The sequence below is a fragment of the Leguminivora glycinivorella genome, chromosome 3 (assembly GCF_023078275.1).
Source record: "Leguminivora glycinivorella isolate SPB_JAAS2020 chromosome 3, LegGlyc_1.1, whole genome shotgun sequence".
In the NCBI taxonomy this organism is placed as follows: Eukaryota; Metazoa; Arthropoda; class Insecta; order Lepidoptera; family Tortricidae; genus Leguminivora; species Leguminivora glycinivorella.
In genome coordinates this window covers 13,121,207-13,182,154 of record NC_062973.1, presented here as the reverse complement: position 1 = coordinate 13,182,154, position 60,948 = coordinate 13,121,207, and the positions used below count along the sequence as shown (strand labels likewise).

Below are 60,948 nucleotides of genomic sequence, written 5' to 3'. Positions count from 1 at the left end.
GTCTTGCGTGGGCGACGGTCGCGCGACCGTCGCCGTCGCGTCTCATCGCATCGTCTACTTCCATATCGATAAGGTTTGATTTCGTATGCGTCGCATCGCGCGACCGTCGCCCACGCAAGCCACGGCATTACTCTCGTTAGTAATATTCCATTTCCTCCCCTTGTTGCACAATGTACTATTGTTTGTCAACGACAAAGTAGCGATCTCGTAAAATTAGAAAATTACATACCTAATAAGATTAACCAAGTATGTTTTCAAATTAAATACTATATTATATTTATTGAATTGAAATCGTTTTCCCAACTTCTCATAGTTATTACTTTTTTTCAGGGTTGAATATTTTTTTTTTTTGTCTTTAATTGTGTTAATGTACTATTAATTATTCTCAATTCTTAATGAAGACTCCTAAGATATTTAATTTATTCAGTGATGCTAACTAAGGCGAAGACTCTATTTACAAAGATTTAAATTAAAACATGTTTTAATTACAGAAATCAATTCAGAATCAGAGATCAAATTAAATTAGACACCTTAGGAGACTCTGTCTTAGCCTACTCTGCACTGGCTTAGAAGTGAGAAGTATGGAAGTACCTCTACGAACATTATACTCTTATACCGATTAGTCTTTTGTGATGGCAGTTAGCGCTCAAACTTATCCGGTTCTGATAGCAGATAATCTCGGAAGTAGCGGAATCGTTCTTGTTCTCTTAATTACCAGGTGACGTTAATGGTATCTCAATTGTAAAGCAATTATAAAAATATGAAGCCTGATGATTAATTCATTAAAAATACAATATACTCATATGTGTGTAATACCTTTACTTAATAAAAATTAATTACAATTCTTAATGTACCTAATATTTATTAACTTAATCTTATATTTGATACATATAAAGGAATGTGGAGTGGTTCGCTACTACAAGGCACAATACTATGTAATCGACGCGACAAAAACCTTTAAGTCGCCTATTTAAGCGACAGACTAGAAACTAGGCCGTTGAAATTCCCTAACATACATATAAACGGGATTGAAAAGATCCTCCACTCTGCGAGTGTGGCCAGGAAGAGCAGACTACCGAGCATTTATTATACAATATTTCAACGCATCACACCTTAGGTACCTCCTTGAGTTAAATTTAAAGGACAATCAGAATATTGAGGTCCCCATGCCATGTAACCAATTTATAGTTATTTGTTATACAAGGGGGCAAAGTTGTATTTTAACGCCGAGTGTGGAATTTAAAAACGAGCAAGTGAAAGGATTCTATAGTTGAACCACGAGCGAAGCGAGTGGTTCGAGAATAGAATCCTGAACTTGCGAGTTTTTTAACACACGAGAAGTAAAATACATTTGCACCCGAGTGTAACACAAAACTTTTCCCCTCACTATAGCGAGGAAACTATAACGCAAAAAATGCGTTTATCACTGCTTCCAGTAGTTCCACAGGTGGTAAATCATCTTTATTACTAGATTCACCTACTTTTATCAATTTTAAAGCAGTTAATTTGACTTTATTCAAGGTCAAATTACTTTACCCACTAGTGGATAAAATGCGTTTTTACCCGCTGGTATTAAAGGACAAAACACGTGTTTCTGAGCTAGTGAGGGGAAAATCATATGATTAGTACCTAAATATCTTATAATTTATTAGAATGGGTAGATGAGGTTGGATTTTTTATAAAATTGAAATTGATTTTTTTGGTTCGCACTATTTCTCGATAGTTAATCGCCGAGAGTTTTGGTGTCCTGGTTTTTTCTTCGCTGTCGAAGTCTACATGGTACAGACCAAATTTTGATCTGAAAAAGAAATAAAATCAGTTTTGATACTCTTTGTATACCTAATTTTGCTACTCTCTTTACAATTTTATTAATAGGTGGGTATAGCATAAACACCAAACACGTGTTTCGTAGTTAGGTAATAATTGAGGCCTTGCTAAACTACTGTTCCTATGACCAGAAACTCGCTGGTAAAACTGGTTCACTATTATCTGGCAGAAACTTTTTACGCATATATTTGATTCGTATAATAGTTCTTGGCAGAAGTCAACTTTGGCAGAAACACCTTACGCAGAATATGCTTTGGCACAAATCATTTCGCAGATTTTTGTAATACCGAATCGTCTGTTGTCATAATGTTGATGAGAATAATAGTATTCTAGTCGAACAATACATTTGCAGATAATATTTTTGCATAATATTTAGGCGGCATAAAGTTGTAATTTGCTATTTGATAGCTATTTGGATGTGTTGGGGATGCAAGATACCTAACATCCTAACACTCTGGGGCAGTTTTTCTTTTCTGATAGCGGGAAATAATTCTGCTAATGTAATATTATGCTATAAGATTATTATGGTACATACAATTATGCTAAACCAAAGGCGACCAAAGTATAATGTTCTGTAAACCAATATTCTGCCAAATGTATCTTATGCGTGGTAGTAATAATGCCAACTAAGTTTTCTGCAAAATTACCATTCGACCGAAAGTGTTTCTGCGAAACATGTTATGCGAAGTGTGTTTCGGACTAAAATTATTCTGCCAGATGAGGGTAACCCGGTAAAACTCGCAATGGTCTACTTTTGATCGAACTCATCGATTACCTACTATTTTTGGTAGCACCTACTAAAAATACCACAGCGTCTCACTCAAACCAAAAAGTGATGGTTATTCTATTCACATTATTATTTCATTTAATGTCATTTAAAAACTGCATTTAAAGGTAACTAAAATCACACTTCCGTTTCAGTGTTTTATTGATCAAACATAAGACGCAATTAGCAATTAATTTAAAAATGTGAATAAACAACACAGCAGCAAATAGGATTAATCGTGATGCCAATATTATACGTAGCATGCACGTTACAATATTGCTGTTTTATTATTGTATATCTCATGATACAATCTAGTAAGTTATGTACATAATCAAACGAAGGTAATGTGATCCTACATATCCTTCCACGTTTAAACCAATTCTACCTCTATAATAGAAAAAATATATATGTATATATTTGTCTTGGAACATGGAGCTATTTATTAGTTCTTCATTACGCCGTGAACAATTATAGCACAATAGGAACAGTTTGCGTTTATAGTAGGTATTTTAAGTTTTATAAATAGCTTAATACTTACGTGTAACCATCTTTCCATTCGAAGTCGTCCATCAATGTCCACGCAAAATAGCCCTGTATGTTACAGCCATCGGCGTACATTGCTTGCAGCATTTGGGATAAGTATTCGTTGAAATAGTCTACTCTCGCGTAGTCTTTGACGCCTCCAAAGTCGGTTAAACCATTTTCGGTAATGATGATCGGAATTTCCTTTCCGTACTCATGGGTTATCCAGTTAATGATTTTCCGAAAACCAGGAGGATATACCTATAATGGGTATAAGAAATGAGTTTAGTAAAAACGGCTAATTTCATTTGACTACTGCGTAAAAGCCCGTCTATTTCTGATATGACTACGCGCCATCTTGCGGAATTTCATTAGAACTATTTTCTTCATACTAAACTGAACAGTCACCCCATACATGAGAATAACAGCCCCTCCTGACAATAGGTCTTCTAGTCAGGCTTTACTTCAATTTAATATAGGATTTTAACGTTTATCTGTGACTTATTGCTATGACTAATTTTAACGTTAACTAAAATAGTTTTTTAACGTTAGATAATTAATGTACTTATCATAAAATGGTCCCGATAACATACATAAAGAATATAGTAGTTTTGTAAAAATTATTTATTGCATACAAACGATAATAATATTAAAATGTTACCATACCACGTGGAAAGATACAGGTATACCAATAGTTGTTACCTACGTAAAAGGATAAACCGCAAACAATAATCATAGTGACATCATTTAACAGAACAAGTTAATCCAATCATCTATATTGTGATCAATATTATAGGTACTCAGTCACGCAGATATATTATTACTAAACTTGTACCTAGTTGCTGATGCTATATATAAGGTCCTAATTTATTATATGCAGATATTTTTACAGCTGATAGTACTCGGTCTCTGGAGTATATTAAACCGTGAAACATTATAGCTTTTACGATGTTTTTTTGGAGAAAACGGAAAAACAAATTTGCTACGTAAAAACACCCTGTTTATGTGATTATTAAATGAAAACTCATTGAACAGATTCTAGTACCTCTTTTACGTACCACTTAACTGTAACTGGCCACTTCAATGACATCTGCAGTTTTCCCGCCGAACCTTTACGACATTTACAACAAACAATTGCTGACATGACAGACAGTGTCATTGTGACATGTGATAATGCACATGATGATTTTTTTAGACGAAATTATAATTAATTTTTTTGTTAGGAAAATGAAATCAAAAAAGTTACATGAAAAGATTTCTTAATTTATATTTAAAGTTAATTATTTTAATGTAAAGTATCATGTGTTAAAATATCTGCAACTAATAAATTAGGACCTTATATTAAATTATAACATTTTATTGGAAGTTATGTGATAAATGCAGCTAATTTTTTGCTGCAGAAAAATATAAACGAAAAAAAATTATCATTTGCGGTGATTGGAATTTGGACATTTTGAAAGATGATACAAATACTAAGGAATTATTAAGTATATTACACAGCTACGATTTTAAAATTCATATTAAGACTCCGACAAGACAGAATGCGTGCATAGACCAAATAGCAAGTAATATAAAAAATGTCAATTCAGAACTAGCATACTTAGGATTATCAGACCATGAAACCGCGCAAATTTTAGAAGTGAAAGCTCCTAAACAAAGGGCCATAGCCACATGGTTCGAGTACAAAAAAGACTACAGTAAAGATAATCTCCAAAAGTTCGCGAATCACATCTCCATGTTATCTTTTAATGATGTTTACGAATCCCAGGTGGCCTCAGAGGCGTTTAAAAATTTTTACGATATCTTTACTCTACTATACAAATTATGTTTTCCAACTATCAAAGTAAAAATAAACAATCGACCTAGGAAAATTAAATGGCTAACGCCGGGTTTAAAAAAGTCTAGTAAAACCAAACGGACCTTATATTTCAAATACAGAAGAGCCGGTAGAAACAACAAAATAAGTAAATTTAAGTTTGATAAATATAACCGTATGTTTAAATCGTGTATACGTAGAGCACAACAGATTTGCAATAGTAAGTTCATACAAAGTAACACAAATAAATGTCGCGCAACTTGGAAAACCATATCTACATCTATATCAAATGACTTTCACAAGCACGAAATTAACCACATTGAATATGAAAATAGTTCTCACAGTGATCCTAATGAAATATGTAACTTTTTCAATAAATATCTCATAAATCAGACAAATATTACACAACCAAAGCCGTCAAAAGTAAAACTAGACAGCTCATTATTTAACACTAAAACGATTTTCCTTAAGCCTACAAATGAGCAAGAAATTTATAGAACGATTATGTCCTTAAAGAACACCAGAACAACAGGTCATGACGAGATCACAACAATGGTTCTTAAATTATGTGCTCCCGAAATCTGTCGACCTCTCTCGCATATAATTAATTTATCTTTCACGGATGGAGTCTTCCCAAATGAATTAAAACTATCGATTGTGAAGCCCCTGTTTAAGAAAAGGGACAAGTCAGACCCAGCCAATTATAGACCCATTACCATGATACCCGTTCTGTCTAAAGTGTTTGAAAAGTGTATATTAAGCAGACTAAATGACTTTCTAGAGAAATACAACATTTTAACATCAAAACAATTCGGGTTTCGGAAAGGAAAATCGACTACATTGGCCGGCATTAACTTGGTAAAAACTATTACACAATGTCTAAATAGCAAACACCCAATTATGGCTATCTTTCTGGATCTCAGCAAAGCCTTTGATTTTGTCGACCATTCAATACTCACAAAAAAACTAGAAACGTACGGAATAAGAGGCAAAGCACTTGAATGGATAGAAAGTTATTTAAGGGGAAGAACGCAATACACGGTAATTGAAAAAATGGTTAGGAAGAATACAAATACACTCATAAAGGAAAAATTCAAGTCCGATGTAATGACCAACAAAACTGGTGTACCTCAGGGAAGCATTCTCGGACCACTGCTATTCTTAATTGCAATTAATGATTTTCCAAAGGCCATAAAACAAGAATGCATTATTTTCGCTGACGACACTACTCTTATTATAAAAAGCGACAGCGGAAATTACACAAGTCTTGAGTCAATAGCCAATAATACATTAAAAGACGCGATTCAATGGTTTGAAATAAATAATTTAAAAATCAATATAACAAAAACCCAAGCTATGAATTTCTGTTCCTACAACTCAAACCCATCACCTTTACAAATTAAATATGATAATTTAATAATTGAGATGGTCGATACGGTTAAGTTTCTGGGTTTTAATATCGACACTCATTTAAATTGGAAAGCCCATGTAGATCAGATTTGCAAAAAGCTAGACAGATTTATCTTCGCGCTCAAAAAACTTAGGCAAACGGTGTCCACCGATGCGGCCCTGATAGCATATCATGGTTACGTCTCCTCAGTTTTAAACTACGGATTATTGTTATGGGGGAATTCTGTGGACTCTGAACGAGCATTCATTATTCAGAAGCGATGTATTAGGGCATTAGATAACGCGTGGTTTTTAGAAAGTTGTAGACCTTTATTTAAGAAATTCAAAATTCTTCCACTTCCGTGCCTCTATATCAGAGATGCATGTCTCCACGTTAGGAATAACCCCAGCCATTTTGTTAATCGTAGCGATTTTAGCACAAGACATACAAGGGCACAATACCAAAACCTTTTACATCAACCTTCCTGCCAAACAGCCATTTACAAAAAAAACTGCTACAACATGTGTATAGTCATTTATAACAGCCTGCCCGATCACTTAAAATTAAAAGATAATAATTTATTTAAAACTAGATTATCGAAATGGTTACTGGACAATTGTTTTTATAGCGTTAAGGAATATTTGACTCGTGAAGCTTAATTGTAATTGTTAATAATTCAGATTTACTACTTTTAATTTATTATTTATTGCAAACCTTTGACATTTAAAATCATTATAGTTTATTTAGAAATTTAGAACTTGCAGGACACCTAATTAATTTGTAATTTGTTTATTCAATGTGCATGAGATAAATTATTTAATATTAAAATGTTAAAAATTTGCACGCCTGCATGCAGGTTGAATATGCATGGAAAACTTAGCCATAAGACCTACCTTGTTACCATATTCAAGCAAATAAAGATATTTCATATTTCATTTCATTTCATTTCAATGTTGACTGCATTTATTTATCATAGTGCAGCTTCTATTAAACACGAAGATAATGCATTTTAATACACAACACATTCAAGTTATTATCTGATTGCTTATGTAACTATCGTGGAAGTTTACGCAGGCGCAGCTGCCGACCTAGCCGAAATGACAATCGGACAATTGACGCTAGACGCTGAGCAAAACGCAGTCTGACTCTGTCGCGCCAATACCACAGAGAGATATAGCGATGCATTTGGCTACGTACCCTGGCTTGAAAGAAAAAAAAGGCGGAAAATATTCAAAACTTGGCGGCTTTTTTCCTGACAACTTGACAAGTTAGGTCTTTTGGTACATAAATAGGTATGATTACTTGTTTATGGTACAAAATGATTTTAAACATGTTCATAACTGACAAGCAAAATCATCAGAACCTAGATAAGTAAGATAAAATGTGTAGTACTAATTGGGAGATATTATTTTTACATTGAAATTTAAGAATGACATTATATTTTCATCTTTTATCTTTGTGTGTGACATTTCTTTAATAATCGATTTGTATTTTGATTTACAAGTATTTACTTTGATTTGAATTTGTATTAATTATTAAGTTGTTTTTATTGTAAAATTTTAAAAAATGACGATCCTTTTTGGGTATACAATATGATGATTTATTAATATTATTCCTGTTATCCCTAACTTTTTATAATTTTATGATGATCATAATGGGAATTCTTATATTTTTGTACAGATACGCAAACTTGTAAAATCGCTGTCAATAGAAATTGTCAAAAATTTAAACAAACCATTATATAAAATATCTATAGTTTAGCACAATTTTATTATTTTAAAGGTTGAAGATCATAATGTGATACGAATTGATTAAATAAGACATGGATTTAGCCAGTATCTGATGAGGTAGAATGGAAATTAAAGATATTGTGATTACAAGGTTTGTTTACACTGTTCACAAATTCTATTGATGGTGACTTTATTATTATTATTATTTTTCGTGAAATAAATCATCTGATGTAGTCTATTGGTCTGGGTTTTCTTTTCTAAGCCATTACTATTTACATTTCTCGAGGTTGAGGCGGTCAGACTGATTGATGAGGAGTGGAACCCGAGTACTTAACTAGTGCGGTTGTCGTTCAGGCTTCCTTCTGGCAAATGCCCTTACCAACAACTAGTTTAGTGACCAGCATTTGTTGGTAAACTGGTTCTCAGAACGCCGCCGGACTACTCAGAAACCGAAAGTTTGATAAGGCCGCACGCTGTAGGTATAGTTATAAAATGCGGATAACGACATAATCGTGATATTTACATGTTAATAAAACGCGGTCAAGAATCAGGAAGTTAACGAACTGGTTAACAAGTGCTAGTTACCTTTACTATGTAACGGGCCCTTTTTCATCTATATAAGGTGTTACCAAATTAGTCACGGATATTTTTACAGCTGATAGTACTCCGCTCCTGGAGTACCTCTTTATTATTTATGTATGAAACATCATAGATTTTGTTATGTCTTTTTGGAGCAAACTAGGAAACAAATGTGCTATGTTAATACATCCTGTTAATAAAATAATTAAATGAGATCTCTCTAGACACTGTTAACGTGATATGAGAGACAGTGTTAAACATCCTGACAGGCAACATACTACCTTACATTACCTGTAATGTAAGGTAGTATGTTGCATCCCCTAGGATGTTTATTTAGAAAATAATTTTTTTTTTTTCTGTTAAGGAAATGAAAGCAAAACAATCATATTAGAATTTTGTTTTAATTTTTAGTGAAAGTTAATTATTTTGATGTGAATTAACGTCCCTTAAAATATCCGCAACTAATTTGGTAACACTCTGCGTAATTATTATTATTTGGACACTATGCCTCAGGGGGCCCCTGACTCTTTTGACTCTTTAGACTTAGATTTTGATTTTAGTTTTCGAGCCTGATAAGATCTTAGACACATCTTAAGGTAATTTTGATTGCTCTTACTTTTGCAATGTAACTGAATCGATTAAGATCTTGTTCAATTTATGATAGTTATTGTACGGAATTTTCATTTAATTGTTATTAATTAAAATAAATCATTATTATTTAGGAATTATTAAACGTATAATTATATTAATTATTTAACATTTTTAAGAAGTGTAGAAAATCCAAATTCCGAAAACGTGTAATACTCGTGTAACATAAGTATGCGATAATGTATTATTAGTAGTATTTAGCTTCCAAATATTCACCACCTCCGTCTATCACTATATCCTCTGAAAATACTTTAGGTACTTATCAAAATTATGGTAATGAACGGAGAAAACATTTTTGACAATAAATTTGCACAAGTTTGTCGCCTTGAAGTCAGAACTTGCCAACATAAATAACGGAATTTCCATACTTAACGATTGCAAACACTAAGATTAAAGTTAAGTTTGACTTAGTACAGACCAATATTTAGACACGGTACGTACCTAAAGGCCACTACAAAGAGATGTACTTATACACTTTTCACCGTATTACTTATCATAAGCAAAAAAATGGACACATCTTTTATTTACTTTTATGGTGTACCTACGATAAACGAAAGTGTGTGTGTCTGTTTGTTTGTCCGTCTTTCACGGCAAAACGGAGCGACTAATTGTCGTGATTTTTTAAGTGGATATAGTTGAAGGGATGGAGAGTGACATAGGCTACTTTTTGTCTCTTTCTAACGCGCGGGAAAAAGCTAGTACGACATAAAACAAAAAAATGCTACCTACAGTAACAAGAGTACTATTATCATTTATCAATTTAGTCTGAAATGACATTAAAAAAACCAATAAAGTTTGTCTCATCATCCTCCTTGCGTTATCCCGGCAGTTGCCACCTGTATTTCAGGTTATAAAATCGTACTTACCGAGAACCAATCAGATCCTGGTTTTGGCCATTTTGGATCTTGTTCTAATTTGACACCCGTATCAGAATCCATTGAAGGTATTGCCCACGTCTCCTCAAAATTGGACGGAGACATGAGGAAGCTCGTATAATGATTCAGTCCAAAGAAGTCAGAGCTACCTCTCAGCGAAATTATCTGAAAACAAATTGGCAATAAAACATCCATGTGACATTTATTTTCTATTTCATTACAATTTTGCCTTCAAATCAATGGCAGGTTAACAAAATGTACACCTTTATGTCGGGTGCACGCGGCAGTACGATTCGACCAGGTGATGTGCGATCACAAGCCCTACCTACTAAATAGAACACTAGTCTCGTTCCTTAAGCGGGATAAATATACGTCGTGGCATGCCTAGAACGCTGCACTAATAAAAAACGAGTGCAATAAGTATGTTCAGTCACCGTCGAATATATTGAACGACAATGGAGTTTAATCAAGCTAATGCCTTTGAGGTGTGTTCAGATATTTGTTAGCGGCTCGGCTGCGCCGCGCCGATACATCTGATGATGTCTGTATATCATGTCGTGCCAGACTGCGACCATAATAATATTACGCCTGTAGATAATACAATTTAGAAATGTGTGTCAAAGCCAGACTTGTCGTTAAAATAAATTAGAAAGAGCCACTTGCCTCTTTATGGAAATTCGTTTTCAATAAAGTGAAATATTTTTGGTGTATAGAAAAATTATAATTGCGTAATACTATTTTTTTCTCGCCAATTCAATTCAGTACATAATTATTTATTTCTTTTCTAGCAGCTATTGTTGTGCAGACTTACGGCACTTACGTAGCAAATATAATATGGAATCTTTGCAAAAATACCTCTTCAGGCGTGAAATATGGCAATCGAGATCTTGTATATCCTTGCTGCAGACTCAATTTATCCACTCTGTTGCGTACCACCTCCGGATAATCACCCTGCTTAGAGAAGATTGGGTGCGCGAAGGTACCTAGCTGTTAAAAAAAAAATATATATATATGTTGATAAAATATATCGTACTGTATAAAAAAATACTGTATTTCTACATACATCATACTTAAAAGTAGTCTTCATGTGAGGTATCATCAAGGAAAATATACACCGTGTTTTTTTTTTTCGTTAACTTCGACACGCAGCTACACTCTAAAAAAAATTTGTTTGCTCCTATCAATATTTTGATCGTCGTAGTCAAGCATCTTGATTCCATACGAGCCTGATAAGATCTTAGACAAATGGAATAAGGTAATTTTGATTGCTCTTACTTTTGCAACGTAACTGAGACAATTAAGATCTTGTTCAATAATTACATGAAAAATAATTAGGCGAACTAAATTACCTTAGTAAGTTCAACTAAGCACTTGATAATTATTATCATGATACGTAACTGTATCAACTAACGCAAACCAGTTAGTTCAACTATGACGTTGCTCAACTAAGATATTTTTCTATTTGAACATGAATTGTTTAATCGATTCAACCAAGATGTAGGTCAATATTAACATGAGGCATTACTGTAGTAACCATTAAAACCAAATAAGTTCAATTAAGGACATGATTACATCGATATACACACTTTGTGAGAGTGAACTATGATATTGTTCAATTTGAATCTTTGTTTTGTTATACATTTCAACTGAGAAGCTTGTTCAGTACTATCATTCATGTTCAATTGTACTATGACTTACTTTGTCTCATTTACTAAGACAACAACCCCTTATTGATAATTGTCATAAAACACCACGGGACTGAATTAGACAAATTATGTTTTATACCTATTTACAAATACATACGTTAACTTGACAGATAACATAAAACGATTCATATCTAATTCAGGCTGGTGATGCGTTTATGAATAACGCCATAAATAAAACAAAAGTTATAAAAAAATGACATTTATTCATAATATACTTGGCACCTACTACTACTACCTACTTAGAATAAATAGTTTTTTTCTTGCGGCGGTTATCACATCACAGCTAACCTAACAACTTACAAGTTCAATGGAGGAAGAAATCGAAATTTTAAAAACATGGGAGTTGGAGAACTTAAGACGCTACAGGAGCGAAAATGCTAAAATGGAAAGGAGCCCCCTTTCAATTTGGGAATTCAAATTTAATATACAAGTGTTATTAACTAGATTTATCGAAAAAAAATGTCCATTAAGAACTCAGTTAAAAAATATTGCGAAAAAAATCTTTAAAATCGAGGTTCCGCTCTCGACTGTTTCCCCCTTCAAAATTAAGTCAATCGTAACTAAATTTGAGAATCTGAATAACAATGAAATAATCAGTGTCGGACCGTTCAGTTTTTGTGGCTAATTGTTACCAATTTTGAATACCACACCTTTTTTACGCCATAATCAATAACACCGTTTTTGAAAATTTTCGATGGGCTCTAGCGTCTTTAAAAATAAGAATCTCAAAAAATCAAAACGGTCCGACACAGATAAAAATTATTATAATCTGTCTTGAAAAAAATCATTGCTGTATCTTGAAAAACCAGGGAGGAAATAGTCGAGAGCGTTTGTATGGAGAATAGATCACTCCTGTATCGTCTTAATACCAGAGTTCACCAGTAAGTACAATGTATTATATTTTCATTGTATTATATATTTTGTAGCACGTATCTACTGCGTTCATAATGGACTGTCTTTCATAGATTATCGATCTGCTGACAACAACTAGAAATGATTCGATTTTTTCAAGAGACTCACCCACAACAATTATGTATGGCTGGCATGACAATCCTATTTTTTGAAGTGTGGCTATGCGAAGTTCGATGGTCTGGCTAATTTCTACACTAGAGCGGATATGCTTTATGAAACCTTCCCTTACTTCCATTTTACTGGGCTTCCAATTTTGACTTGCACCGGAACCTCGCTTCTTCTTTTGGCGGACTGCCGCAGTGTTCAGCAAAAATAGAATGGTGAGAAATCCGGCTATATTCGTTGTTTCCTCATAGGGCGCTATAAAAATGGGACTAGTTAGTAAAATATTATTACAAACGATATAATATAAGGAAAGATCAATGCGGGTAAGTGAACAGTGGGGCAACTGAAACGAGCCACGAAGGGCACGAAGGTTAAACAAACTTTGCCACCGAGTGAAATACAAAATTTTACACTACTCCGACACAAACAAAATATTAACTGTAAAACATCTAACTAAATCAAATCTATCAAGCTTGAGACATCCAGTTAAAATTTGTATGAAATTTCTTTGCACTCTTGTGGACAAAATGCAGTTTTGCTATCTGTTTTTGAAGACTAAAGAGAGCCTTTGCCAGTCGGTGTGGTGAAACTAACTATTTTAACATAGACAACATCTGCTTTATCAATTTTATCATATACTTACAATTGGTAAGTGCAGTAAGTTCGACTTTTTGTATTTCAGCTGTTCCTGAAGATTTATTTTCATTGATGGAAAATTTATAAACAAATTGTCCTAGTAAATTTCATGTGCTTTTGAAGTCGTTAAGCCGCTGGAATGATAAAACAAACAATTAAAAACAAAAAGTAAAAAGAAACGAATGCAGTATTCAGTTATACATATAATAATTATTTTAAAGTTACATAGTAAAAAGTGACTTAGCTAGTTAATGTTATTATATTTACCAAAGAATATCCTTGTGGTTTTTTGAGAGCAGAATATTTTCAAAATAGTGATGCAGAGTCCAATGACTTTTCCACAATCTGAAAAATATTTAGAAACTTTACTTTTCATTTGCCTCTTTAATTAATATAATTATAATACAATTAATTACAGTCATAACCTATACACTCACAGTATAATGTATCATAATAATAAATTAATTAATTAATGTAATAGGACATTCTTACACAGATTGACTGGGTCCCACAGTCGTGTGCAATGCGCGCTGCAACGTAGACGCATTGATGTATTTAATATTTAAATATAAATTGTGAATTGGCGCGGCGCGGCCGCCGCTAGTAAATAGACACGATGGGTGATTCTCAGCAGAATAAACCTATTGTGAACGAGTTCCTCGCTTTTCTTCAACGCAAAAACAAGCTGGTACTGGAAGGAGCGATGGATGCGAAGACGGCTGTCCAGATGAATTCGCGTGCGTCCAGTTTCACCATCGATGACATCTGTGAAGCTAAGCAAGTGCTGTGCCAGTCCCTTGGGATTGCCGGCACCTATGTTCCACATCGACGAGGGGATGAAAACGGACAGAAGACCCTTGAAGATATAAAGAAAATCCTCAGGGAGAATCAAGACCGGATTCCGGAGTTCGTGGCGACGGCGTCGTGTATTCCGGAAAATCTCGACATTAGCAGCTTGTTTAAGGAAATCGAGGTCCTTAAAACAAGTTTAGCCGAAATGAGTAGCAAATTTGAAGCCAGCCTTATTACCATTGCTGATTTACGCAACGAAATAGCATGTTTGCGGAATGTCCCAACTCAGCCGGCCGCTTCAAATTTCGAACGTGACTCGCGACCTGACACACGTGTCAAGTCAGTTCGATTACCTGTTGACGCTGTAAAAAGTGTCGCAAGCGCCGCCCCGCCGCCCGCGCGCCCTCCGCGCGTGCAGCCGCCTGCCCCTTCGAGCTTACGTCAGCGTTCATACGCTAGCGTCACCGGCCGGCAGCCAGCAGCTGACGGGGTTAGCATTCCTTCTAAGAAATGTGAATCACGGGCTCTTTTAAGGAGAAGTCCTCCCGCACCAATGTAGATACGGAGGGATTCACATTGGTGGAAAGGAAAAGCAAGGCGCGTAGGGCGCCTCGTAAGACTGTGAGTGGCACTGCGGATCCGGGTAATTCTGGTCTTCGGGTCGCCACACCAAGTAAGCCGCTCTACGTGTCTCGCCTGCATTACTCCGCCGTGGCCGACGAAGTGGTGGAGTACGTTCGCCGGAAGACTGGCTTCACGCTGAGGGTGCAGCAGCTGCAGTCGCGCCGCTACGTGCACTTCAGCTCGTTTGTTGTGCGCGTGCCGCGGCCGCTGCAGGACACCATCGCGAGTGCAGACTTCTGGCCGAAAGGTGTAGTCTTTCGACGGTTCCGGGGCAACCTGCCGAATTCTACGCCCGGACAGACGACGCAACGAAGCCTCGACGTTACGTTGTCACCTAAATCTAGATGACGTTTCTTACTTTTATGTGTTTATTTTTTATGCTCTTATGTATTTTTTTAGTTACTCAGTGCTTTGGTTTTTACTGTCATACTGTGTAACATATTTGAAATAAAAATAAAATAAAATAAATAAATAAATAAATTAAGCTCAAGAAGGCTTGTGATGTGGGTACTCAGACAACGATATAATTAATAAACAAATAATTATATAAATAAAAAACATCCATGACTCAGGATTCTCAGGAACATACCTGTGCTCATCACACAAATAAATGTCCTTACCGGGATTCGAACCCAGAACTGCGGCTTAGTAGGGACGGTCACTTAGTCACTACTCGCTAGGCCAGCCCGGTATCTTGCCTAACAATGCAGTTATATTAAAAATATTATTGTGATGAGTATGTTACTTCAAAAATGGTTGGAATAAAATCTCTCTCTGGTATGTTCATTATTCATTTATTGAATTGAAATTCTTATAATGTTTTTTACAATAAAATACAGAACCTCCTCCTTCTAGGTAAAGAAGTCTGTTAGAAACTGCTTACCCTGGAATTATAACTGGGCTCTGCTTTCTTCTCAGCAATTGCAGATGGCACATTTTCCTTTTCCGAGGACAAGTTTTCCTTTTCTGAAGTTTCTATAACTATTAGGTCTGTGCTTATGTTAAACTCAGAAAAATCCATCAGGGTCTGGAAATGAATGATACAATTAATATCACATACCATACTACAAAATTATGAACAGCGTGGAAAAATATTTGGCCCTAGAGGAACCGTATTACATCTTTTTTTAACTCAAAGTTAATATTTTTCAATATTGCTACAATATCTATAATTGGGGGCCATTATGCTAGCAGACAAGATTTAAAATTGAAACAACTCTTAAGGGCAAAAGGTAATTATTTCTCTGTTAATTAATCTATTACAAAGGACTCCACTGAGCCTTGCCTTATATTATGAAATTACTCTCTAATTTACTAAGTTTACAGAGCCGAGGGCTAGCTACACTTGAACATGAGACTAAGGTTTTACATTATTTAAGGGAACAAACGTGGATCAGCGAACTCTTGAGTTAAAACTACGGGTAGAAACGGTGTACGGCGGATATTAAAATAAAAGGTATAGTAACACGGAGGGTGCCAGAACCATAATTATGCCGGTTCGATGATGTAGATAAGAGTGATTGGAAAGGTCTAACCTCAAACGTGCTACGTCAGCCGCCTCAGACCACCACGACTGCCACGTCAGCCGCCTCAGAGATGGTGTCGTGTGGATGACGGCAGCGTCAGCTTGCCGCCTGTAGGTTACCGGAACACAGCGGGGAATGCTGGCGACCGGCGCGAGGATTAGGCGACGCGGCGTGAACCCTGAAATGTGTATACCAGTCTTTAAGTAAAATTCCAAAGACGGCGTCCGTGAGACTTGGATCGCCCGTAGGACAGGGGAATTGCCCCGGAATTCGAATTCCGAACGTCAACGCGTTCTGTGAAACGACCTACTGCTAATTTGGAATTACACATAACCTAAGTGACAATTTGACAAGGTTTTTAAAGAATGTACAATTTACCGTTGGTGGACAAAAGGCGAGCGGAGAGCAGTTTTGCACTTATTTCAACACCCGGGCACGCTGGGCGTCGCCTATTACCAACGGAACATGGTTTTATTAGCGTCCGATTCCGGGCTGGAAAATATGCAACGCTTTGTTAGAAACTATCCAACTATAAGAAAATACACAACAGAATCACTATCAAAACTCACTCAAACGGGCGATTGCGCCCGATTTTGACTCGGGCTAAAGATCCCCTCGCAATTCTCTCCCTGGCAAAAATAATTCCGGTCTCTCTCATTTTGACGGAACTATAGTTACCATACCAAGTCTAAATCGGCTCGCGCCGCGAAAGCACATGCCGGACGTTCAACGAAAATTGAGCCAACTTAAATGTGTATTTTATAGACAAGAAATTTAAATGTGTATTATTACGAGATTGCATCCATTATCGGCCGGGGCCGCAGCCCAGCAAGCTATTGGCCTCGTGTCATTAGCAACTTGACTAAATAATGAAAAAAATACATTGTACTTACTGGTGAATTTTCGTATTAAGTTCTCCAACTCCCATGTTTTTAAAGATTCGATCACTTACTCCATTGAACTTGTAAGTTGTTAGATCTGTGATGTGATAGATAACCGCAAAAAAATTAACACAAGACGCGTTGACAAATCACTTCGGCGTCAGTGTTGCCAACTCCGATTTTGAAAAACGCTAGGCTAATGTATAGAAGATGTCTAAAATACGTTAACATTTTTTTTTAAATGAGTCTACCTCGAATTAAAGGCATAAAGGTACTTAAAATAAATGATTAAAAATAATTCATAAATGATTAAAAATAATTCAGTACCTATCTAAAATTGAAATGCCGTCAAATGATACCTAATGTGCAGTAAAATTCACCTTTGTTATTTGGTTACGAGTCTGTTGTTTTTTAGCAATATATTTGATGGAATTTTTATTTTAACTAATAGATAGTAATCAATAGTAAAGTAATCAATAGTAAATTACGATACAAGTGCGAAAAATGGGAAATTTGAAACGAGTTGTGATTAAAACACGAACGAAGAGAGTTTTTTAAATCGACAGGAGTAGTGAATTAACTATAATACTTATTCTATTCGTACATGTATCGTACAACGTTTTACAATACATACCATAATTATGTAATAGTACATTACGATACAAGTGCGAAAAGGTGGAAGTTCGAAACGAGTGGCAATAAATTAAAACACAACAGAAGGGAGTGTTCTAAATCAACACGAGTTACGAATTTTCTTTTCGCACGTGTATGGTACGACGTTTTTCAGTACAGATGGTCCTCCGAAGTTTCGACCTGACAAGAAATGAATCACTTTTCACACTAGTGCGTAAAAAACGCAACATCTGTACTGAAAACTATATTATAAGTCAATAAAAATATATATTAGCCCCAGTGTCAATATATTGTAAGTAATATATTATATGTTGCCCGTGTGGTGACGGGTTAAGAATTTCACAACCCCTTTCTTCCCGTGGGTGTCGTAGAAGGCGACTGTGGGATACCTATGGGTTAAATTGTGGCGTAGGCGAGAGGCTGGCAACCTGTCACTGCAATGTCACAGTTTCGTTTTCTTTCAATCCCTTATTTGCCAAGAGTGGCACTGAAACGAGTAGATTCATGTGCTACCCCTTCATGGGATACAGGCGTGATTGTATGTATGTATGTATGTATATTATAAGTCATAATTTATTGATTATTTCTCCTCATTTCCTCGCAAATTAGGACAAATTAAATAAATATACTAAAGCAATCTAAGCCTTGGAATGCTTGAATTTTCTGCCTTAACATGTACCTATATAATTATATTATTATTATTATTATTATTATTTATTTGATACACTAGCAGCTCTTCGAGCTGATGCGTGTATATCACTGCACTTGTGTTTATTTTGCACTCTTCAAAGTTCTAATATAATTGTCCAGTCTATTTTTGAAACAGTTCACTGACGGCGCGCTAATAACAGTTTCTGGTAGAGAGTTCCACATATTGACTATGCGATTCGGCAGGAAGTGTTTCTTAGGGTTGCTAGCACATGGAGGTTTGATAAGCTTTTTAGAATGCCCTCTTAGTTTTGAGTTCTGGCTTAGTATATATAGGTCTTTCATATTATTCACATTGTAGTGTCCAGACAAGATTTTGTAAGTCTCAATGAGATCACCACGCTTTCTTCTATCCTCCAATGATGTAAGACCTAATTCCTGAAGCCGTTCGTTGTATGGCTTATCTTTCAGTGAAGCGACCATTTTAGTAGCTCTTCTCTGGACTTTTTCTAATAGTGTAATATCCTTTTTGAAGTAGGGGGACCATACCTGAAAAGCGTATTCAAGCAAAGGACGTAGGTATGTCTTGTAAATCCCAACAAAAAGATCCTTAGTGATCACATGGAATGCCTTTCGAATCATATACAGCATAGAATTTGCTTTCTTCGTTATATTGGTGATATGCGTGCCCCATTTCAGGTCATGCGAAACAGTGATGCCCAGGTCTCTTTGACTGGTAACAGCTTGCAGGGGAACAGAATCAATGTTGTAACCTAGTTTCGGGTTGGTTTTCCCAATGTGAAGAACTGTGCATTTGTCAGGATTTAGCGATATGAGCCAGTCTTTAGTCCACTGGACTATGCGGTCTAAGTCACTTTGGATAATGTTATTAGTTATAAGTGGATTACCCATAACTTTGGTATCGTCAGCAAATATTGATAGTTCTGATTGCACTACACTCTTTAGGTCTGTTATAAATATGCCGAACAGAATTGGTCCGAGCACTGAGCCCTGCGGGACACCACTATAGACATTGTGAGCACTAGATAAAGTTTCTCCTACTCTTACTTTAAATATCCTGTGAGATAAAAAGTCCGATATCCATTCAAGGAGTTGACCACGAATCCCAAAGTGCTCCAATTTAGCAATAAGCCTTCTAATAGGTACACGGTCGAATGCCTTCTCGTAGTCTAAGTATATAACGTCCGTAGGCTGACGATTGTCCCAGTCACGTGTCCACTTATCAAGGCATAGAAGAAGATTCGTTACGGTAGATCTCTTGGGTACGAAGCCATGCTGCTCATCGATTATTACATTCTCCTTATTGATAAAATTCCTCAACTCAGTGACTATAATTTTCTCCATGGTTTTGCAGACTATGCTTGTGAGGCTGATAGGACGGTAGTTAGCAGCAACAAACTTATCACCTTTCTTGTAAATAGGAGTTACATGGGCTTCCTTCCAGTCTCGCGGTAGTTTTCCATTCTTGAGGGATAAATTCATTATAAGAGTCAGCTCATCAACAAGCACGCTCCTGCACTTTTTAAGAAAAAATTGAGGGCAAACTATCTGGGCCCATTGATGTAGAGTCACTGAATGTTACTAACGCTTTTGCCACATTCTCAGGCGTGAAGCATACTGACTCTATTGAATTCTCCACTCGCGGCAGCTGAACGTCTGGAATGCTGATGTGTGGTGGTTCACAAACAAAAGATCTCTCAAATTGATGAGCAAAAAGCTCAGCAACAGCTCTTTGATCATTGGTGACATTACCCTTCTCATCTCTCAGTGAAGGTGGCACGGACACCTCAGAGGAAAGCTGCTTACGAATGTAACTATAAAATGATTTCGGACCACAGTTGACTACTCCCCTTTCAAATTCAGCTCTTAATTTTCTGACCAATGTCACCAATTTATTATTTTCAGTTCTATAAGCTTTATATGATTTTTCACTGCCATTTAATGTATACTCTCTCCAAAGTTTTAATTTATTGTTAACCTTTTCTAGTACTTGCTTTGTAATCCATGGTTTGTTTATGTTTAACTTCCTATATGCTTAAAATCCTTGCACTTTAAGATGAAGCCTCACGCGCCACGCCGAGTCACGTGATCACGCGTATATATATAGCGTAACCGAAATTGCTCTAGTGTGGCTTCACCCTTTAGGGCTTCTAGATAGAACTTGCTACAGGCTCTGCGCTGCTTTATCCGGCACTGCGTCTGAGCTGAGCCAATTATAGCATTTTTTCTGGGAAGGGGTGGATCCGTTCCTGACTTGGATACTCATGAAGAATACAAAACTGAACCCATATCGAGTCCGGCTATGCTAACGCTGCAGCGTTTTTGATAACAGTGTGCAAGCGTTATTGCGATTATTAAATAACTTTAACGATTCTGACAACACTTTCATAGTGGGCTATCAAATATGAAAAGCATGGTTAGCTTAATAGGATCAGCATGGCAATCCGTAAATAACTCACCCTTCCATTTATTTTGAAAATTGTTATATTACATCGACGTCCGCCACACACGAAAATTCATAATAAAATTGAATACCATATGGAGGACCTTAATCATAACTTTAAAGTCATTGTCAAGTGTTTGACGGCACATGTCAAAACAAATAACATTAGGAAGTGGTAAAGGATGCCACACACTTGTTCAGTATTTTTTTTTTTTAAATAATTCGATAACCGTAAGAGTTAAGATTTCTTAGAGAAATTGATTGTATTTGAACTAAAGAATCTTCCCCTTAAAGTTAACGGAATTCAATAAAAACAGGGTATAATAAATAAATAAATATTGGGGGACACCTTACACAGATCAACCTTAGCCCCAAACTAAGCAAAGCTATAGGTGTTAGGCGACGATATACATAGAAAACATCCATGACTCAGATACAAATATCTGTGCTCATCACACAAATAAATGCCCTTACCGGGATTCGAACCCGGGACCGCGGCTTAGCAGGCAGGGTCACTACCAACTACGCCAGATCGGTCGTCATATTGAGCTTAAAGGTTGTTAATGCACGAGTATACTCACTTCTAGTATCAGCAAATTTTTAAGTTATTCGATTTAGAGATATTATTTTATAAGTTATAAAATTTATAATACATACTATTTAGGATAATAGGAACGTCGGATATACATACATACTCGTAATATTATTATATATCCATAATATTGTATTGCGAACAGACATTGTTTTCCCTTTCTTCGATAATTAAAAGGCTTCGCTTACGCTTGCCCCGTTTCCATGGTGGATTTTGAAGGGTTAGCGTATGGGTTGTCCATATTGAAAAGTTATCATCATCATCATTTCAGCCATTAATCGCCCACTGCTGAGCATAGAAAGAAGAAAATATGAAAAGTCCAGGCTGTGAACTACGTTCCTCCCGCTCTCTCAAACTCTCCATTCCTTCTCACCGTTCTGGTTTCGTCTCTAACTCCTTCGCCGTCGAGGCAATCCGCCTTTGGAATTCTCTCCCCCTCTCTATTCGACAAGCCCCAAGCAAACTCGTTTTCAAACGACTGCTCCGCAAGCATCTTCTGGCAGAAGAATTCAAATAATGTTCACCATCATATATATGTAATTATATATATTAGTCTATCTTTATATAAATTTATATAAGTATTAGTATTCAACCTGAGTTTAGTAAATTTATGTTTGATGTCACGATTATATTTGTCTCTGTTAGCTATTATTTCTCCTGCGCCAACATATATGTCTCTGTTTAACCCAATGGTTGACTGGTAGAGAATGCCTTTTGGCATTAAGTCCGCCATTTGTACATGTTTCTTTAGTTGTGCAATAAAGTTTAAATAAATAAATAAATAAAAGTAAATATTTATTAAAAAATATTATATTTAGTAAATATTTATTTGAAAAGTAAATATTACGATGCACTAGGTTATTTGCTTATCGCTCCTAATCATATTATAGAGAACTTTTGATATGGATGTAGATAAAATATAAAATATTATTAGTGAAGCTTTCTATGTATACACCGTGTTTCACTTAACACTAAAAACCTGAAAACACTTTGTTCAGAATCGAGAGTAGAATCGATTGAGCTATATCTTGATGGGGGTAATATTTTTATTTAAATTAGTATTATTAGTTATTTTTTACGTGCCCATTCTATTGTACTCGTAATACAACATTGTGTATATCGCATTGCTAGAGGTTGTTTACCTTTTTTCAGTATTTAGGGGTATTAATACTGGCCGGTTACTTGGACGATTATTTTTTCCGCTACTAGTTTGACGTTGTTTGTCAGTTTAATCTTAATGTTTATCATAAGTCATAACAAATTGAACTCGTACCTAATTACAACCTTGTCATTTTGAATATTGAGTTTATTTGCTTACTGCAATTACCTGTCCAATTTGAAGTTTACTGTGACAAAGCTTTAAAGTGTTTTACAGTGACATCTTAGCTGTCTATTGGTAAACCTTATGTCGTTGCAGTAACGTACACAAATAAATAGTCTTATGGTTTATGATGGTAGTTAGCAATTATTTTATTGAGTGTAGAGCTAAAAGTCAAGTAGAGCTGTACAGAAAATTAAAAATTCAATTAAAAAAAAAGTAACGATCAGATTAAAAGATGAATACTCTAGATGAGTTTAAAAAAATAAAAATCAGTTGGGGTGTCTGAGGTTTTGAGTGATACCGGAAACACCGTGTATAAGTATGTATTTATCTATATAAGTATGTATATCGTCGCCTAGCACCCGTAGTACAAGCTTTGCTTAGTTTGGGGCTAGGTCGATCTGTGTAAGGTGTCCCCCAATATTTATTTATTATTATTTATAGTTAGAGGATGTGTTATTTCACGAGCCAGATACCTTACTGTCTCGCGATTCATGTGCTTATCCTGCAGAAATGACTTTTACGAACTTACGTGCATCTGAAGATATCTTTCAGCGGCTTCGATGTCATCTGGATTACTGCTGTTTTTCGGTTCAGCCCAAAATGCGTCCAGAGTCAGGCCAATTTTTCCTTAAAAATATAACATTTGTACTTTAAGTATATTCTCGGACTTAGAACTATGTCTAAACGGTAGACTACGTGCAAACTCGTATGCGATTATTCATGTAATGTAAGTCGAAACATTGCGGATTATTAAGTTTAAAAATCATCATCATCATCATCATCATTTCAGCCATTAATCGCCCACTGCTGAGCATAGGCCTCCCTTCGTGTACGCCACTTATCCCGGTCCTGGGCTAATCTCATCCAGAAGAAAAAAAAATAAAAATAAAAATAGGTACTTAATAGTACCTATTAAGTACCTATTTTTAAACTTAATAATCCGCAATAATTGCCGCATTGGTAACATTCATAAACAAAATTTAATCAGTTAACGGAACCTTTACCTTTTTGTGTTGGTCTAAACTCTTTGTCGTACAGATGGTATGCGGCAGCGTGGCCCAGCAGCATGTAATGGACACATAAATATTCGCCCACTCCGTGAGATTTTAAAACAGGAACAAAATATTCGCCACCGTAGCCCTAAAATCGGTAAAATATCTATGAACCATATGTAAATAATTGGACAGTTGCGCCAAAAGTGTTCGGTTCAGGAGCCTTATAAATCGATTTTTCATGTGGTAGTTAGTACATTTAAATTCTATTATATGTAGGGAGTAGGATGTAGGTATGGTTTATTATGGGCAGTTGATTACAGACGCAGTAAAGAGTTTGAAACCTCGGAATGTAGCATAAGTTCATTAGGTAAACGCGATGTATTCTGTTTTCGTAGTTTTATTTCATGAATAATTGTCGGGGCAGCAACGCAGAGCCAATATAAATTTATTGACGGTATAGATACTTATTTAGATTATCTACGAGATTAAATTTGCTTTTGTATAGGAATAACTTTTCTGAAAATTATTTAAGTATGTTATATTACTGGTTAATACTTGTTACTTTACATTTCAAATTAATAATCATTTGTTATATTTTTATCTATTTATAAAACCTCACCCTACTAAAATAAAGCCGCGTATTATTCTCCTTTATCTCAGGCTTGCATATCTACATACAACGACAAATGAAAACATCTCACCGGTGTTTTAAACACAACAAGAGAACAAAGGGCATTTTTAACATTGCACCATACATTTTCGGTGGGCCGTTTCAGCTGTGTTAAGGGCTCGTAAAATACAAAGTACAAAGCGCGCCGTTAATTCGAGAGGGCCTAATTCGGAACAAATTATCGTACCCCCATAATTTATGATTGCATCCATTCCAATAATTATATTCAGGTGTTTCTTAAATATGTTTGTTCTTGCTCTTGTTCTAAAACTATAAGAAATAGCATATTACGATACAAGTGTGGGAAGAAGGAAGTTCGAAACGGTCTTCGGTATTTTAATTAATTGTCGTTCGTTTCGAATTTCCTTTTCCCAGATAAATAAATAGTATATTTATTTATTTGTGAAAATGTATGCTAATTGTCTTGTATTTCTAATGTTATTTTAGACTAAAAATATGAATACGTAATATCTTGATCGTAAGCTACACTGATTTTCAACTTGGTAAGTCGCTGCTTAACATTAAATTACGAGATTGCCACTTAAAAATCAATTAATTAATTAATTTTGCTTGTTTTTACTTTATGGAACCAGCACGGGAAGCATGGTCGCGCGATAGACGATAAAATATCAGGCCGTCCCTATCGCACTTACAAATAGTGCGATAGGGACGGCCTGCTATTTTATCACTTATCGCGCGACCATAATTGCCTGCCAGGTCAAGGTACACATATTGATGTTTTAGATACCTTTGTACTTACATACGTCTAGTGCAATGCGAGTACATGTTTATATTATATTGATTAAAAAATGTTAAATTTGGAATGCCATTTATTATTCTTAGTGTCATAAACTTCTCATTAAATATACCATTTAAAGCATTCGCAGGAGCTAATGAAATAAATTTTTTAATACAGTTGCTCAAAAAGTGCCCGTTTTTTGGCTGTTTAGCGTGCGAGAAGTTGTATTTTACGAACTAGTGCGTAAAAAGAAGTATACGTTCCATTTTACGACTACTTACCGAGCTGTTTTCATATTAGTCTAGTTTACTAAGACAGAATAAAACTATAAACATACTATTAAGTTCCTAATATTTAAAACGTTAATTTTCATATGTAATTGTTTACTTTTAGTCATGCTAAACATAATTTATAAAATGGTTTATACTTTGAAAATTCGGTCATAATGAGTCGTGTAAACATAGCATGATTGGAACGAAACGCGTCTTCTACTGTCAAAGTAGAGGCGTCTAACATGTTTTAACTGAATGCACGTACAAAAACCTCAATATGTTACGCGATTTGTCATAATTATTTTACGGTATTTGCAATACGTCGGGGCATAAATGGATCGATTAAATTAAAATGTGGTTGTACATTAAAGAATCGTCCCAAATCGTAAATGTTTATGTTTTTATGTCACCCCATGAAATAAATTATGTTAGATGAATAGCAAACTCGAAATATGCACGCAAGTTTAAAAGCTTCAAAAATACGCCTTTGAATTGTCAAATAATCCGTCAATGTCCATGGGAAAATTGATAGTTCGGATTGTTTTATTTCGTTGTAGTAGTGTTTTTTCGCAACTGTATTAAAAAACGTCGTTCGTCACACGTGCGAGAATGTCATTCTTCACTCGTCCCGAGATTTGCCACTCGCGTGCCGCTCGTGGCAAAATGTCTCGGGACTCGTGAAGTAATGACATACTTCTCGCACTTATAACGAAATGTACTATTACATATTTCATTACTTTAATCGACTTGATCACCATGGGTATGAGTTCTGCAATTTTGACCATGATACTAACGCAATCTAATGGTATCAAGAGGAAATGGCCTCGTGGCGATTAAAACATATGAATTATTCATATAGTGCCGGCCAATAATATATCAAATTCATGTTTTTTTTAGAACTCTATTTTTTATTTGTAGTAGGATTCTACCACATTTTATTTGTCACTTTATGCTAGCAATGAAAAAAGTTCTTCATGTAGGTTTTTTGTACAAATAAGTCGAAAGCTCGCCTTCAACCCTTTTTATTCAGTGGAGTGAACATTGGGATGTAATGCAAGACATAATTATAATTCTACATGGAAAACTGGTTCCCCTGTCATTTGGTAGGGGTGAGTCAGTGAAGTCTACACAGGTACATTTACCCGAACCGATGACTGGGGTTTAAGACTATTAAGAGATTCTAGTGTGTGATTCATATTTTTCTGTACGAAATAAATATGTTTGAATTAATAATTATCATATGTAACTAAATGCTATGCCGTACTTTTTACAATTTATTCTATATCGGAAAGAGGATGGCAACGAATTAGAAAGTGACTATTATTACATACATACATACATACAATCACGCCTGTATCCCATAAAGGGGTAGGCAGAGCACATGAAACTACTAAAGCTTCAGGGCCACTCTTGGCAAATAAGGGGTTAAAAGAAAACGAAACTGTGGCTGTGACTATTATTCATTATGTTTTTACTGCATCTACATCGAGTAATACCGCAGAGAGGCAATTTTAACACTCTTTATTACACGTAAGTATATCCGAATGATGAACTGTTTTACTGCATATGATATGCATCAAGTGGCTAAAAAGATCACTTGCTCTGAGGGCCGATTTTTGAATCTCGGCCATTCGATTTCGCGAAATTCGTTCAATGATAGGTATCTCCACTACTAGCGATTTAAATTATACTAATAGGATCAAAAACGAGTAGTCTTTACCACTGGATTTAACATTTCTAGCCGTCCTTTTTCAAAAATAGCATTACGTCGTTTTCCGCAGACTTTCGAATGGCGAATTGATGCGTTCGAGATTCAAACATCGGTCCCCTGGTCGGGACAAAATTTACTCACATAAATGCAATGTTGGTGTAGTTCGTTCATAGTAGTCCATGTCTTCACCACGTCGCCAAACAGATTAAACACCACTCGTGCGTAATCTCTAAAGTAATTCACCATTTGTGGATTTGCCCAACCGCCCAGATCCATAAGAGGGGTAGGTAAGTCCCAGTGGAACAATGTCACAACAGGTATTATCTTGGCTTTGATCAATTCCTTTATCACCTTCCGATAATATCTAACCGCAGCTTTGTTAATATTATTGTCAGTGCCATTCGGAAGCAACCTGTCGATAAATTTTATATTATGTAGGTGTGTATAATGCACAAGAAAGAATCTCAGGCAGTAAGCCGTCACAATGAGCAGTTTGACTAATTAAAATTAAATGAAATTAATAGTTTCAATAACAAATCTAGTTATTATAATCTATCAACTTGTATCTCTCATCATCTGTAATCAGTATTTAGTCAGTTTAATCTAATGGTTTTTGCAATTTTACGGCGTTCGTGTCGTTGTGGTCAACTGATGTTCAAGTAAATATTAAAACCGAGATTTTTGTACTTACCGCGCGAAGAGTCATTAAAAATCCATGCATTTCCTAACATTACATGTTAAAAAATAGTACATTGTGCAACAAGGGGAGGAAGTTGAATATTACTAACGAGAGTAAGTTAAATCGCGACGCTTGCCGGAGTTATTTAAAGACTCGAGTTAGTAATATTCATTCTCCCCGAGTTAGTCGCAATGTAAAAAATATGTAAATAGATGTAAAGAAGTTAAGTATTTCATTTCAATTTCATTATTCCCTTCTTCTTCTTGTTGTGCCATGTCCTCATCGGACGTCGGCGACCATCTCTCGGAACTTATTCCTGTCCTGTGCTATTCTGCTCAGAATGGCAGCGTTCTCATTACTAGTCCAGCTTTTAATATTATTCATCCAGGTTAGCTTCCTTCCTCCTCTACTTCTCTTGCCCTCTATTTTGCCTTCTATTATTTTCCTTAAAAATTGATATTTATTGTTCCTGTATATATGTCCAAAATAAGAAATTTTTCTTTTTTTTACTGTTTGTAAAAGTTCTAATTTATTCTTCATTCTTTGTAGAACTTCTACATTGGTTATTCGATCTCTCCATGATATTTTCAGCATTCTTCGGTAGAGCCACATTTCAAAAGCATTTATTTTTGCCTCTATCTTTCGGTTTATGGTCCAGCTTTCGACCCCATACAAAAATACAGATAGCACGTAACATTTAACCATTCTCCATCGAAGTTTCAGGTTTATGTCCTTGTTGGTGAACAGTTTGTTCATTTTCATGAATGTGCTTCTTGCCATCTCCATTCTTATACGTATCTCTTTCTGTGGATCCCAGTTTTCGTTAAGATAGCTTCCTAAATATTTGTAATGTTTGACTCTTTCAAGTGGTTGGCCGTTAATAGACAGTGTGGTCGGACCTTCTGATGAACTTGTGTTCTTTCTCATTATCATATACTTGGTCTTCGTTATGTTCATTTTTAAGCCGTAATCTTCCACGACAGTATTTAAGCGGTTTAAAAGAGTTTGAAGTTCTTGAAGGGAGTGAGCTAAGATAACGGTATCATCGGCGTATCGGAGGTTATTAACCACTGTACCGTTCACTTTGATACCAGTTTCAACGCCATCGAAAGCTTCTTGAAATATAGTTTCAGAGTACAGATTGAATAATAGTGGTGACAGGATACACCCCTGTCTCACTCCTTTACGTATTTTGATATCATCAGTGCCATATGGTCCGATTTTAATGTGTGCTGACTGGTTCCAGTACAGGTTTCTGATAATTCTTTGGTCTTTGCTGTCTATTTCGGTCTTATTGAGTATATGCATTAGTTTTTCGTGTTTTACGTTGTCGAATGCTTTCTCAAAATCTATAAAACATGCATACACTTCATTGTTATGTTCTAGACTGTTCTGCACTAGCACTTGAACTGCTACTAGGGCTTCTCGTGTTCCTAAACCATTTCTGAATCCAAATTGGTTGTCTGATATAGTTTTATCAATTTTATTATAAATTCTCATATGAATCACTTTTAGAAATACTTTAAGGGCGTGACTCATCAGGCTTATGAGCCTGTGGTCACCGCATGTCTTGGCATTTGCCTTTTTAGGCAGCGGAAGGAATGAGGATTTTAACCAATCGTCTGGTAATATTCCTTTATCATAAATTTTGTTATACATTTTAACTAATAACTTTAAATTGTCATCATCTAATAATTTAAACATTTCTACATATATTCCATCTGGGCCAACAGCTTTTCCATCTTTCATAGTTCTTATTGCTTTTTCAATTTCTATTTGGAGTATTGGTGGTCCCTCCACGTTGAGTTCAGCTTCCCCAGCGTTTGTATCCAAATCTGCTCTATCATCTTCGAACAGTTGCTCAATATACAGTTCCCATGTTTTACATTGTTTTTTGTTATCGATTACAAGTTTGTTATGAGAATTTGTTAATTTACCAATTATTTGTTTCTTATTTGTTTTGGTAAGTTCTTTTATTTTCTTGTGTAAGTTGAAGTTGTCCCTTTTTTCTTGAAGTTTTTCTATTTGCTCACAATCTATTTAAACACCTATCCCTAGTTTCTCTGATTTTAGTTCGGATAACATTATTTATTTCTTTATATTTATTTTTATCAATTCCTTTAAATTGTCTTCTTTGTTCCATGAGATCAAGGATTTCGGTTGTAATCCATTCTAACCTTTTTCTCTCTTTTCTTGAAACCCAGACATTTTTCTGATGTTGTTACTATTACTTTTTTAATTTTATTCCAGTTACTTTCTATATTCTCTTCGTTTATGTTGTCTGTGGTAGCTCGAATCTCTTTATTTAACATATTTATAGTTTCCATCCTTATATCCATACTTTTTAATTTTCTAATATCAATTTTCTTGTGCCTCTCTGGTTTACTTAGTAATTTTAATTTTAGGTTTAGTTTTGCTACTAGAAGATTATGGTCCGAACCAATATCAGCGCCATTATTCCCTTGGGAGAACGACTTTTCTATAACTCACGCTCCGCCTGCGTGCAATAGCACATTTAAAGTGCGGGTGTGATGAAAAAACTTTTTTTTTCTGTAGGAACGTTTTTGTTTGTTGTAAGAAATTTTAATGGGTTGCCATTCGTTCTTACCTTGGCCATGAAATGGACATCCTGTAGTAGTCAACACCCAATTCCTTTACCATGGCGACATCATCCATATACTTGTGATAAGAATCCGTTGCCACGTCCCCGGTGGAGCGATCCGGCGTGTACTCTGGATGCGCGTGCACGTACGTGTCCCACATACTTTCACCCTTACCTGCAAATAATACAAAATTTAGGCTGGTTGTAGTGCCACGCGGACCGTCCGCGCGGAGCTATCCGCGCGACCAATTTGTATGAAGTTGATGTTGTCACGCCACTCGTTAACCTCAGGGAGCGTTTTAGACCATAAAGCTCTGTAGGAAGAGCTCTGGCTACCCAGTCCATTATCCATGCCTCTAAGGGGCTTACTTGTGACCCACTTTAGTGGAATTCAATATCGGGGGGTAGTCGAGACTTCAGTCTGAGAGACTTTAGCGCGTCGAGGTCTCGGTGGATGGGTAAACTTGTGTCTGCTCCGAATCTTGGCGATTTTACGAAAAAGGGAATTTTCTCGGCGGAAGTTTGGAGGTAAAATATGACTCAGCACCGGCAACCAGTGTGTGGGAGTTGGTTTTAGGCAGCCGCTGATGAGTCGCATAGTGTGGTTCAGCTGGGCGTTACCGCGGCAGTATGGGTGCTGTTTAACCACGCTGAGCAGTACTCGGCAGAGGAGTAGACTAGGGATAGCGCGGTTGTCCGAAATGTTGCTGCGTTGGCACCCCAGGTAGTTCCAGTAAGCTTCTGAATGATGCTGTTCCGGGTCTTGAGCTTCGCAGATAGGCTGGTCAGGTATTCCTTGAAATTCAGGCTTCTATCCAGGGTCACACCAAGATACGTAAGCTACAAAGTTTTATTTGTTTCAATTTTAAATTATTAATAATATTTGGTAATGACGTAATATAATGTTGATGAATATAAGCTAGTTACACATAACTATTGCTATCGGTACTGGCAAAGTTCATAAATAAAATTATTTTAACTATATGGTGTTTTTCATATATATTTGCATGATACCTTTATCCAATAATCTCGTTTAATTTTGGACGCATCTCAAAATCTTAAAAAAATGTTTCTGCAATACAGCCATAACTCTAAATACCTGTCTTTCAGGCCTTGTATCTTAAAAAAAAAATTTTTTTAGTGAAAAGTGGCGTGATATTATGAAGGGTTATATCATTCTGAGTAAAAAAAGCTAAATTTCAAATTCATAGACCTAAAACTCAAGAAGTAAGATCCTATTTAACAGTCTGAACTATACTATCAAAACTTTGAGACGCGATTTCTCGAAAAAATGGTTGTTTGAATTGTGACCGTATAGCAGGCACACGGCGATTATTATTAGTCCAGTGCGGATCGCTCCGCGCGGTCGGTCCGCGTGACACTAAAACCAGCCTTAACTATTTTGCAAACCAGTATTCATAATATGTACTACTTACTATTATAAATGGGAAAGTGTGTATTTTTTGCCCGTCTTTCAAGGCAAAACGGAGCGACGAATTGAAATTATTTTTTAAGTGGAGATAGTTGAAGGGATGGAGTGACATAGGCTACTTTTTGTCTTTTTCTAACTTCCCTAAAATTTTCGAATTTAATGAGAGCGAAGCCGCGAGCAAAAGCTAGATAGTGTTTTAATAAAATTATGGACCTGTCTAGTAGATATCCAGCGCTGCGAAGAATTTAATCACTTAGCTTTTTAGAAAAGCGGGGACATATGGAGATTTCTACTGACCTATTCATTGAATATCTACAAACGCTACACAAGTCTGGTATTCCTAACGCCATTTACATTAGTATTAATACGAGTAATCGAGTATCTTGTGTTGATAAATACGAGTACTAGGTCAAACCAGTTTGAGGCACCTTTACTGCAGGACTCCGTACTTTAACGTCTCACTCAATAATGAGTTTTGGTTCCTTTTCCGATTCCTATTTAGAAGGTGATCCTAAGAGTGGTTATCTACGTATATGAGGGGTCAAGCTGCCTCTCTGCCATGACTTTGAAATCCTCCTGAACCAGTTTCACTCCAATTTTATAAAGATCTTGTAAAATCATTATAAAGATTTTGTTACCTATACATTTTGTAGTTTTGGTGCACGTTGGAGCTACATCAATTGACAACTATATATCACACTTAACAGCCACACACTGAATTCAATTATTATTAACTCTTCAATGGTGGGTATTTCAAGATTTGATGAAACACATTAATACCTCGGCAGGTATATAATAGAAGATCAAACGTATGCTTGCACTACACTTGTTATATCGTAGCACACCTCAATACAGTAGCTAGCACATGATTGTCGCGAGAGTATGTCGCCGCGACATAGATCACACGTCTTTGTCTAATTGTATTAATGACAAAAGGACGGGTAGTCTATCTCGCGGCGACATACTGTCGCGACAATGCTCTACAGGAAAGCAACCCTATAGGCGACGGCTCGGTTTTTTTTAGAAAAGCGAACGCAATAATAAGCACGACCATTATAGTTTTGAATGACACGGTTATTTTTATCAGACTTATATTGATCGGGCTATATAGACCGTGATTACCTTTTTGATTTAGTCGAGCTCCGATACTTCGAGACGCAGTTACATTCATCATGATCACGGAAAACTGAAGAAGGCGGGTGGATGTCAAAGTCAAATCAAAAAGGTAATCGCGGTCTATGTCCCGGTCAATGTAAGTCTAAATTATTGACGAACAAGGCAGTCTCAACTCAGTCAACTGAATAAATTTGCATCGAAAAAAGGCCAAATATGTAGATAATTATGTAAGAGTAGGTGTATTACTATTTATGTAATGGTGCTACATATATGTTAATTTATGTAATTAGTACCATAATATGCATCTATGGATGTTTCAACTAGCAAACATCTAAATAATATGTTGTATAAAGTCAATGCGGACAAGTGTGTTTGGCCTTCATATTGCGCATGTTTACCTAAATAAAGATCAGTGTGTTCATTACTTCATGCGTAAGCGGTAGTAAATGTATGAACTTTCAAAAACACATGTGACAAGAGTAAATATGCGAGACGCACTTATCCGCGAGTATTACACTGCGTAAATAAGGCACAATAATTTAGAGTAATCTGCACGTACTATCAGTACTTTTAGTTATAACTTCTTTGTAGTTATTACTCCTGCGTTGTAAACGAATAGTGTTAAAACTGACTTAACATGTACATTTTCCTAATCTGAGTAAATACTTAGTTGTGATCAGAATTCACTAATGCCGATGGTTATAGTTATGACCTTGGTCAATGTTATTTAGGTTGGCTTGCAATTTTACCAGAAGTATTAAACAATAATCTATCTCTAACTAAGTGCTACTTTCCCGATATATGCCACTCATTTAAATAAATAAATATTATAGGATATTCTTACACAGATTGACCGAGTCCCACGGTAAACTCAAGAAGGCTTGTGTTGTGGGTACTCAGAAAACGCTATATATAATATACAAATACTTGTATAAATAGAAAGTATCCATGCTCATAGGAACAAATATCTGTGCTCATCACACAAATAAGTGCCCTTACCGCGATTCGAACCCGGGACCGCGGCGTAGCAGGCAGGGTCACTACCGACTAGGCCATACCGGTCGTCAATTTGCAGCTGTAGTTCAAAGTAACACTCAATGACGTCGTGACTCACTTTATTTTTACGTGGATTTACCCCTAAACAGTTTCAAATAAGCTTCTGCAAGCAAGATTTTTGCTGCACGTACGGTCATTAGGAAAGTTACTTGATGGGGAAAACTCCAAAAGGCGTCATCCGGTTGAGCTCAAAATATTTTATTTTTGCCTTACATATTGTACACTTAGGTAGGTAGGTATCATAATATATTATGTCGCTTAACTTTAAACTTGGGTAAATCCATTCTGCTTTAAGGTTGAATATATAAATAATATAATATGATCTGAAAGATAATCAACCTTATAGCAGAATGGATTTACCCAAGTTTGACACATATTAAGTTAAATAGTACCCGGCACGGGCCAGAGGTCGCAGGTTCGAGTGTCCTGCCGGAGGTGTGAATTTTTCAATTTTTCCTTTAATTTAAAATTATGTAATATCGCTCGCAGACGTTTCTGCATGATAAAAAACAAATTTAAATTCAATTCTAAGTAGTCATCTAATTACATTTTTATGTCCTATACGAGCACTAACCACCGTTAAGAATATCGCCCGTATTAAATGTATGTACACTTTGTGTAGATGATTTATCCAGAGCTATACATAAGTAGAACTAGTCCTTCCATAAGCAGCTAATTTCCATTACGTTACAAAAGAAAAACACTCAATTTTTTATCACACGATATTATTATTTATTTTTCTTTTTTTCGTTAAATTCGACAATAAATTAGACTCATTGGTACTTTTTTAATTTTTATTCACACTAATATCTCCCTCCCGTCCATTTTCACTTTTTTTTTTGCAGACTGTATTACTTAATTCTTAATTGGTCATGGTAATGTCAAAATTTAGTCAATTTTGAAACCGGCTACCAAGATAAAGTTAAAATAGAATGGGAAATATTACTCTTTTTTTATTATTAGGCCAGTGATTGGCCTTAGTCGCACCTGATGGAAAGTGACGACAACGCCGAACTCATTACGCCCAATAAAGGTAAAACCGATATTGTAACAACTGTTGGAATTTAAACGACTTACCATCTTCATTCCAGGCTCCTTCTATCTGGTACGCAGCAGTAGCAACCCCGAACATGAATCCGTCAGGGAATGTGTAGTTTCCTGGCCCCGATGCCCCCCGAGCGCTCAGCACGCTACGCAAACAAACGGTATTGTTTTTGGCGATGAACAATTTTTAGAACAACAGAGGATTTCCCACTTGACTACATAAAGGGTACATACCGACCAGTAAAACTACTACGGCGTGTAATGTACTTAAATAATAGTATTTAAAAAATACACCTAGTTTATTTAAATCATGGATTTGTAAGATTATTTTGTTGATTGATTTCTTTATTAAACCTTATTTACATCCTCTTATTTACACTAAAACAAATAATTCATTGTGTTTAATAACAAAAAATAGAAAATTTAGAATATTTTATTTAGAAATTTACAATAAGGTAAATAGAGTAATCGACATTCACGTATAGATTTTAAGTAACTTTTAAAACAAATTAACCCTGTTTTGCCATTTAAAATAAGTAAATGTAAGCGGCTTTCCAAAATACATATTAATAAAAAATCACTGCAATATCAACACAAAAGATATACAAGTGAAGGTAGCCAGTAGACCATTTCCGATATCTGCGAACTGTATATAACCTCACCTAAGGCTCGCTAGGACAGCCCTGAGAACGACTTGACGCGAGCTCGCCATTGTACGGACTAAGGCAACTTTAAGTATCGCCTATTCGATTTCTTGTGACTATTAATTCATTGCTGATACATTTTAATCATAAATGCGAAGGTCTAAATAAACCAGTTTTTATTAGTTGTGCATGAATCAATTGATAAAATTTAGAAATCTCCAATTCGAGTCGGTTTTTCGTGTAAGTATATGGTTCTTGCTTTTTTGTGTATGCGCATAGGCAACACACTTTCACTGTGACATATTATGAACTATTTATTATAATCAATAGTAGCGCTTGCACATAGATGAAAATACTTTTCAGGTATATTATTTCAGTAGGAAATTTATGGAACGTTTGGAAAAATATTGTAATAAATTGAAAATACCGAATTTCTGGCACCTATTACATAATGAGCAATTTTCCACTATTTCCATTTTATAATGTAGAATATAGATAACTTTAGAATTATTTCTACTTAGAATACAAGCTTTTGCTACTGTGGTCCTATTACGAGAAAAATAATGCACTAGTTCTCTGCTTGTAGTAGTACTAAAAAATTGTACTTCATTTTTGTTAACATAAAGATAGAAAGCGGTCATAATTTTAAATTTTTTTACAATAAATAATAAAACTTCCTATCTTGCAAAATAGTTATTTGTTTTATAAACCCACCTAGTGAAACACAATATTTTTCACCACACCAACACGAGAGAAATACTAACCTGTAAAACATCAAAGTGAATAAAATCCGCCAATTCATTTTACATGTATGGTTAAAAATCTACATTTCTAAGTCAATTCTTCCAACCAGATTAGGACTAAGACATCAAGTTAAAAAATAAATGATGAAATTGTCACACTTGACACTTAAATAAAATGAAACTTTCTCATAGGTTTTTGAAGAAACAAAAGAGTCTTGACCTGACCAGTTAGTTAATTGTGACATAACATCCAGGTATTTAGCCAATTAAAAAAAAACTATAAGGGGCTTTATAGACGTGCCGACTGCAACTGGTACGGACCCTAGACAATATTTGATTTTGGGTGCGTTTTCATACAAAAAAAATTTTTTTCGTTTTTTTTTTAATTTTTTGTTTTTTTATAGGCGTATACGGGGTATTAAAGGGAAACGAAAATTCGATTATTTTTGCGCTACGACGCACCGTTTAGGAGATACAGCCATCCAAAGTTACTATTTTCAGTAGACTTTATTTATTTCATACCATGTTTGAGAAAAGCACTATACATACCTCGGCGGGAAATGGGGTTGCCCGCCTCAGACCTATCCGGCTCGGCCGTCTATATGTCTTCGGCCGGCAACCCCATTTGTCCCGGCCTCTGTAGTAATGTACTATTGGTACTATTTTGAATACACACCGATGAATAATACGTAATGGGCGGGATGTGGGGCCAGAATATAGCGGGACGTTTTGGAGTAACAACAACGGTTTAATGAATCCAAGCTATATTTTAGTTAAAGTAATATAATAGTATTTTATGCAACAGGCGTTTAAAGGAGGTCAAAAAAGACGAGTGGCGTGGGTAACAATTTGAGGCGAAGCTGAAAATTGTTATTGAGACGCCACGAGTATTTTTTGACTCAGTTAAACACCGTTGCATACAATACTTTTTCTACGACCATGCACTTAGTTTTTAATAGTTTTCTTGAATAAATTTCGTGAAATTCACACTGTTTCCTGTATTTTGATTCAAAGGTTTGCGCTGTCAGCTCGGCTGCGCAAAACCTTCCCGCGCACGCCCGCAGTGTCGTTATAAGGCGTTGCCATGGTTACAGAGCCAAACAATGCGTTTTCAGTTTTTTCGATACTGCGCGCATGCGCGGAAAGCCGGCGGACGCTGGCTTTGGGGAATAGACCTTTATGTAGGGTTTTAAAGATCTGTGCACGACCCTGTAAATGACGAATAACAGTTCGGGAGTAGAAAAAAGTTTTTTTGTACCTTTTTCATACGGAGACTGAAAAGGTTCCATGTTTATTAAGAACTAGCTTTTGCCCGCGGCTACGCTCGCGTTAGAAAGAGACAAAATGTAGCCTATGTCACTCTCCGTCCCTTCAACTATCTCCACTTAAAAATCACGCCAATTCGTCGCTCAGTTTTGCCACGGACAAACAAACAGACACACACACTTTCCCTTTTTTATTATTAGTATGGATAGTCATTAAATACTTTACTGTGACTGCCACTTATGCCACTATCTTCTAGAGTCTGTGTTTCTGCGAGGTGCCTTGGGATCCTCATGGTCAGGCCAAAAAAACCCGGCCAAGTGCGAGTCGGACTAGCGCAAGGGTTCCGTACAAAACATAATTATAACATATCTAGTGTCTCTGTAAGTCTCATAAACGTGACACAACCTCTTTGATTTGGTAAATGGCTGCTGACTCAATTATCATTAAGGTTTGCTGATCCTTTTTAAGGTTCTCTTATACTTAGGGCCAGTTGCATCAACCACATTTGATAGACACATCATCGTCACGCAGTAGAAGGAACTTCCCATACAATAAAATTTAACGAACGCTTTAACGGTGACAGACGGTTTGATGCAATCGGCTCATAGTAAGTCATTTATTATTTATGTACAAAAACAGAAAACAATATTTCCAATTTAGCAATAAGCAATATACCTACCGTGTGGTTTCTGTTAATGAGTCTAACGATGTATCGAATTAAAGTAAACCATAAAGAATTTTGGGAACCCCAAAGTATTTACATAATTGTGTTATTTAATTCAAAAGTGATAATCAATTCATAGAACAGTGCAACCTAATGAATGAATCGTGTGAAATATAATGCAAATCCGGATCGGTTAAGTAACATTCCGGCTCATAGTTTTAAAATATTTTTAGTCTTAAAATGGCATTTTGTGTCCAGGTCGTTACATGAAAAACAAAGAGTAAATTACTCAGCTTAGTACTTTCATAACGACTTTGTTAAATCGGAACTGAATTTATACGTATTATATGCGATTGTTTTCAAATTATACCAACGTCAAATTGATAGTTGAAAACCTCCTCCTTGTTGCCCTTAGGGACATTCATTTCCCGAATGATAAAAAAGGGTTTGTAGTGTGTTGAGGGCGTTTACTGAATCGTGAACTGTGAGCATAGTGAAGGATACACGTGAGGAACAAGGTGTGAATACGAGTACTTTGGCTACCGACTCATAATCCATTCGGCATAACCTAAAAGGAAATCGCAATCGCATAATACTACCTCTTTACTTTCCTAATAAAGATAATATGAATAGAATAGAATAGAATAGAATTATGTGTGACGTAATCTGATCTATTAGAAATAGGGAGCCGATATTTGTATTGGGGTACTCGACTTCGTCACCTAAAATTGCGGAATATTGTGAAATACTTTTTTGACATACGAGCGATAGAAATTGAAAATCAAGTGGGATTGACCGTTCGATGTCAATTCCATCACTAGAATTTAAATTCCTATTGAGCAAAAGTCGTAATCGATCTGTCGAATTTCAATTTCCTACTAGACAGAAATACAATTATAACACGAAAGAGACAGGAAATACCTATAAATAAATAGTAGATCATTTAATCTGCACATGATGCAGTGACATGTATTGATACGGTAGACTTATTTTTTAACAAACAAAAGCGATTCTAAAGAATCACCATATTTTTTGTTCAAGAAAAAACTGGAAAAAATTACTCTGCAATCCGTGGATAGATCTTAACCAATTATATTCCTTTCATAATGTGTACACCAAATATGTCGTGTTACCAATATACTAAATGTAAAATATACATTTTTAACAAGCAGAAAGTTGAGATGACGAGCGATAGAGATGTATGAAAGAGAAAGACATGCTGCGCCGACCCGGCCGGATAAGGGCAAGAGAATGATTATGATAACAAGCAGAAAGTTTGTTAATGAATGCATGTAGTAGTATGGATAACACATGATCTTGTCAACACAGCTCAAGGCTCCAGAGCAAGTACAAGATGCAATATTATATTCAATATTCTGTGGGTAGATGTCGCTATACGCCACCCCTACACGTGTGTACATAAGGATAATAATGGAAAGATGTGCGAGAGTCCGACAAGGCTTCGGTAGGTAGTAGGTAGTTACCTACGCACGGATTGCAAAGGGTGCGGGCGGGTATATATATTCATTGTATTTTTTAACACTTTCGAAACCGGGCTCTACGCGGCGCTACGACATTTTCGCTACATACGGGGAAACCCATGTAATCGGCTACGCTTCTACGAGCGGTGTACCCGACAGTCGGGTTCTTGGTAGCGAAAGTGTTAATATGTGATATAAATATTGTTCTTTTTTTATTTTTAGTTTCACAGTGCCTTAGTTTTTACTGTTATGCTGTGTAACTTATTTGAAGAATTTGAATAAAATAAAATATTTGGCCCTGAAAAGTAAATCCTATTTTACGACTGAACCTGATCCATATCGCCAAAATAAACATTACTAAGGCGATAAGCTCATCAAATACTTCGTGCCTCTTTACAACTATCTTTGATTATGTACTTAGGTAGAGTAATTATTAATTCACCTAGTTATAAACATTCTGCCATGTACTTGTATTATGTAGTAGTATGAACATGCTGTAAAAAATATGGACATATTTATTTACAAAGGAAAATTATAGCCATGAACGTTTGCAGATGTATTTTGTATGGATGAACTGCTAAGCGCTTTAATATAAGTTATAGAAGACAAATGTGGGTTTGCGGTTTTATACTATTGAAAAGGGTTATAAAATAGTGCACTTAGCGAGGTATGTCGACTCTGTATCTCGGTAACTAAAAATGATAAAAATATGATTCCAAGACCAGTCGATGGGGAATTCTTTCCTATTTAAGAATATTTATCCAAATGAAAACTGGTAATATGCAGCTTAGAGGGGTTCTAGTGATAGGACGGCCGATCGGGAATACCTCGACAGGGAGCTCATTCCACAGCCGGAGCCGGAGCGTTCGTGGGAGGAAATTCCTCTGAAACCGTACGGTGCGCGACCATTTAGGTTGTAAGGTGTGTGGATGAGCGCCCTGTCGATGGCGAGCGGTGCGATGATGAAAAGTGGCCGTTGCCATCATGTCAAACAGTTCTTCAGAACACAACCCATTGTACAGGCGGTAGAACACACATAAGGAGGCGAAGTCTTAAGGGTTCAATGCCGCCCGTGAGTTTGGGATCGTCGACAATTCGTACAGCGCGTCTCTGGATCGAGTCAAAGGGTCCAAGCTGGTATCCAGGTGGTCCTGCCCAAAGGTGACAGCAGTACTCCATGTGGGGTCTAACTTGCGACTTGTAAAAGAACAGTCTTTGCCCCGGAGTAAAGTATCCCCTCGCTCTATTGAGCACACCGAGCTTTTTGGATGCCAACGCAGCTTTCCCTTCCAAGTGACAACGGAATTGGACGTTACTCGAAATGTCGACTCCGAGGATCCCAATACTTCCTGACAAGGCAAGGGCTGTGCCTTGGAACTGTGGAACCACAGTAAATGGGGTTTTCTTAGCGGTGAACGCACACACTTGTGTCTTAGTGGGATTGAAACAGACTAGGTTGTCCCGACCCCACACCGAGACTCCGGACAGAATCCTCTCGATGTCCGACACAAGCTTTTCACGACTTTCCAGCACCATTGAACGAGGGATATTAGCACGGCCCGTGTAAAATGTATCCCCAGTACTGTCATCCGCATAGCAATGAAATTTTAAACAAAAACGGTTATATGAATTTTTTGTAGCAGTTACCATATTCGTGCATTAGCTTGTTGAAGTTCGATATAACTCAGTACTTAATGAAATAGTAATATGTTTATCAGTGGTTTAATTTCTGAATTTTGTCAAAGTTTATCAAGCTACTGGTTTTTGCCCATCTGAAGTATCTTTTTACCAAGTTTCATGCCTGTAGCTTGAAATAAAACTTATTCCCCATACAAACTTTAGCCAGCCTCATTTGGACGCTCTTAAAGGATAACAATCCAAAAACGCTGAAATTATTAATTTAATTTAATTATTTATACCTTTATAGTCTTTATACGGAATTTCAAGCTCATATTCTCAAAATAAAGTTAGATCCTCGTACAAACTTCGAACACCGATTTCACCCCCTTAGGGGATGAATTTTGAAAAATCCTTCCTTAATACGCCTGTAGATCTTATAAGGAACCTACGTGCCAAATTTGGATTCTCTAGCACCAGCTGTTTGGGCTGTGCCTTGATTTAAGTCAGTCAGTCACACAGGAATTTGCCGTTTATATATTAAGGTCAGTGCGGGCAAGACCGGCATACTTTATTTGAAATAAACTTTGAGTGGATAAAACTAGACTATTAAAGTAGTCTGGAGTGATCCGCATGGTCCTATGGGCTAGAAAATGTTATATTCTACACAGTTTTTATAATACTTTGGTGAATTCAAGTAAACTGATGTGATAAAAATCACTTTTTTCAAGGCTCGTCGGGTTGACCGTTCCCACGCGCTGAGTACGGAAATACCATATGGAAATAAATATCAAAATCATGTTCATTGTTATATTCTGTAATAACAGGGAGTGTGATAGATATTAAAACAAATAGATAACATGAAAATAGTGCATGATATCAAAAAATATTATATTAGTTTTTTTATTGGCAATTTCAAGTGCATTATTTCTTTCATTGACAACTTTTTTCTAAAAAGTATACTTGCCCCAAAAATTTAAAAAAACTGAATTTTTGGACATATTTTAGGGTAAAAGGGGGAGGGGGGGTTACGTCAGGTGGGGAGCAGGGGACGCTAGTGTGCGCAAAGCACCTTACCTAAGGTATCAAACCGTATTTCTTATTATTTGTATTTAATTTTTTTTTTTTCAAAAAACACAGTTTGACCGAATTATAAGTCACAATCGGGCCTCGGGGATTTTTATATTCCATATTAATTTTCCCCTTAAAATGTATTGTTCTGCTTAAATATTTATTACTACATTTATGTGATAGCTAATTTACCTTGAGGGTTAATACTTAGGGTATAGTTTCATGTATAATAAATCTATCAATTACGAGAAAATAATGGCTTTAACAATGAACCCCCTAAAATACGCATGTCGATGTTGTCACAACTGAAAATGTGCTCCTTATGTTGAAGGACATAATACGGTTCAATAAGTAATGATGATGAGTATTAAAACATAAGAATGTAAGTATCCTTATATTTTTATAATTAAAAGTAACTCTTTTGTGATTTATTTACATATTTAATATTTTCAATTATTATTTTTTTGCCCCCTTTAAAAATTAAAATCTTAACGATAGTCTAAATACCATGTCAGTAAGCACTTCACTTCATTATACTTCAGAGTAATTTTATTTAAAGGTCGGGTATAAAATATTAATGATCCTTATATTGCCTTCAATATTAGGTATGTCACTTGTAGCTTTAAATACACTAACTTGAGCAGCAGCACCCTCGGCAATTTGAGGGTTCGGCCCTGTCGACTGTCATTCTGAAGGCCAAAAACATTATTATTTGTTTGTTTAAAATGTTCTTATTGTAACTAATCATTTTTTTAATATTAAAATGATTGTATGTTCTTCTTTAATATTAACGTCATTTTGTTTCCAATCTATATTCTCAATTTTCGTGATAATCTGTAAAAATCGTGAACATGACCCAAAACAGCACCTATATTTTTTTTGGATACCATACCGTTTGAAAATGTATCTATACGAACTTTTTTTATTGCTGTTACTAACAAAGGATAAACCCAGCTTTAATTTAAAGTATGATTATTTTTGATATTCATGTCAGAAATGAACTCACGCCATGTCAAATATTCATGAAAACATGCTCTTATTTTACTGAAAATTTTCATCCCCCACCTTGTGTCAATTATTTATATATCAAAGAAAAACAAATGAAAGTAGTAAAAATTTGAATTATGCAATTTCACTTTAATGAGTACTGCTACATGGACAAGTTAAGACAAATTAAATCAAGATACAGGAACATATCCATTCTCATTACTTTTTTAACGTCCCTCGTATCAACACAAAATCGTTGTGATTTACAACCCGGAAAAAATTCTCTTGATTCATGGCTCATGGCTAACATTTTTCCTCTTCAAAATATTCATAAGCATCATGTATTTTCCACTCCGTACAAATACTAAAATTTCGTACGTTTGTGTTTATCGGAATATTTATTAAATCGAATAAAAAAGTGATGTATGTAATATCAAACCATCATGCGGTAAAGGTTGTACCTCTATATAATAAACCAACCTAATACTTATTTGCAAATTGAGAACTTGATTAAAGCTTGCCTGAATTTTCACAGAGTTTTAATAGGAAAAATGCATAAAAAACGTTATCTTATGAATTTGTAACACGATTCAAGATGAACTCTGTATTGAATTATTCAATACCTAACTAGATTTTCGCTCTTTCATCGTGAATAAAATATTACCTACCTTATATTTTGATGAAATGTGCATCTACATATATAGTGTGGGTGTGAAAAATATTTATGATTAGATTTATATTGACCGGGATATAGATCGTCATTACATTTTTGAATTTTGTCGAGCTCATGCCGTCTACGACGCAACTTTGCCATCCACCCGCCTTCTTCAGTTTTCCGTGATCATGATGGATGTAACTGCGTCGAAATATAGATATGAGTGTATACCACATACAACACAGGTATAATCAAATCATACCTATATTGAAGAGGTATGATTATACGGATCAATAAAACAAACAATAGTTAACCCTTGTGACTTCATGTTTAACATATTAAGCTAACGCCTATATACATCACTATAGCAATAACGCAAGAATCTACAGCGTGTGTATTCCGTACGGGCGTATATCTTAATAACGATTAGTATCCGACCTAAGAAGCCTATTAACTAAATGTTATTTTTTAAATAGAAGAGATTTATTTTCATAGCTAATAATTCAGCACGTAATGTATTATGTCCAATTGTCCACGTCAATTAGCGTACCTACCTAAACGTCATTACGACATGACGTTTATGTCATGTAAAATTAAGGTGGACGGCGTACATTGCTGCTTGGTCAGATTTAAACAAATACTCTTAATTTTTAACAAAATGATTATCCTATGCGTTTCGTATGATCAATAACTGGATACATTATTCACCCGTATGGAATCCACACGATGTATACTTACAAAGTAAAGGGTAAGGTAACTCGCATTCATCGGAGTTGCATACTAAGATAATATTAAGAAAATAAAGAAAATAAATTAATATTCAAAATCTCAGTCCGTTTGGCCGCTTAATAAAAATGAACAACCACTAATGTATAGCACTTGTTTCCGAACCCTTTTCAAAATAATCGTTTGATTTTATGTAGGTACATTGATTAGACCTAAAATACAGGGTGGGGCCTGTAACAAAAGCAAAAAATTAAACTGTTGGCTGTAGTCCTTAAACTAACCAACATTTCTTCAGCGACTTTTAAAAATTATGAAGTTTTTAATTTTCTAATTTTTCATATAAAATAAATATTAGCTTCAATGGACGCCATTATTGTTGTCATTGACGTTGTCAGTCACACTTTAGACTTAACAGAATTCGCAGTACATTACCTCTTAGGAAAAACTTTCAAGGGTGATAAATAACAAAATACAAGTTATTTTTAAAAGTCGTTGAAGAAATGTTGGTCAGTGTAAGGAGTACAGCCTACAGTTTAATGTTTTGCTTTTGTTACAGACCCCACCCGGTATAAGATAAGATAAGATAAGATAATTCTTTATTTGATGAAACACGAGTGATATAAAGATGTTAATATGTACATTCGAGATCTTTACATGTTTGGCTGAATTTTCAGCATTCAAATATTGATTACATTAAATTACAAATATAGTACAGAAGATGGTCGGAAAAAAAAAAACCAAATGTCAAATTCTTCTAATCATACTACTACTAACAAAATAAATAAAATGTTTGCATGTATAATAAAAATAAAGAAAATAATGTCATTAATCAAAGTTACAACTCGATACAGCTCTTATAAGACTCTTTACAAATAAAATACACTTACATCACAAAATAAAGAAGAATGGATTATATTATGAGTAAAGAAAAAAAAAATTTTGAGAAGCTAATGTCAATTTACAAAATTCGTTATCTATAGAGACTATTTATTTTAAAATGTCGTATTATATCATTTATATTATAGAAACAATGTTCTAATAGCAAACTGTACAATTTTTTCCTAAAAGCCTTACCTTCTAATATTCTTATGTCCACAGGAATTGAATTATACAATTTTATAGCCATGCAATAGCAGTTATTTTGGAACAGTTTTAGCCTTTGCTGCGTTGGTATCTCTAAGTCGTATTTGTGGCGCTTTCCATTGCCTTTTTCTTTAAACAGTTCTATGTTATTTTTCACAAATTTACACATTTCATACATATACAAGGATGGTAACGGCAAAATCTTTTTTCTTTTAAATAATGGCCTGCAGCTGTCTAGATAGTGGGCTCCGCACAGGGATCTAACACATTTTTTTTGCGCTATAAAAACTCTATCTGCTTCGGTTGAGTTGCCCCATATTATTAAGCCGTAACGAATTTGTGAAGATACATAGCCGTGAAAGGCAGCGGTTGCTGCCGCTTCAGATACAATAGAACGTAGACGCCACAAAACATACACAAAACGATCTAGCTTATTACATAAGTGGTTAATATGGGCTTTCCAATTGCAATATTTGTCAATACGTAGACCTAAGAAAACTGCAGCATCAGTTTCCTTAAGTTGCACGCTATTAAAGTCTGTAGTAATCTCAAGTGGTTTACTTTTATATGTTTGAAATTGGATCAGCTGCGTTTTTTGCAAGTTTACATTAAGATTATTATCATTTAACCATTGAGTGACATTTGTCAGTGTATTTTTAATATTATGACATAGAGAATCACCATTCACCCCTTTGATTAAGATAGTTGTATCGTCTGCAAAGAGTATACTGTCGTTTTGTGTGGTTTTAGGTAAATCATTAATATATAATAGAAACAAAATTGGCCCTAGAATGCTGCCTTGTGGCACACCGCATTTATTTTCAATGTAAGGAGAATTATATGATTCTTTTTCATGGTTTGAGTTAAGTTTTGTAACTTCAACACATTGCTTCCGTCCGTTAAGGTAACTTTCTAGCCAAAGATACGGTTGTCCCCTTATGCCGTATTTGTATAACTTTGATAATAACGTTTCATGGCAAACGAAATCAAACGCCTTACTCATGTCTAGCATCAGTGCTACCACAGGTGCTTTATCATTTAAACTTAAGGTGACATTTCGTACCAGCTCAAAACAGGCATGTGTTGTTGATTTCCTTTTTTGGAAACCGTACTGCTTTGGTGTTATTAACTTACACTTTTCTAAAAAGTCGATTATTTTCCTATATACTAAGCGTTCGAAAACTTTAGATAGGACAGGGATTAAAGTGATAGGACGATAATTCGACATGTCACATTTGTCCCCTTTTTTAAAAATCGGTTTTACTACCGAAATCTTGAGCCTATCTGGAAATACCCCTTCTGTGTATGACAAATTTATAATATAGTGTCTTTACACTATATTATAAATTTGTCATACACAGAACATACGTGCCTTTGCAATGAGATAATAACCGCAACAGATTTCAAAATGTTGACATTAATGCCATCGTATCCCGTAGACTGAGTATTTCTAAGGTTTTTTATAGCTTTATAAATGTCATAGTGATCATCAGGCAAAAAAAACATGGTATGGGTGTTTTGGTCAATTAATGATGTTACATTAGAACTATTCTTAATACTTTTGTTTGTTAATTTTATTAGGTATTGGTTAAATTGTTTTGCGATATCTAAGGGATCATTGTATGTGATACTATTTTGGGTGATTTCTTTTATTTCAGGAGATACTGCGGTGGAGCAACATGTTTTTTTTATAATACTCCACGAAGTTTTGCATACGTTTTTGGCATTTTGTATTCTTTTAAGGTTTATTGATTTTTGGGCTGCATTCATACATTTGTTAAGAATTTTGCAGTATTGTTTATAGCGGCTAAGATTTTCTTTTTTATTTGACTGGGAATATTGATACTTACAGTACAAAATTCTTTTTCTTATGCAACATTTTCTAAGTCCTTTTGTTATCCATGCGTTCCTGGTAGGTTTAATTACATGCTTGATTGTAATAAACGGAAAACAGAGATTATAAAATAATGTGAATAAGTCATGAAATGCGTTAAAGGCTGCATTCGTAGTATTCTTTTCATAGACTTCGGCAAACGAAAGTGCTGCGATTGCGTTTATAAATTTCCTAATATTATCATCACTGTAGTCTCTTTTCTTTTCGTACCATATTAAAGGTTTTTTAGCAAAACTGTTTCTTGTATTCAGACTACACGATAAAGTTTGACCCGTGTCATGGTCAGATAAGCCGAGAGTGTGTATTCCAGGTATTCCCTTTTGAATATTACTAGCTATTATGTCAATGCAGGATGTCTTTCTTGTTGGTTTTGTAATGTAGTTAATAATGTTGTAATTACTTAGAATACTTTTTAACTCTCTGCTTTGAGTGTTAGATTTAATCATATCAATATTCCAGTCACCACACAATATGATATTTTTATTTTTTGATCGGCATACTCTTCTTAAAAGATTATCAATGGTCTCAAGGAATATATATACGTTGGATGATGGTGTTCTGTATATACATATTATTAAAAGGTTTACAAATGGAATCTCGACACCACAGCACTCAAATTCATGATCCTGTGAGAATTCCTTAACATCTAGGACATTGTAATTTAAGTCAGACCGAACTAAAATACAGGTTCCCCCTCTTTTTTGATTAGGACGTGAATAGGAAGCTGCTACTTCATAATCATTAATTTTCAAATTTGATTCTGATCCGAGTTTAATAAATGTTTCACTTAGGCATATAATATCTACTTTCCCTATTTGTTTACATAAATTATCTAGTGTGAGTTCAAACACATCTTTTTTGTTAATTATCCCCGCTATATTTTGGTGCAAAACTAATACATCTCTAGTATTATTCACGAAAAAACTTGTCATCTCTACTTTTCGGCTTAAAATAGTTTGTGATTTTATTAACGATCGAGTCACCAGATTGGAGATTAATATGTTTCGACTGGTACAATGTGTCACTTGTGTCCAAATATTGCGAAGTTAGAATGTTTAACAATGAGCTTAGATCCTTAAAAATTTGTTCTATACCAAGATTGTTTACGTGACCGGACTTTTTATAAAACATTGTATAGTCATAAACAAGATTTCTGTTACTATCCAAAATGTAGGCGTATTCATGTTTCACATTGTCCAGATATAGTAATCTATTAAAAGCTTCCACCCTTCCGTTAAACAAGTGTGCATCATGACCACAGTAGAAGGTAGGAAGGCAAAGAATTACATTAGTATGTTTGATGTCTTGAAGCCCATTTCTTAAAACAGTAACTAATTTAGAATAGTTGCGTGATTCTCTAAAGTCATCTTCACCAATGAATATAATGCAATGGTCCTGTTTTGTGAATCTTTTAAGTTTATTCGGTAAGTCCGTTAACAAATATTGTATTCCGACACGCGGGTACAAGAAATGACACAAATCAGATCCCGCTAGGTGACTTTGAGCATTAAGGAGCATTTGATTCGTACTATTCGCGCTAATGATGCAGATTTTGTTTTTCCTGTAATCTTGGTTCAAGTAAGTAGATTTGATAGCGTGACTCTCGTTGTTTTGTAAGCTTTTTTCTAGTAAGTCAGGAGTTGGGCTGGCCTGTGTGCTGGACTCTGGTTTAGTTGACGTAGTATCGTTTTCGGTTCCCACTTCTCGTTGTGTGAACGATGGCTCTATCGCGGCAGTTTCCGGTACTGTCGCACTTTTAGTCAGAGGCGAGGGTGTTTCCGTACGATCTAACGCCGTTTGTTTACTTAAGATCGATCTCTTTTCTCGCTTCTTGCTCTTGGTTGTAGGTGTATTGATAGGCGATCTTTCCGCCTGACCACGCAACAGATTTCGATAAAAATCGCACTTTTTCCGTGTTTCACGTAGAGCGTCCTGAAGCTCGTAATTTTCATTCAGGAGCTTTTGTACCTCTGCATCGGCACTCTCTAAGTGTTCTTCCAATTTCGTAATCCTAGTTTTTAGTTCCTCTACAGTAGAGCTTTGCGACTCCAAGTTTGGAAGGCTAAGGGATGCAATTTCTTCACTCGTCATTTCGTTGGGAGTAGAGTTTAAGGCTTCAAAACTATTGACGCTACAGAATGAAGATTTTACAGCATCGCTATATGATTTAGAGGAATTAGATAAATTTAAAGAACAGTGTTTTTTTGCCGCAGTTGTCTCTTTTGGCTTCTCTTGGATGGCACTGCATTGATTAGGTTCTGATGAATCAGCGTTTTGCACCGGGGACGTTTGATTATTTTGTTCTGCCTGAGCTTTACTTTCATCTGGCGCACAAGGCTGAATTTTTGCTTTATTTGAGGATGAAGAGCGGATTGATTCAGTCCTTCCGCTCTGTCTGTTGATGGTCTGACATGTTGGACATTTATAATAAAATTAGCTTTTTGTCTAGAAGTCATTGCTTTAATTCTGCTGGGTACCATATTAACACACTCGTTGTCGTAAGTCATGGAACACTGAGAACATTTGATGGTGGTCTTATCTTTTACCTCTTTTTTGCATTTGTGACATACAATATTTTGTTTAGATGCCATATTTAAGATCGATTCTATGAATAATCGATACTTGTAATCGATATACAATTTCTGAACGAAAAAAGTATTTTTTCCCTGGTATCCCTAATTTGAGTTTTGTGGTTGGCAGCAGTGCACGCATGTCATGTGAGCCGTCCAATCATGAGGGAGTATCTCACATACGTAACATTTGTTGACAAAACTTCAAAGTAAAACGGTTGGATGTTCGTTCTTACCGGGATCTAATTCCGATGTTAATCCGTCTCAGCTGATCTCAAGTTGGTTAATATAGAAGTTCTTTGGTTGTGAACACTTTAAATGCACAGTACACAGATTTTTATACTAATTTCAATATTAATTTCGAATAAAATTCGCAGAGCTCTGACTACTAAGTGTATGCTAGACTGGGGTTGCCAGCATAATATGGCGCAGCATATATATTCAGGCGCTTAGCGCAAAGACTAAAATTAAGCGTGACCGCGTTATTATTTACTAAAACATATTGATGGCAAATAAGTTCAACATCCGTCAGACAAATAAATTGATGCACTGTCAACAGTATCAACTGTTATAAACGTAATCGGTAGTAATACATTTCATTTTTATTTTTTCTGCTGTCGTCGTCCAACATTTAGTTTGCCTCGATCAGACGATCATGGCTTCCATTGATTGCAAGCAGCCCTCCAATTTAAAATAACGAAGTAAAAAACATACAATTCGTTGACATATGAAAACGAAAAGCACCGCCAAAGGCACTCGAGCGTCATCCCAACTGAGTAAATGGCCATCGAAATGTGTTACACATTGGAAATTGCCGCAATTTGTTAACGTTATGTGTCCCAGAGCGCTCTTCAGTCACTTCAATGTTTAAAAATATATAAGTAGAATTTTTATTACTTCACACTACTGATATAAGTGCAACGTGGAGAGAAAAAAGCTTGAATATAATGATCGTTTACGTACATCGTAGTGTGTATGTATTTAAAATGTTTACACCAGATAATCATCTGACCCTCTAGCACAACTTGTAGAGCGCGAGTCCATACTTGAAGTCGCGCTTGATGTATGGACTCGCGCGCCACTAGGCAAGTTGTACTAAAGGGTCAGAGAGTATTAGGTACCGTCGTGAGACATTATTAGGTAACTCTAAAATAGCGACAGATTGCATGGTAACAGCCATGGGTTGATACCAGACGAGACAGGTCAGGTGGGTAAACTTAGCGGGCTTGTAACCATGAATTTCAGTTTACAATCCAAGCGTTAATGTTTTTCAATCTATAGGTAAGTAGTACTCATACGGCTAGTGTAAGTTATTTAGATTTACGAGCATGCCATGCACATGTGGCACGTAGAGCGTAGATCCACGACACTGTATCGATACAATAAGAATTAGTTTTATAGCAAAATAAGAGCCTAATAAAGTGAAGTTCCGTAATTACGTCAATCAATACAAAAGTAGCATTTTCAGTCACGGCGCCCGAGCCGGCATGAGTTACATTTAGATACTTTTGTATTTGGATGTTTCAGGGATCGAATAATACGTATATTAGGTTTATAAGAAACATCTGAATTGTGGTGTAGGCGAGAGGCTGGCAACCTGTCACTGCAATGCCACAGTTTCGTTTTCTTTTAACCCCTTATTTGCCAAGAGTGGCCCTGAAGATTTAGTAGTTTCATGTGCTCTGCCTACCCCTTTATGGGATACAGGCGTGATTGTATGTTGTTGTTGTTGAATTTCATGGTAAATAAATTGTCATTTTTCAATATGAGCTAGGTACGCAATATTCGTAACGCTTGAGTAGGAAAATATTGGAAGTAAGTAAGTAGCCATAAGTACATGGTAAGTTTCCGCTTTATGAAGCGTGAGTAGATTATAGAGTGCAAGGAAGCGTACCCGTAGGAATTGTGGCGCACATTCCTAGCTGCCTTCATTTTTCTTTGATACCAATTTATTTTTCCACACCTTCTGATATTGAAAGAGCTTGTTTATACACTTGTACGTAACTATGTAACACGAAATAGAACAAGCGATGGTTCTAAGTAACTAATTAGATATATTTTGTCGAACCGTTTCCGTCACTAGAAAATGTACTCGCGAATGATTATCGTCCTATTAGAAAGTTTGAATTTCGCGCCTTTTGTAGTGACAAACTTGATTGAGTAGATATTTTTGGGTACATTATCAGGGACATATTTTATTTCAATAACTACCAATACAGACGATACGTTCCCAGAAACCAAAAAACAAAATATTATTTTGTTTGACAAGTCCCTTGCAATTTATTTCATCGGAAATATTATTATGGTATTTATAAACAATAAGGCCTTCGAATCCGATTGCGTTGCGAATGTTGCGACACTTGCAATGTTTACAAATAGAATCCTGTTAATTAACGCTTAAAAATATCTGCAAGCTAATTATAGTAAATTAATTATCATTTTATTAGTAGCTAATTAATTAATTGAAGTATACCTATAGGGTGAAAAAATAACACAAAGGCTTGTGACCCCCTCTGGCCATCTCTCTAAGGCAGAGCTGTATGGGTTGACCTCTGACTGAATCAATTTTACATGTGCATTTTTTCTTATTACTAGTTTTTTAATATTACTTTAGCTCAGTTTACCCGTCCGTTGTGTAAGCTTTTAATAGCATGTTTTAGGTAATGTCATTACGGGCGTTTGCTTGTATAGCACTGCTGCTATTGTTTTGTTATCCTGAAGGAGGCAATTTTACGCTCTGTTTCTCTAACTATTATGTCCGCCTTCCAGTAAATAATTCCTCCATCTCGCGACGAACGAAAAGATACGAAACAATATTTTCCTTTCATGTAAAATAATACGTTTTATCATTAAGATCTGGCAGTCTTGGATAATGTTTTGATCACATCTAAACCTTTAAAATTATTACGAGTATTGAAAAAAAGCTTATGTTGAGCACCATATTATTATTATGTAAGCTGATGAAGTAAAGAGACTTTGTAGAGTTCGAAGCTTGACTCTGGATGAGATCTGAATTTATGGTAATGCCGTTCTCGGAACTGTTCTCATTTTACTATGGGGAATATTCTCGCTCGAGAATATTTGTCATAGGAACATGTTCTCGAGATTTTTTTTGTCAGTGCATACCACAAAGTTTTCCTATGGCAACATATTTTACACGAAAATATGTTATATTTAAAGCTGCTAATAACAATCTTCCATCTCCTAATTTAAAAGGCGGCGGCGGGGGTGATTCTTAAATATTCTGAAACAGGTTATTCATTTTACATAATGGGTCAATTTTCAAATTTGTGGCATCAAAATTAAAGTTGTGACCGTTCAAAAAATTATTCCGAAAAATTTTGAGAAAAGGTAGTGCAATGCGCTTCGCTAAGCTGCCCGGAGCACTGGCGTGCCCCCAGATTAAAAATCTAATCCTTTTAGCTGCATATTCAAGTATTCAGATGGTGAGGTTCTCAAGAACAATAATTTCAAAGGAGTTGTACGAAACCGCGCCGCGCCCTCATAAACATTTCAAACTTACAAGTCCAATACTCGAGTAGTCTCGTTTTAATATTGCATGCGTCGTACGTTATAAAGAAAGTACGAATGTTTGTTCGTCGTTGAATGTAACAGGAAATAAAAACTGTATGTTGGTTGTTGCAGCGCCCTGTACGTGTCGCGCATTCGAACGTACTCAACAGTTTGCGACCGGCGTGTATCCAAATTACATGGATACAAATACGGTTCTTATTTAGTGAAATGTACAGTTTGTTTTGTTACTTGGTGGCTGTTTGAGATACGAGGTTTGGAGGTAATATTCAAATGTAGCGTGTGTTGGATATGGGACCTTTTTAATCAATGCAGTATTGCAAGGGTGAAAATTATTTGTTGTTATTGGAAGCAGTAGGTGAAATGAACCAGTAACCTATATACGAAATAATGTATTTGAATGCATGTATGTAGTATTCATAATCCGACTAAGACCTGAACTACTCGTGGTTGAGATGATTAGTGGATAGCATGTATTGTGTCTAGACATAGACTTTTCGTCAATAGAGATTACCATACCATGTTACCTTACAAGAGCTCCCGTACAAATTTTCTATGGAAATGCGACTAGGTACTTTACTTCACTAGCGCTGACAAGATTAAATAAGGGTTTTAATGAAATGAATTGAAGTTGCAGTTAAGCTGCTCGAGTTGTAGCATTTTTCTACAAGTATAATTTAACCCACGTTCCCTTTATTGTACCCATAATTATACGCTATAAAATGCATTAAGTATTTGTTTAGTGGTTGCATACAAGGTACCTACAGCGGGGCAAACCTTGACTGGCAATTGTAACTAATCAATTTTTCCATTATTACACTATGATGTTGAGTTCTACATGACTGTATCCACTGAACACCTCTACCATATTTAACCGGTGGACACTCTATTTAATAATGCAAACATTGTAAAACGTTGGAAAAAATGGATTAGTTACATTTACCCCCCAGTCGAGATTTGTCCCGCTGTACCTTACAGTGGAACCTTCAAAACACGAATATTAAGGATAACTCCAAAAAGTTGGTGTGAACTGTTAATGACTTGCGTCTAGGGATTGCAATCCGGTCCGGCGGATCCGGTAATCCGGCCGGATCCGGTGCTTTTTTCATGCTACCGGATCCGGTGAAATTCGCCGGATCCGGTACCGGATCCGGTAATGTAATTTAATATGTTAGAATAGTGCAAAAAATAACATTTACGCTAACATTTGAATGTAGCTCAACAGGGGATTGCAATCCGGTCTGATTTCCAATCAAAAAATAATTTAATACGTACGTTTTTTGCATTACTAGGCCATTTGGCAGTAAAATAATGTGCTCAAGTGACGCGTCAAACTTTCCGTCTTTGAATCTGTAGTGAAATCTGTGCAATTGTTTGCTTGGATGCAAAATGTGGAATAGTGGAGAGTGACAAAGGGCCATACGACAAAACTTTTCGTTAACATGTCACTGAGGTCGATCCTTCGCGTTTTCTGGCTAAACACTATCCGAAATCAAGACCTATTGAGTATATGCCAGCAAACACCCATTAGTGAGAAAACCGCGACACAAAAAGTACATTGGTAGCACACAATTCCAAGAGTTCCCTCTAACGAAATAACGCAACCATTTCTTTCGGCTGGATCTCGCCTGCCGCTGGAAGGAGCCCTGGCTCCGGGCGCCCTGTAAACTTATGGAAGCGGTCCGTTGAGAATGAACTACGAGCGACCGGGTCGAGCTGGAGGAGGCCACGAAGGTAGCTGAAGATAGGAGGGCATGGCGCGAGCTTGAGAAGGCCCTTTGCATCTCTGTGGTGACGTAGGACTACAAGAACAACAACGTTTTCAGCATGATATAAGAAGTATGAGGGCACATTGCTACAAGAATCATAAAAAAACAATTCAAAGCTTAAATATGAACATTTTTAAAAGATATCCAGTAAGATTGTGGTTTCAGCAATAGCAAATAATACTAAGGTCAATTACTCTTGATGACTTTAATTTAGCTACTGTAGTTTTTTTCAGTTCTTCTTTGTGTCTGAGAAAAGTTAACTGTAAAATAACACAAAACATAATTATCTTTTTTTAAATAGTTATCCCATAATGCATGTAGGTAACATTATAATGTCCGTTCTTAATTGTGTCTTAAAAGCTCTATAGGTATTACTGTAAAACAATGCAGTAAAAATAATTTTGTTATCCTATGAAAGTTTAAAAAAAACGAAATAATTTTATTTGCGACTGATTATTATAGTAAAATTTACTTGTTACCTGGTAGAAATGTTGATTTCTAAGATTTCAACTTTTGGTTTATTAATCGTGAAGCAAAATACCATCATATTTCTCATATTATGCTGAAAACATACAAAAAAACTTTTACTATTTGGGTACTTTTAATCCTCAAGGCCAATCCGGTTTCGCCGGATTGGGACCAAAATCCGGCCGGATCCGGCCGGATTGGATATCAGACCGGATTGCAATCCCTAGTTGCGTCTTAAATGTATGTATATCTTAAGAATATAGTCGACGCAGGGAGGTTCTTGTAAGTTTTGATCTAAAAGAGTTACAGAGGTAAAACGAATTAAAAATTTGGTCTATAAAATGATATATAATTTTCGAGTAACAGAAGTCAAATGTTTACTGGATAATCGTGTAGGGAGTCGTTACCTACTTCGTGTTATGAAGGTTTTGGGCCAAGGGAGGGGTATGGCATTTTACGTGGACCTTTTTACCCAATATCAAACCAAATACGAAATAAATAATAATAAGATTTTTTCAATAATACTTGGTTGAATTTTGCTTTACACAGATTCGAGTTAAAGAGGTTCTAATGTACTTACTTTAACATAATTATAACAAATTATCAATTTGTTATAATTATTTTTACGACACTTTTTACTTCAAGAATTAATTACACATTAAGTACAGAACAAATAAGAAAATCTTTCTGTTTTACTTTCTTAAGACATTGAATAATTTATTTGTAAGTTTGTTTGTTACATTAAACCTACGAAATACGACAAAGATTTAAGTGAATAATACCCAAGGAAATAATAAACTTGTATTGAGAGTTTGACAGTTTAATCGAGAACTTTTTCGGGAACTTTCGGATATTACTATTTGATTACTTAGCGTAGAGTACTCAAATAATAATATCCGAATCGATCTTGAGTGAGCGTTGAAAAAAAGAGAAATGTTAATTTGAACATCAAAATATTCCAACATATTACCTACGACCACAAAGCGGTCGTCAATACATAAAAAAAATTATCAACGTATTCATCGTATTGTTGTATAACTATTTTAATGTTTTACAAGTAAATATCATATCAGTATGTTTGATTTTAACAATCTTTTCCATCTAAAGGGTTCAATAGGTAACATTTCTTTGTGTATATAACTTTTCTAAAATTTTCGTGGGCCTCGTTTAAAATGTTGGAATTGAATTATATTATAACATAAGTTTTAGGCAATAGTTTCATTTTTGGTACAAGCTTTAAGTATGACTTTAGATTTCTCCCCACATTCCCCATCCTTTCTCCAACATTGGTCATACAGTCGTACATTTTTTAGTCGTACTTACAATAATTTTATTTGTGTTTCTTGTCACATCTCTACATATTATTGACAATCCTGCACTAACTAAACTTTCTGTTTGATCCAATGGTTGACTGGTTGACTGGTGGCTTAAGGTATTGTCCTTTTGGCATTTGTACAATTTAATATCGTGCAAAAAAGTCTAAATAAATAATTTTTGCATAGTTACCTGATTTACATACGTATGTAATTCATCGGATTACGAAAAGTGCATCTATCTATTGCAAGTTAAATAAAAGTTGGCTATTAAGCTTTTAATTTTTTATTAAAATTTCGTCTCACGCTTGCAGACTTTCCTTGTTTGTGTTGCGAATGAGAATAGACGAGTTACTAGGTATTTATTTATTAAAGTTTAAGCTTTTAACAGTTTTGTAAAGCGAGTTTTAATGAGAAGAATGATTTACTCGTAAATTTAAACCTGATTGAACGTCCCGCACTCGTCCTTAAGACGACCACGATTTTTTGACTTTTTAGAATACCTACCTTACCCCTACCTTACCTTACCTTGCGTAGAAGTCACGGAAGATGTCATTGTATGGAGAAAGTGAAGCAACGGTTACTTATTAGAACGTATTTAACTTTTATACGGTTTTTAAAGTAACAAGTTTTCGACACGCTAATGCTCAATAGGCTTGGTACTTGACTGTGAATGAGTCATTCAGTACGAAAACGACCCGTTGACCACGAATGCTGTAAAGTGTTCGAAACGTCGGGATGTATTGTGAATTCATTATACGCGACATAATCCGTTTCCATAGTTTTATTTTAAAAATATTTAGTCATTGTACACTTTTAACCCCTGGAACGCCGTTGTCAAAAATTTGCTACTGAATTAATAACCTTCAATCTGTTAATTACAGTTTAAATTGTCTGGGACAGATCTGGAACAAGGCAGTTGAGGGGTTAATACCCAAAGTCAATAAATTATATTACTTGGTTTTGATTATCAACTTGAACTGTTTGCGCACTAGGGATGTTACTCTGTCGACATACAACACTGACGATATTTGATTTAACGACTGTCGATATTATTTTCGGCTTACACTTATTAATGACAGGATTCCATGTGGATGAGATCCTAAAACCTTCGTCCCGATTGAAATTGCGATGTTTTTTGATTTCAATGGCTTCACGCACTTTTCTACTGTAGAAATGGCGTTCCGTGGAAAGGATTTTAGGGTCATGTAGTTCGATCCAACTACATGACCCTAAAATCCTTTCCACGGAACGCCATTTCTACAGTAGAAAAGTGCGTGAAGCCATTGAAATCAAAAAACATCGCAATTTCAATCGGGACGAAGGTTTTAGGATCTCATCCACATGGAATCCTGTCATTAATAAGTGTAAGCCGAAAATAATATCGACAGTCGTTAAATCAAATATCGTCAGTGTTGTATGTCGACAGAGTAACATCCCTAGTGCGCAAACAGTTCAAGTTGATAATCAAAACCAAGTGCGGGTAGTTCGAAAAACTCGCGCGGCTGTCAGAAGGTGTTGATGTCATTTCAAGCCAGTCTTCTCCGAGACCACGGGGACAACGCCGTCCTTGAAACGTTGGAGGTCAGTTTAATATGTAGTTATACGCGATTAAGTCCCGATTTTAAAAATAATGATGTGTAATAATCGTGAAAGTTTAAATCAGAGTTTCTTTTATGTCAAATATTACAGAAGACAATCATTTCTTGTGCCAAATTTTATAGATATGATTATTGACTTAATAGTATATTATTTATTTTATTTAATCTTTATTGAACAAAGAAAGCGAAGTTAACGCCATAAGGCATTCTCTACCAGTCAACCTTTAGACAAAGCAGAGAAGTTGTAGGCGGTGCAAAATAACAAACACAAAAGAACTATAATTAGGTACTTTTAAGGACACAATGCATGCAACAACAAAAAAATTGAAGTAGAAACACGCCGAGGTGTCAATGTTTCCCCTCCTTCCCCCCACTTTTGTATCCCTGTTTTCAGTGTTTTTATATTTCCATGAAAACCGTAAAAGCTACAACAATAACGTCTAAGAGACGTATATTCTCTATAAAACTCTCTTCAATACTGTCTTTGGAAGTATATAGCTATATAGAACTTACTCTTATAATTTTCAAACTATGCTCATTTTCCCTTTGCCATATTTGTGTTTGGTGACCAGTAGGATAAGTAAGGCCAGCGACTTTGCACTTTTGCCTGTGGCGATGCTGCTTGGCAAAATTGTTCCTTGGGTCAAACTGATCCGATTTAACTCAATAGTCATGAAATCGCACGTGACTACTCCCCACAAAGAGAAGGGGAAGGGGCCGGTTCCCTCGATGAAATCTATGCAATACTTCTTCTGCTCTTAGCGACTAGGGCAAATCGTATATCATTTCCGTATAATGTAGGGACGTGTTAATCGTTTCTGAAAAAATCGTTGTACATTTTAATACAAAAATAACGATTTTATAACAAAATAATTTTTTTTTATGTATTTAATTGTAACAGCTGTAGGGATACATTACACGGAAATGATATACGATTTGCCCTAGTCGCTAAGAGCAAGAAGAAGTATTGCATAGATTTCATCGAGGGAACCGGCCCCTTCCCCTTCTCTTTGTACACAGATAGAAAATATCTCTTCAACCAAAGAAACCTATTTGAACCAAGAGATATCCAGTTTCCCATATCAGGAAGATTTTAATTACTTGATATATATACATTTTTCATTTTAAAAGTTCTGACGGTATTAGATGAAGATTTACATGTTTGAAGTTAGATTTAATGTTTCTTGGGGTGAAACAGTAAGTATCTTAAACCAAATATACTTACTTCTTGGATGTAATTTATCTTATTTCATTTAAAATATATAATTTCTTGAAATGAAATTTTATATTTCTTAGATTGAGTAAATAAGGTTGGTAGCGGGGGTGCGCGCGGGGAGAGAAGGGAAAGCCGAAATGACGTGAGAGGTGTGTATTATGTTCAATAACCCGTACGTTACAAGCTTATAACTCAGAACGAAGACGAGTTCCCCAGCCAGTTAGAGAGAGAGAGAGAACTGGAGCGGAAGCACGTTTAGGATAGTCCTCAATAATAGCGCGTAGTTCCCAGAGGGAAGCAGGGGGTATTATGTCGGAATTTGTATTCCTATGATTCG

At 35.7% G+C, this 60,948-nt stretch overlaps 1 protein-coding gene and 1 long non-coding RNA gene across 3 annotated transcripts; both read right to left on the bottom strand.

The window, feature by feature from the left end:
• Window positions 1–796: 796 nt before the first annotated feature.
• LOC125242671 (myrosinase 1-like) lies at window positions 797–36,054 on the bottom strand. Its single transcript, XM_048151525.1, has 11 exons — window positions 35,975–36,054; window positions 35,346–35,458; window positions 30,671–30,839; window positions 27,525–27,795; window positions 24,001–24,136; window positions 23,526–23,623; window positions 11,009–11,140; window positions 10,145–10,318; window positions 3,132–3,376; window positions 1,613–1,798; window positions 797–1,184 (listed from the first exon to the last, which is right to left on the bottom strand). Exons 1-10 carry the CDS (start codon window positions 36,022–36,024, stop codon window positions 1,639–1,641), a joined length of 1,548 nt encoding a protein of 515 aa, XP_048007482.1. The 5' UTR covers window positions 36,025–36,054; the 3' UTR covers window positions 797–1,184; window positions 1,613–1,638.
• LOC125242672 lies at window positions 12,750–17,825 on the bottom strand. 2 transcript variants are annotated; one of them, XR_007178902.1, is made up of 6 exons: window positions 17,348–17,825; window positions 16,464–16,632; window positions 15,812–15,955; window positions 13,780–13,857; window positions 13,520–13,646; window positions 12,750–13,131 (listed from the first exon to the last, which is right to left on the bottom strand). It is a non-coding gene; the product is annotated as an uncharacterized LOC125242672 (long non-coding RNA). The 2 variants fall into 2 exon arrangements; XR_007178901.1 differs by lacking the exon at window positions 17,348–17,825 and adding an exon at window positions 16,833–16,949.
• Window positions 36,055–60,948: the final 24,894 nt, after the last annotated feature.

Bases quoted from the DNA above. Each gene is read 5' to 3' on its own strand.
- LOC125242671 (XM_048151525.1), bottom strand. From the start codon at position 36,024: ATGGCGAGCTCGCGTCAAGTCGTTCTCAGGGCTGTCCTAGCGAGCCTT. The intron at 30,840-35,345 runs GTAAGTCGTTTA...TATTATTTGCAG, and splicing joins AGGAGCCTGGAATGAAGATG to GTAAGGGTGAAAGTATGTGG. The intron at 3,377-10,144 runs GTAAGTACGATT...TACCCATTATAG, and splicing joins CAGGATCTGATTGGTTCTCG to GTATATCCTCCTGGTTTTCG.